Source organism: Xyrauchen texanus, chromosome 8 (genome assembly GCF_025860055.1).
Source record: "Xyrauchen texanus isolate HMW12.3.18 chromosome 8, RBS_HiC_50CHRs, whole genome shotgun sequence".
Taxonomy (NCBI): domain Eukaryota; kingdom Metazoa; phylum Chordata; class Actinopteri; order Cypriniformes; family Catostomidae; genus Xyrauchen; species Xyrauchen texanus.
In genome coordinates, this window is record NC_068283.1 from 19262712 (window position 1) to 19330630 (window position 67919).

Here is a 67919-nt window from a genome sequence, read left to right on the forward strand (position 1 = left end):
TGGTGAACCTGCAGCAAACAGGTTGGCAACAATAGACAATTTCTTGCAAGTTTGCTGTAAGTTTTCCAAAGGTCATTTGCAAGTGAAAATTATTAGTGGCAAATTTGCGGCAAATCTGTTATGAACTCTCAATTTTTATAAGGAAATGTGAGCTTGCAAAATTGGGAATTCATGGCAAATTTGCCACCAACTTGCCGCAAATTCACCACTGATTATTTTTGCATGAAAATAAGCTTTGCGACAAACTTGCAGCAAATTGTCCATTGTTACCAAAGGTTTGCTGCAGGTTCACCACTTCTGGTGAAGAGCTGTAAACATCTGGCAAACATTTGCAGTGAAACACAAGCTTCTTTGCATGTGAAATTAACGAGTGGCAAATTTGCACCAAGTTTGTGGCAAATTGCCAAAACTCTCGATTTTTAGCAGCAACACATGTGTTTGAAAATTTCTTCAGCTTTAAATAGCAAATTCTTTGTATTAATAAACAATACGTGTTCCATCTGAGACAATGCAACACTTCAAAATTTTGTGTCTAGTGCATCATTTGGGACACAGCTAAAATTTGGACTGAGTTCCCTATCTGTCACTCACTCGACGTTGTCATTGTAGTGACACTAGGGGTCACTCTTGGGAGCCCCAAACACCTCTGATATTTGAGAAAAGGCCAATGAGAATTGGCAAGAGTCATTTTCATGCCACTCTCCCAGACATACTCATTCAGGTTTTTTTTTCTTCGGAGAATCCTAAGAATACTTTTTTCTCACATCGCTGAACTTCACTGCCGGTCCATTCACCTCTTTAAGAAGCGTATGCTGTTGGATATATGGCAAATTTCAGCGGCTTTATTTCCCTCTGGGCGCTTCCACAGGTTTAATAAAGTATATTTTGAGCAAAGAGTGTATTTTCCTCTAAAAGAGCATGCATTGAACCTGGGCCATAATCACGTTGAGGCAGCGTACGTGGATGGTTCGTGTTCTCATTGCAAGAACATGATCATGGCAACGTAGCGGTCACAGCTTTCCTTCTTCCGAGGGAAAACCACTCCAGCCGCCCCCGTGCCTGGCCTTCTACCTACGGGTACGAGGCGATTTGGGGGCTCCAATGGGTAATCCCCTGCCTACTGCCCATTCCCTAGCACGCTCGGTTGCACTGATCCAGTTCTGGGATGAGACAGGTAGCTCGCCTCTGTGCAACCCTAATGTCTCTTTTGGAGATCACAAGATGGATGAGGTTTCAATAGCAGCATCGGAGAGCGTGTTGGTGATGTCGGACGCCAAGGACTCGACTGGGCAGCCACCTTAGGGTGTGACCGCCCAGTCTGAGGCCGACGTGGAGCTGACTGCCATTCTTGCCCAGGCTGTCTCGAGTTTCGGGCTGGGGTGGAACCCTCCACCCATCCCTGAGCCCTTGCGGCTTGACGATTAGTTCCTGGGTTCGGGGAGCCACTCAAGGTGCATGGCAGACTTATGAGGTCATGGGGGACACCTTTTTCTGTCCGAACCTGACTTCCCAGTTTCCAGAGCCCTCTCTGCCTCTGGTCGCTGTGTTTGTAGAGCTCCTCCACTTCGGGCAGGACCTACCACTGCGCCTCTTCTGTGTGCGGCTGTGAGCCCATATTACATATTTGATACATGTTAACCTTTGGGCAGGATGTGGTCTCTGTGGTGTATTTTCCCCCTGAAAGAATAGGAAGGGAAAATAACATCTTGCCCAGCACAAATAATATCATTAGATGGCCCCAGCCGAATCGAAATACTCTGTGGAGAGAAAAAACATAGAGAGAAAAGGCCACAGCTGGTGCGGCCTGCTCCACTACTAGTTACGTCCAACACAGGGATGTGGGGAACTACATGACGTCTTTTGGGGCATTGGGGGAGGCTACGTGCAGACCGGTACACCTGCTATTATGCACGCAGAAGATTGCTTGCACCTACATCGGCAGCCCACATAACACAGTTCAGCCAGTTGTGGTGTTTTGTATAGGGACCCCTAGTTTCACTACATCGACACAACATCGAGTGAGTGGCAGATAGGGAACATATTGGTTACTGTTGTAACCTACGTTCCCTGATGGAGGGAACGAGATGTTGTGTCCCTCTTGCCACAATGATGTACTACCAGCTGAAATGTCTGGGACCCTGTCTTGGCTCCTCCGCACAAAACCTGAATGAGTTGTTGCGAGCCAGCCCCTTTTATACCCGTATGTCCAGGGGAGTGGCATTCAAATTCCTCTTGCCAAGTCTCATTGGCCTTTTCTCAAAGATCAGAGATGTTTGGGCCCCCCAAGAGCGACCCCTAGTGTCACTACATCGACACAACATCTCTTTCCCTCCATCAGGGAATGGAGGTTATGACAGTAACCAAGATGTTTTGCTAATGTGCTAAAGCTAGTGGCAACACATTTTATGCATTTGAAATGTGACTTTCTTCAGCTGAAAACAATGAATGCAGATCCTTGTTGTGAAAAAACAAAAGTGTTCCATTTGAGATTCATACATTATAGATGGATGAGTGCATTGTGTAAGTGCAAGTGTTAATGCATCTACACACTGTGGGAAGCAGCTTTTGATCTGTCCTGTAACAAACAGGTTTGGCTCAACTATGCTTATATTTGGAGGGAAAAAAGAGTGAAGCTTTTTTATAATCTGCAATGTGGCTGGAAAATCTAAAACTTTTAAACCATTTTTCTCAGTTTAACTCTTGGTGTAGATAACATGTTTGGGCTGTGTAGGGAAGCATAGTTGGTCACCACTCACCAGTTTATGTTTTGGGTGCTGGTGTGCCTGTTTCCCACCAGGCTTCCTTACTAGCTTAACCAGCCAGTCTTCTTTGGTTAACCAGCATCACAAGAACCACTTTGCTGGTCAAAACGTTTACGAGCTTGGTTTGTTGGTCCAGACCAGCACTAACCAGCAAAAACCATACAGGTTGAATCTGGTCTCGATTCTGTTGATAGAGCTGAGATATTGCCTTATGATGATCACTTTGAAAACAAGAATTATTTAATATTTCAGAGATATTTACTTTCACAGTAATAACTCCCCTTTCATCTTTATTTAGTGATGTTTTATTTATGATGCCCCTATTGTGATGATAGCAAAAAAAAACAAAAAAAAGTTCAGTTGAATTGTTTAACTCTGAAATCTAGTAAGCATGCTTCTACAATAAAAGAAAAAGCATTAAACACATTTTGGTATACTCCACCATAATGAGGTAAACCACAGCTGAGTCCAGGTACTACCGAAGATAAACACATAGGGAGGATGGATTTGTTTGCAGTAACTTTTCAGTAATAGCATGAGGTGGGTAAAAGAGAAGAGATGCACAGTAGATGCTGATAAGGTCTTTTTTCAGATAAAGGTTGCTGTTATTAATTTTTTGCTTTCAGCCTTAAGAGTCACTTTGTTTAAAGCTCTTATCTATCAAAGACAAAATGCTGCAGGACAGAATAGTGTGTTTGTGAGTCTTGAAGACTTAATAGCAAATACAATGTACACAGTGTTCAAAACTGAAATGGAGAAATAAATCCAGCTCAACAACTGCAGTCTCAAAACAGTCTTTCCTTCTATGATTCCAGGCTTCAAAGTAGGCATGCCTTGTTCAGTTTAGAGCTTGGAGTTCTTGAAATATAGATTTTGTTGCCTGCGGGATTCAGTATACTGTTTCTTATATTATACACTTCTCAAGAACTGGTTTTCTTGTATACAGATGAAGTAAAATGTTTACATACACTTAGATTAAAGTCATTAAAACAAATTTTTTAACCACTCCACATATTTAATATTAGTAAACTGTAGTTTTGGCAAGTCGTTTAGGACATCTACTTTGTGCAAGTAATTTTTACAACAATTGTTTACAGACAGATTGTTTCACGTTTAATTGACAATATCACAATTACAGTGGGTCAGAAGTTTACATTTACTATGTTAACTGTGCCTTTAAGCAGCTTGGAAAATTCCTGAGAATTATGTCAAGACTTTAGGCAACTAGCCAGTTCGCTTCTGATTGGCTAATTGCAGTCAATTGGTGTACCTTTGGATGTATTTTAAGGCCTACCTTCAAACTCAGTGCTTTTTTGCTTAATATCATGGGAAAATCTAAAGAAATCATCCAAGAACTCTGAAAAAAGATTGTGGAACTCTGCAATTCTGGTTAATCGTTGAGAGCAATTTCCAAATGGCTGAAGGTACCACGTTCATCTGTACAAACAATAGTACACAAGTATAAACACCATGTGACCACACAGCCATCATACCACTCAGGAAGGAGACACATTCGGTCTCCTAGAAAAGAACGTATTTTGGTGTGAAAAGTGCAAATCAATCCAAAACAACAGAAAATGACCTTGTAAAGATGCTGGAGGAAACAGGTAGACAAGCATCTATATCCACAGTAAAACGAGTCCTATATCGCCATAATCTGAAAGGCTGCACTGCAAGGAAGAATCCACTGCTCCAAAACTGCATTTAAAAGCCAGACTGCATTTTGCAAGTGCACATGGGGACAAAGATCTTACTTTTTGGAGAAATGTACTCTGGTCTGATGAAACAAAAACTTTTTGCCCATAATGACGATGGTTATGTTTGGAGGAAAAAGGTTGAGGTTTGCAAGCCGAAAAACACCATTCCAACCGTGAATCATGGGGGTGGCAGTATCATGTTATGGTGGTACTTTGCTACAGGAGGGACTGTTGCACTTCAAAAAATAGATGGCATCATGAGGAAGGAAATTTATTTGGATATATTGAAGCAACATCTTAAGACATCAGCCAGGAAGTTAAAGCTCAGTCACAAATGGGTCTTCCAAATGGACAATGACCCCAAGCATACCTCCAAAGTTGTGGCAAAATGGCTTAAGGACAACAAAGCCAAGTTATTGGTGTGGGCATCACAAAGACCTTACCAATCTGATTTGTGGGCAGAACTGAAAAACATGTGCGAGCAAGGAGGCCTACAAACCTGACTCAGTTACACCAGTTCTGTCTGGAGTCAGAAAACCGTCCTGGCCTGGGACATAGTGCTGGTATTAAACACACTTATGGGTTCCACTTTGAGACACTAGAGGCCGTAAGCTTACACATATTCTCTTTTAAGAATGCTCGCATTCGGAATCCATCAAATGAATACACACAACTTCTTTGTAAAGTTCGGACCAGGTCTGTCGAAGGCCATTCTTAAGCCCTGGGAAGGTTATGCATTCAAAGTTCAGGCAACCCCCTTTAAGGCTCAGGTTGTTACCCTACAAACATTCTTCCCTCCTCCCTTTGAGTCGGACAAGGCTAAGAAACTATACATGATCTGGCCTGTGAGGGCATTACACATGAACATTGACAAAATTAGTCAATTCAGGGTATCAGAACAAGTGATTGTTGATTTAGAGGCCATACAAAGGGTTTGGCCATCTTCAAGCAAAGAATGTCCCACTGAGTCGTGGATTCTATTTATTTATTTATTTATTTTTTAAGGATTTCGAGGGCATTAAACCATTTTGATGTAATAAAGTAAAAATGTCCTCTGGGGATGGCATAAAAAGGATTGTGAACAAGTACATTTGATTACTATGTATAATAAATTAATGCAAAAAAAATACAGTTTTCTGTCAGTAACAACTCAGTAGCATGGTAGGTTGTAACAACAGCACACCTTGTACTTTTTTGTACACTACTTTAAACAATTTAGGGATCAAAGTTTGAGATACATAGCCATTCTACCCAACAGTATATAAAACTAAACAACATGCACAGTGGTCACATTTAAGTGAAAACCACCCCAACTGAGGTTAAGGTCCCAGAAACCATGCAATCTAATACAAAATCTAACTTTATTTCTGCAACTGACCACAAATTATTCAGTTAACCCAAAGTCCACATAAGGCTTATTTCACATACTTATGGGCAGTGGTGCAGTGGGCCAAGCAAAAATACCATTAGGAATGGACAGTAAATTTACGGACCAGACTTTAATGTAATTGGACATCAGTTTTAATGAGGTCATGACCACCTACACAAAAATGTATCAATAAATCTTAACTATCTCAAGAGTCAGAGGACTTGTCCTCAGGATATGAACTCACCTCACCTCAATAACTTTGAACTCACCTCACCTCAATAACTTTTTTCTTTTTTTAAATGGCAGACAGGCCTTAAAGGTACTGTAAGTGATTTTATTTTATATTATTAAATTATATGCAGAAAATGCCTCTATTTCCTGTCAGATATCACTGAAATAGGTGCCATGGAATATCACACCTGTCTCTGTAAAAAACCTCAAGACACAGTGGGAAAAAAGTCCATGGCCGCAGTCAGATCCTTTGTTTCTGGTATAAGTATACTTTGGCCTTTAATCTGCATGAGCTGTGTTGTATGATTTGTTGTATGAGATCACAGTGCAGAGCACTCATCCACTGTGAAGTGCACAGCATGTAGACTGTATATTTTTTTACAGTTAAACCAATGGATTATGTATATACAAGCAATGTATATTTAATTGAGAAAAACTTGAAGGAAACACGTTTATATTTGATTTATTCGATTATTGACACAAAATTTAACTTTTCAAATAGGTTAAAGGGATGTGTCCAATAGCACATTATCATGTTAAAATATTTTTGCTGTGGTATCGAAATTGGTAACGGGAACTGTGAAATTTGACTGGAATCAGAACTGACTACTGAAATTTTGGTATCATGACAACCCTACCCCTCCATTTGCTCCAATAAAATGGTCTACAGGTATGTCTGTGTGTGTGCCTGTGTCCAACAACTGGGAAATGCTGCCTTCGGAGGCTGTGTATAGGAGTGTATAGGATGAAAATAGGACAGGAAGAAAATAAGGTGCTATATACATATTTGCAAAGAGGACGGTCACAGCTAATGGCTAAATTCACTCTCACTCACCTTTACAGTTGTAAAAGTGTAATTTTTGTACAATTTTTAGTCCATTCTGTGACAATAATGGTGCAGAGATTACATACTTAACCTAGATCCTATACAAAAGATATAGTCAGTTTATTTTTCTCATTTCATGTACTGTTTCCACCTAGCAAAAAACCCCACAAATATTCTTGTCACCAGCATATGTTGTGTTTTGGATACTGGTGCCAAGTACAGGATGCTGGTATGCTAGTGCCCCCAGAATGTTTCTAAACTAGCTTAACCAGCAAGCTTCCCTTGGTCAACAAGCTTCATCAGAAAAATGATGCTGGTTGAACAGCAAACAACATGGTTATGCTGGTCCACCACATAGATCAGAACCAAACCAGCACTAACAACAAAAATTGTCTTTAACAATAAATTCATACTGATCAAAGAAGGTCTTTTTTACAGCAGGGTATTTATCTTAAATATAAAGTTTATCTGAATCTTGCAAGCTTAGCAATGGCTGAAAATATCATTATTAAAAAAGCAAAATGGTTTTTAAGACCACGCTGTCTAATATCTCACCACTGGTGTAGAAGTCAGAAAACTTGTAAATTAAATAAAATTGCATAAGTCAAGGAAAATGGGCTTTAAAGACCCACAAACAGTGTGATAGGAGAGTTCAGTCTCTGTAAACAAACAAACGTTCACACCGCCCCTGTGAACCTTATAATTTCCTGTCTAGCAGATTGGTCTGGGAAGTCAGAGAACATCAGTTACGGAATAATGCCCAAAAAACAAAACCATTTATTTTCTCCCTTATAAAAATTATTTTATTATTTATTAAATGGAAAAATCCAAAAAGCATGGTTAGGAGAGATTTATCCTTTAAGCATAATTAGGGAGTGGTCAAAATGAAAAAAGCCTATCTGATCATGCCACAAGAGTGATTTGACACTTGCAGATCCACAGTGACCCACTCATCTGTCTGATACAGGCAATTATGCTGTCGCAGCGCTGCACTCCAGCTAATGGAGAGGCAATATTAATGATTAGCCCTCACAAAAAATTGCACTCTGCTTTTGACCATAATTGGAGTTTGGGAGTGAAGGACATAAATCGATAACAATTTTGCATGACGTATATTCAGGTTGTGTCTCAGCTGAGCTTTCCAAAGTCGTCACTTGTTTCAGGGAGAAACAGTGACCTGCTGTTCAGTGTTTTGTTTGCAGATGCAGGTCGGGAATGTGCTAATTTACAAGACGGTCAAGTTAGTCCATAAATATTTTGTTAAGTCATCTATTAAGCCATATTATATATTTATTAGTTTTTAGGCCTTTATGATACAGTCATAATGGTAGCATTAGATGCATATTCTACTCCATCATGGATTATGGTTCTATTCTAAAGCATCCTGTCGAAGAATTGAGTGAATATATATAAAAATGTAATAAATAGTAACAGTTTGGAACAGCAGCTGTGGTGAGCAAGCTTAACATTAGTGAAAGTCACAAAGATTCTTAATTAGTGGTGTTTGCTACTTACAATTTTCACTTGGTGTTTGATAAAACATGCAACAAAGTCCCATGGACTTACACTGAAGGGGCGACCATATTAAAGGACTGCAATATCATGGATATCATGTTTATTTGTTTTTTTTACATTGGACACTAAGCAATCACAGAGAACACCCAGAAACTATTGCGATGCACTAGCAACCATGCAAAACACCATAGCAACTGTATTATAACTCTCAGAATTCTTTAGCAACCACATAGCAACACCCACAAAACCCTTGCTTCATGATGGCGAATTTTGCGTCACTCACATAAAATGTTAAAAAATATTTGTTTTCTTTAATTCACATTATGCCGATCAAACAGACACTGAGGTGGAAACTGCATTGTGGAAAAGGAATAATGAACTTAGCTTGAGAGTCTCTGTCATATATAGACCATTTCAAGAATGTAAACAAAAACAAAGGAATTAGAACCACTGATATATAAAATAGAAATGGATTGCTGATGACATCATATCATTGAAGCCACTGCACTGCCATGTTGCTGTACCCAAACATTCCAATGTCCCTATTGACTTATTGGAAAATCTTCTAATATCAGCAAGTAAACAATAGTCATTCAATCACCAATTTTATATCTGAAATCTGCATTTACATCCCTACAACGCAAATGTCCTACACATGTATTTATTTAAAGTCAGGAATTTTTCCTGTTTCTTGAAAGGCAGAGTGAGTTATGTATATCTACAGTATATCAAACAGTCTACCTCAAACTAACTTCAGTGGTGAACAGATCAGCTTAATGTAAACATGTTCACTGAAACTGAGGTAAGATACTATCATACATTTTCAGACTAATTTATTATGAACATCAAAGTGTTTGTTCAGAGTTACTTGTTTTAAGTTTTCTTGTTTGATTAAGAGCGTGCACTCTCTCTCCCTCTATCACGTGCAACAGTCGAGCAGAGAGGGAGGCTCACAAAGCAAAGCTGGTTAAAATTAAATGTATACGCTAGATTTAAATGGCAAATTAACACGTATTCGTGACATGTATCAATGTATGACTACAGAGAGCACTTCAATATGAAAGCAAGCATATCCCGGGCATTTAATTCAATTTATAAATCCCAGTCGGACCTTTTAAAAGTCTCTTTTGGGGGTAAGGACATACTGTCGTCCTAAACATGCAGATATTACAACTTTTCTTATTTACAACTTTTGGACAGTTTTGCAATTTTCTTTGGTGATCATTGTGCTGCATTGATAGGCTACACACCGGTGCATGTCAATGTTCTGACATCAGTATCCACATATACTGTAACTTTTCCCTCGTAACAAATGTTATCCATAACAAGCAAATTAAACATTAAACATGATTGCCACAAGAGGGCAAAATGCGACTGTTGCAGGTCAAAGATGGTGAAACGGGCATTTTCGCCTGTCAGTCGTTTTTTCTGTTACAGTTTGGGCATACCAAGATGGCCGCTTTAACACTTCCGATGGCTTCACCTCCTGCTGGCAGTTATCGTACCATCAGCGATCCAGTTCTATATATATATATATATATATATATGCAGGGTTGTAACATATTCCGTTAGACTACTCAAGGTCAGTAACGTATTCTAAATACTTGGATTACTTCATCACTGGTAGATTTTTCCACTTGTTTTGATTATAAAAACTCTGTCAGTACAGTAAGACAAAATACACATATTAAAAATATGTTCTCTGAAAAAGCTAAATATCTTATGCAGTGTTGTTTCTAAAACAAGATAAATCAAACTGATCTTGTTTTAAGGATTTTTAGATATTTTATACAGGAAAACAATACAAACCTTATCAAGAATATGATTTTTGCCCTAATATCAAATAAATTAACATTAGTTAATTTATTTGATATTAGGGCAAAAATCATATTGATATAAACATATGATCGTGTCTGGTAACATGTGCATATAAATTGGCTAAAAATAGCATTTCATCTTAGCATAAAGCTGACAATTTACACAAGATTTATTTCTATTTCTTCTGCTCCAAACTTACTTCAAACATACTTCTCTGTCTGCTCGTATGAATGTAACACATCATAAGAAAGTGTTTCACCGCTGTTCAAATGCACTTTGGATCATTTATATGTATAAATGTTTTCCATCTGAAAGGACTAAATATTAAATGAAACAAATTACAATAAAATGCAAAGTAATCTCTTCAGTAATCAAAATACTTTTTTTTTAATGTAAATGTATTCTAATGACCAATTATTTAATTTGTAAATGTAGTGGAATACAGTTACTTATATTTTGTATTTTAAATACATAATCCTGTTACATTCCAATACTCCCCAATACTGTATATCAGTGATTAGAATGGTCCAAATGTATTTCCAGAGCATTTCAACAAGGTCTCTGTTGACCATTGGCTGCCATTGGGCATTTCAATTTGTCTCATTCATTTTGATAGCAGGAAGTGGGAAATGTTCTTGATTTCACCAATGAACAGTCCTTGAAATGGTATATACCATTGTAGACCTGACTAACCGATGGAGAATAGTTATCTTCTAGAGTTCACCAGATCATGCATCCGACGAGGAGGGAAGACAACCAGCCAAATCCTCCAAACTACAGCCCAGGGCACTTGACATTTCCATGACATTTGCTATGGTGTGGACAGTTGGTGCATGTTTTGGTGAGACTAGTAAATGTTAACCAACCAAAAATATTCAGTGAGATGGAAATGGCTATTCACATACTGTTGAGACCTGAGGTATGAAAATAGGCTAAATGGATTTCATAACTGGGCATTGACATGCTTTATGAAAATGTTAAATGGAGGACAAGAACCAGAAGCTCAATCTGAAAGCCACCCTGGTTCGGAATGATGAGAAAATCAAACCCCATGGAAATGACTGAATGTGTCTTTATTTCAGGCCTAAAAAGGTAGACACAGTTCCCGTAGAGGACTTGTAAGTAGTACAGACATCTGTTGCTATTAATGGTTACTGAAAGTCATAGACCTGGTTCCTGAGAGGGAAAATTGGCAGCAGACGTGAATAGCTAAAACTGGGACATTGTTAGGCAAAAAGTGACATCCAGGTCTTAGTTTAGTTTGGGTAAAGAGTTTGAAAGAGTTTCTCACCAAATCTTGTCTTATCAATTATCATAGTTGGGTCTGGTTTGAGGATGTGGGTCACATGACTTGGTTAAATGTTGGTGCAGCCATCCTTATAAGAATGCTCCATAGTCATAATGATTTTTATACTGTACGAACTATAGATTTTATCCCTTAACCCTACCCCTAAACCTAACCCTCATAAAAAACGTTCTGCATTTTTACATTTTCCAAAAATGTTTTTAAGTGATTTGAATTATGGGGACACTAGAAATGTCCTCATAAACCACGTTTATAGCATAATACCCTTGTAATTACCAGTTTCTAACTTAAAAATTGCCCTTGTAAACCACCCAAACATGTCCACACACACACACACACACACACACACACACACACACACACACTTAAATTACACACTTTGCCATTCTCCATGATTAGACTGTTACATGTCCAAATGATAAAAATCATATGACAGCTGGCCAGGGGTGGGTTTACGATTTCTGAGTCCCCAAGTATCCTACCAAGCATTTATGCCGAATTTACACTACACGATTTTAAGCACGATTTTCACTCGCCGACAGTTTTGTGGAGATCACCGACAAAAGCCCGAAATCGTAGGCAAATCGGAAAAAATATGAAAAAGTACCTCCTAATGAAGAATCGACCTATTTGATTTCCTGACTGTCCAAAAGAATTTGCAATTTCTCTCCAACTGGTTGTGGTAGCCTACAGTTCAGATGAAAAATCAAATAGGCGCTGGTGCTCCTGCCAGTGTTCCACAAATGTTTCCTCCATTTCTTCCGTCCAATGAGACTTTCTTGATACTGCAGCCATTCTAGTTGATGTTCTGTTGCAGGTACATCAAGACTCCTCCCACTGAAAATTCCCGTGCCCCGTTTCTCTCATTGGCTGTAGGTCAATTCTGCCGTTGTATTCAGTCAAAACATATTTCACATTGCACGATTTGAATCACAGACAGATCCAGATATTTAACATGCTAGATGTCTCGCTGACATCGACAATGCGTCGGAGCTTCTCTCAAATTGCGTCTTTGATCGTTCATACATTGCGATCGTTGCTCACGAGAGCGAGCTCCGATTTGCCCACGATTTCAGGCTTTTGTCGGCGATCTCCATAATACTGTCGGCGAGGGAAATTTGGTGGAACTTTGGTGGAACTAGCGTTCAAGGAATTTCTCTCCTTTCACAGATACAAAATAAAGCAGAATTGAACTGCATTGACATGCTATTCATGAAGGTTGTCGAGTAATTCTAGTAATTTATATGTAATATTGACTATATGAACTCTTATCATTGGACCTAAATGTGAACATCATAAAAAAGTATATTATTAATCTGTATTATTATGGTTTACACATAAAATTTCAATTCACATATTAAAGTACATTAATAAAACTTGTGTATATACAATGAGACCGTACATAAGAGAATAAGCAACATATTGTTAGATAGTAAGGCACACTGACAAATTTGACTGTAGCTTTAATATAATGGTTTACCAGGGGGATTATAATTTTGGCAATTATATCATTACATCTGCTGAAATGGTATTGCCCTCCCAATCTCAGGATTAAAAGATCACAGAGATATCACATTTATGCTGGTACATATCTTTCTGTGGAGGCTGTGTCCTCAAAAGCATTTGACTGTAGTTTTAATACAATGGGTTTATTTATTTATGCATTTGGCAGACGCTTTTATCCAAAGCGACTTACAGTGCAATTATTACAGGGACAATCCCCCCAGAGCAACCTGGAGTTAAGTGCCTTGCTCAAGGGCACAATGGTGGTGGCCATGGGGTTCGAACCAGTGACCTACTGATTAACAGCCCTGTGCTTTAGCCACTATGCCACCACCACTCCACCAGGGGTTTACCAGGGGTATTATAATTTTGGCAATGTTATCATTAAACCTGCCAAAATTGTATTGCCCTCCCAATCTCAGGATTAAAAGATCACAGAGACATGACGTTTACGTTGGTGACATATCTTCCTGTGGTGGAGGCTATTGAGTACACAAATGTACTCGTAAATGTGATGTGACCTCATAATGCTGAGTTGAGGGAGAGCAATACAAATTTGGCAGGTGTTCAGATGACATTGCCGAAATTATTCTGCCCACAGGTAAACACATGTTGTTATGGATAATGGATATTACAATTTATATGCTATAGCCAAATTAAATTGGTATTACAGATAAGGTTAATCTTTATTATATTATGTACATTAAATGCTTTATCAATTTTGGGACCTACCTTTCCCCTTTGGTGAAGATGTGATTTTGCCACCCACAAACTTACTGGCTCCCTTATTTAACTTACCCTCGTATATTCACTTCCATTGTCAGATTTGTCAGTGTGCCTTACTATCAAACAATATGTTGCTTATTCTCTTACAGTCTCGTTGTATATACACAAGTTTTATTAAAGTACTTAAGTATGTTTATTGAAATTGTATGTGTAAACCAAAATTATACAGATTAATAATATACATTTGTATGATGATCATATTTAGGTGCAATGATAAGAGTTCATATAGTCAATATTACATATAAAATTACTAGAATTACAACACAACATTCATGAATAGCATGTCAATGCAGTTCAATTCTACTTTGTTTTGTGTCTGTGAAAGGAGAGAAATTCCTTGAATGCTAGTTCCACCAAAGAGCAGTCCTCTTACACATCATATATACATATTACACTATTTAGCATAATGTACACATTTGACATAATATACACATAACAATGCACATTACACAAACAACTTAGTGATGTGTACTTCTACACATCCGTCATCACAAATGCTGAGGCAGCTGGACATTTAAGTTCAATTACATGGAAATGTAAAACACATTGAGTTTTACAAAAGACCAAATAAAAGAGAAGTGAACAAACTGTCCTGTAATGCTTGCACTGTCGAAGCCTCTGCTAAGTTTCAGAATAACTAGCGTAGGCAACATCTCTGCTTCCGTTGTTACTTTATCCAAATTAGTATAATTAATGCTTTTTCATTCACACTTACATACAACTATTGAGTGTCACTAACGTATATAGTGTAACGTATGTATGTATGTTAGGTTCAATTTATGAGGTCTATTTATGTCCACGACAGCCGTTTTGTGGTGTGTCAGTTTCCAAGCGCGTTTCGGGCTCATAATATTTGGACCTTATCATTTGCCGTAGTGAAAGCGTCCATAGCATCCGCGATGATGTTAGCAACGGGAAGCCATTAATTCACAGCTAACCCAACAAAATAAACTGAAGCTATGTTCATTTGGCTTTGATTTCAATGTTTTCCGGTGTGTTATCGATGTGGAAATGACCTCAAACAACCCAGCGGTTTTTCTTCTCATGGTCAATGGGCAAATCGAATCAGCAAATGTGAGTTACAATTGATTAAAGCCCGAAGTTTAAGCAGATCTTTACTTGAAGCGTGTGTTCAAACGTATGCAATAAACTAGTTTTGTGCAAAGCTTGTTATTAACTTTCATTCGATCACTTACATGTCATACTGTGTCTGAAGTTCCCAGAATATGACGATCTGTACTGCAAGTATTGTTTTGTGTATGGACACGATTGGGCACCCACATCAGTGAGTAACATCTTCTTTCCTTCTTTTTTATACATGCCTGAGTGTGTACTCAGACCTATAAATAGTAATCGTAAGTTTGTGCCTTTTTCCTCCATCTGAAGGGCTTGGAAGAGGGAATTTCCCAAATAACTTCAAAAGGAAGAGGATCTCAGAGTTTGGTGTGGAATTTCCCATTGGACATCACATTTAAAAGCACCAACCCATTTGGCTGTAAGTGTACCTCCTTTTGGTTGACTTCAAGTCGAAGTGTGTAATACCTGTGCCACTAAATTAAATTGTAAATATAATGACTTTTTATCTATCTAGCTATCTAGCTAGCTAACTATACTCACCGAGCACTTTATTAGAATATCTATGGTCCTAATACATTTCCAGACGTGTTCTTCTGCTGTTGTTGCACACCCGCCTCAAGTCTCGACCTGTTGTGCATTCTGAGATGCTATACAATTGTACAGAGTGGTTATCTGAGTTACTGTTGCTTTGTCATCAGTTCGAACCAGTCTGGCCATTCTCTGTTAACCTCTCTCATCAACAAGGTGTTTCCATCCACAGAACTGTCACTCACTGGATGTTTTTAGTTTTTGGAACCATTCTGAGTAAATCCTAGAGACTGTTCTGCATGAAAATCCCAGTTACAGAAGCACTCAAACCAGCCCATCTGGCACCAACACTCATGCTACAGTCCAGGTCACTGAGAAATCACCGTTCTGATGGTTGATGTGAACATTACCTGAAGCTCATGACCTGTATTTGATTGATTTAATGCAGTGCACTGCTGCCACACGATTGGCTGATTAGATAATTGCATGAATAAGTGTACAGGTATACCTAATGAAGTGCTTGGTGATTCTATCTGTCTATCTATCGCAGGTTCCTCATTTAGTTTTCAACAAGGGCCAAATTTTGTCAACAATACAAAGCCACCCTCGATGTTATGACAACGTGTTTGTCCTGCTGCTATTATGATTATTTTTGTTAGTTATTACTATTGTTGTTTTTATTGTTTTTGTTGTTAAAAGAGTCACAACATAAATATTCTGAATATTTTTATTATTTATTTTTCTCAGTATTAGTAGTCTGTTTTATTTATTCAAACAATTATGAACATTTTGTTTGTATACAGATACACAAAACTACACAACTCTGCCTGTTGATAAAAAACAAAAAAAAACTTTAATGAGCAATCTGGATCTCTATGTCATCCATGCGAGTCAACTGTTCCTGCTCAGCTCCAAACAGGATGTCCTCCCTGCACTTCTATTAGGGGGCCAATTTTTTTTAGAGGGTTTAAATGCAGAAAATTAAAGTGTATAATTTTTATAAAATAACTAACATTAATTATTTTGTTAAACTCATGTATTATTTAAGCTGTAAAGTTGTTTATGGTTTTAAATTTACACAGAAAAGTTCAGTAAGTTATTTTATTTTTACACGCATGTTACACGCATATTGTCTTGTCTTGTGGCTAAATAAAAAAAAAAGAAGAAGAGTATTTTAATGTTCCAAAATTGGCCCTCCATTCTCCTCGGTTGTAAGTGCTTTGCTGTAACCTTGATTTTAGGGGACTATTCCAAATAAATATTTGTTGTAATCAACATTGTCACATATACTGTCGATTGAGCTTAACTTGCATTGAACCTAGAATATTCCTTTAAGTACCAATTTACACTCCTTTCATTAAGCATTATTAAACATGAAATCAAACAAAATTTGCTAACTGAATTAAAACTTCCCCTAATTGCAGATTAAATTCTTAGACCTGTTAGGATTAATATTGTTATTAAGTATAATATAACAAAGTATTGCAGTCATTTCAATAAAGAAAAGACAGTGAGCCCGTGTTTTCTTATATATTATTTTTAATATTATGTATCATATTTTATTCTGTACTATTCATGTTATTCTTAATGTGAACTGTTCCACGTGTATTTGTACCTTGATAACAAGAGAAAAAAAATCAGTATGGGGCAAATACTTTTTCACATCACTGTATTATCCAGGCATTAATCCCAACAAAATACATGTGCAAATATAAATAGAATATATATTCATCCAACAGCACTCTTTATACTCATCTCACTCACATAAAAACACAGATTATATACTCCTCAAAATGCATCAATAGTACCATTGAAAAAACAATGGGAAAGTTATGCCAAATTATGTAAATAAATGTTTTTACAGCATTCAATATATATTAATCTCTAGCACTGACTGGGCAGGGTGGGAGACTGGTATAAATGTTTGTAGAATAGCAACAGCGCCGCCTGCTGTACAGGGATGAAATTGTTTTTTTTTTTTTTTTTTTACAGACTCTGTGTGAATATACATTAATCTCTGGTATAGACCTTTCGTTGGATATTCGTCTTGCAAAATTGTCATGGATTTGGTGTGAATAGGCCTTTAGTGTGGGCCGCCTATCGAGGAGCCCTGATATATCATTATCTTTTTTCAGGGCCCCAGATTGTGGTCAGTGTGTATGGCCCCGATACCTTTGGAAATGATGTTGTCAGAGGTTATGGAGCCGTGCACATTCCCTTTACTCCTGGAAAGTAAGTTGCTCTGAGATTGTGGTGTCATAATGTGTAAAGAGAAACCAACATGTTTGAGAAATGTCTGAAATGCATTGTCACACCAGTGAATGTTCTTGTTCCAGACACACCAAGACTATTCCAATGTTTGTTCCTGAGTCCACATCAAGACTGCAGAAGTTCACAAGGTTGTTTGTAAATCAGCTAAAAAAAATTACCAGAAGTTATAGGTTTAGGTCTAGATTTAATTTCCTGTGGCTGAGATGTTCTTATTTGTTCACTGAATTGGATGCGTTTCAGGGGTAATCAAGTTTCATTACAATGTTCGATCTATTACAGATTGTTTTACAGTTTCATGTTAAGAACATTGCATCCCCCTGAGCTCTTCAAACTCATATTTTCTTTGATGAGCTTTCAGTAATAGGCTCACAATAAAACATGTTTTCTCTTGTACTCAGCTGGCTAATGGGAAGGCGTCCAGAGTTTACAGATCCCAAGGTTGTTGCCCAAGGAGAGGGAAGAGAAGGTGGGATTGCAAAATATTTTCTTAGCAAGCTTTCTTAAAAGGTTAGTTCACCCAAAAATAAAAATTATCCCATAATTTACTAACCCTCAAGCCATCCTAGGTGTGTATGACTGCATCCATCCATCAAAAATCCATGAGATGCCCTTTATTAACCCCCTGGAGCCGTATGAATTACTTTTTTGATGGATGGATGCACTTTTTTTGGCTTCAAAATCGAAGGTACCATTCACTCCCATTATAAAGATTGGAAGAGCCAGGATATTTTTTTTTATATAACTCCAACTGTGTTTGGCTGAAAGACTAAAGTCATATACACCTAGGATAGCTTGAGGGTGAGAAAATTATGGGATAATTTTCATTTTTGGGTGAACTAACTCTTAAAACAAAAATTAATTGAATAAGGCTTTGATGTTATTTCTTAAGCATAAATTGTTGTGCTATTATTAAGTTTAATTACTGATTGGGTTGTCGTTCAACATCGCATTTGTTCATTTGCAGTTACGAGGGTGTGTTCGCAAGGTTTTGTGACACTACAGTTCAACATAGTAACTAAGGACATGAAGAAGCTGGGTTATGAGACTACTTCAACGGAGCATTCATCTGCTACAGGACTTACAAGAACAGAGCAGCCTTATGGAACATGATCTCAACGGCAGATAAGAGGCTTTGCTAACAGGCTTTGTATGCTTTTGTACATCTATGTCGGTCTTTAGAACAAGTTACCTGTTCATAACCAGACATGTTATATTGTTTGATCAATTTTGTATGTTTTTAATAAACCGGTCTACTGTTTTTGTTGATATCTACAAAAGTCAACCACCTGTATGACTGAAATGATTAGACACTATTGCCACAACAACATGCAATGTTGATGTGATTACTGAAAGCATCAAGAGACAGATCAAAAGTCATTGATACAATTTATTTTTAACCATTGCAGCTACAGGTCCTTTTATCATTACTGCGATTTAGATAGCAGTAAAATATCACACTCTTCATGTGACTTACCTACTAACCATTACACAGAAATAAGGTACAGAACAATATGTTACAATAGAACAGATGATAAATTATATTATACAGTTATAATGCCAAGAAGTTGAGCACATATCCATAAAAAGCAGCCTGCTCCCAGTAATATGAGACAGTTTGGTAAATACACAAGACACAATAACATGGAAAAATAAAATGTTATGCATCTTCACAAGATTAGTCCTCTACAATAAATGCATAGTGAGTACATGGTAACAGAAGTGATACATGACAGCAAAATGAGCTAGATATTGTATGGGTTCAAAAGTTAAATTAATAATGGTAAATGCAGTCTGCATAATTGAGTACAGTGATGCTCACTAGCAGGGAGTCATATTTAGCAGGATTAGTGCCTGCTTAGACCATCACATCCATCAAAAGTGCATTACATACATCTTAAAGCTGTCTCACCCACCCCATCCAAAATTCCAGAGTATGCCTGCAGATTATTGACCATAAACACACCTCAGGCTCTGCTACAAGGCTGCACATTATTTCCAGCAGATGTCACTAGCTCACAAAATGAGAGACTTAGAAATGGTATGCTTGTAGTAATTGAGAATAGTGGAATAAATAAAAAGATAAAACTACTGCAGTCAGCATTTGAAAAGGACTAGAATGTCACTTTGGGAACTGCAATTTGGGTGAGGAGATGTTGCCATCTTGTGCTTCCACTGGTTAAAGTAAAATCAAAATGTACAGACAAGCCATTTAAGCTCATACAACACACCAAAGTCTAGGAGTCACTTTATAGTGATTGCCAAATGTGATAAGCAGTTCACTCCAAAAAATTAGACTGGCCCTCTAACAAAATAGTCATAATTCTGATGTGAAGAGTCTAGTGTACACCTAATTTTATGATAATGTGTGCAAATCAAGCCACCTTGGCCAAAATAAACATGAATTCTCGCTCCACCACAATACAGATAGATGCATTTATGAGACTTGACCTCTAACAAACATGTAGACCACAACCTTGAAGAAAAAAACAAAAAAGAACTGAAGATGAACAAATATCTAGAGAATAAATCACTCAATCTACTCACTTTTTCAAATAACCTCTCTGAACATCTCCACACATTTTTATAACACTAAGCATGTTAGCTTTTAATTCAAAACTGAGGATTCTTTTAAAACGGCAGGCTCTGATATATGCTTGGCTTTTATCCAAGATACATTAACACATTGCATCAGGAAGCAGTGATTAGTGATACAGTTATTGGTTATAACAGTAAGATGCATCAGGACCTGATGAAGAAATATAAACAAATCTAATCCTACCACTTCCCTTTGCTCCATTTTCCACACACACACACACATAAATAAAAGTTAAAGAAATTATCACATTTCAGACTGTTTGATACTCAATGTGACAGAACAAACTAAGGCAGATGAATTCTAATCATTAGTATTGATTAGCTGTCAAATATGGAGGCGCTGTGCAAACAGTGAGCTGCACTGAATCAAAATAACCCATTCACCCAATAAACAACTTCTCGGGATTGTAAAGCAGTAAAAAAACAGGCTTGGATATAAAAGTAGAGACATTATGATATGCAAACCAACTCCCCATCATGAATTACAAAAGAAAAGGAAGAAAAGAACTCAATTCATTGTGAAGTTCATCTTTCAATGCATCAGGTTTGAATCCATTTACACATGCATTCAGAAACTCCCTCCTAGTTCTTAGCATTTAACCAAACTCAGTGTGTGCCATAGGTTGCTGTTTTCCTTTGCTTGATGTGAACATTTCTTATGTCTTAGTGAACAGTTCCCCATTGTTTCACATGCTAAGGACTAACGGTGGGCCAACAGTCGTCAAAACAAGATGAATCAGAGCATGTGCAAAATCCCTGCTTAGAACATCAAAATCATTTCCAGGTAAACTGATAAGAGTGTCCTCTAACTGTCCTCTACATAAGCATACTGTAAATACACACAGTGTATATGCGCCGCATAGAACACACCGGCTGCTTTGATTAAAAGGGTTAGCTTTATCTATTACACTGCTTCGAAAGACTAGAAATTAGAAAAATTAAGACAAACCAGTCCTTCTAGTTTCAAGCCTCTGATAAGAAAAGAAATCAAAAAGTAGTTAAAAATCAGGACCCCCTTTAAATGTAAGGAGAACCCACACAAATTTATGGTTTGTGGGTGAAACAAAAATACCACATCTAGACCATATTGCTCATGGTTTATTTGAAAAATTTAGAAAAGAATACCAAATCACTGTATGGTACCTATCTCAGACAGGAGCGAAGGGAATCACCTGTCAATGTAAAAACTGTAAACACCACTGCTAATCCCAAAAGTCTCATAATAGCACACTGGTCTGGGGAACAAAACAGACTATGTTGTTTATACCGTAGGAAAAGGGATTGGGGAAAGATTTGTGTGGGTCTGGGGTAGATGGGTGGTGACAGCCTTAATTGTTCCTCACAATAAGAAGGGGTTAGATGCGCCACCGGTTTGCATTGCTGTTCCAGTGGGCTGCAGCCCTCCGCTCATGAGAGGCTGAGGCATGGACATGGAAGCAGTGATACCCATGCTTGGCATCATCTGGCCCACCGGCCCAAGAGGAGCCATGGGTACCATGGAGACAGGGGCAACTGTGGGAATAGAGGACAGAGGCAAGGGCTCGTTGGTTCTCTGGGCCAGGCTATCGAAGCCTTGACTGGTCAAGCCCATCATGGGGCTGACTCTCATCTGGTTGAGGGTGGGTGGCAGTGGCTGGTTCACCTGGAAGGGGTTGATCAGAGCCACAGATACAGGTGCAGGTGCAGCTGCTACTCCTGTGGGGGAAAGAAACCAAAAGGAGATACATGTGTTTAGCACTGCTAAACTGAATTTGCCATGATTAAACTGAACTTTACACAATAACACAGATTCTGCATAGAATAACACACTCTTTTTACAACATGTAAATGCCTTAAATGGTGTTCTTTTATGAGGTAAAGGTCATACACATTGTAAGCAAAATCTGACTGTGAAAGCTAGATTATTGCCCATTACCCAGATTTGCCTTTTGCTTCCATTTCGGCATAATACTCATTGTGCACGTCTTATGCGCCTGTCGATTTATGTTTTGATGTCAAGCATGGTTGCGGTTCTTTGTTTTTATAATGCACTGATTTTTTATCCAGTCTTTATCGGCATTGTGTTGTACATGTAAACACTATCAATAAACCCAATGTAAAACAATGGTGGTAGACATACCTCCAGCAAGGAATGGGTTGGAGACAGGAGCTGGCTGTGGTGGCTTGCTGACCAAAGAGTCCAGGTTGACAAGGGCAGCGTTCGGACCGAGGAAAGACTCTGGAGTTTTTCTTGCTACTCCGCCTGGTACGTCAAACATATCTGAACCCATAGACAAGCTGGTCTGTGATGGCAAGGCAGAGCTCCCTCTACCATCTCCTATGAAAAACAATCTTTATCACACCATCCTGAACAACAGACAACACATTCTTGACTAGTAAACTATGGTAGTAGAAGTTACTGTGTACCTGTCATTGCTGAGGAGCGGAGACTATCAAACTCCGAGAAGTCCTCCTTGGAAGTACCATTTGGTGTGGAGAAGAGATCAAAGCTGTTGGCTGAGTAAAACGAGAATGTGTTAGATATTTATTGCATCACTAAATCATACTTGTCTGAGATGGGATTAAAAACAAAAAAGCCTTTCATCTTTCATTTAATAAAAATTATATCAAGCCAAAAACATAAGAGCTGCCTTACTATCCCAAAAAGTAAAGTCACATACACACTAACACGTTTCTGTTTGAAAATGCGTTCTTTTTCTCTCTCTACATTTTGGGTTCTGTCCACACTGAGACAGCAGTTGTTGTTTTGTTTTTTTAAGTGAAAACTGAGCTTTCTGAAAATGCTCTCCCAAGTGGACACGTTTGAAAACACTGTCTTCGTGTTGTAGTGTAGACTGGAAAAACAGACATTTGAAAGCGATGACATATTTTTTGTCCATCCAACCCAAAATAATCAAGATGGCTGGCCATGCTGTAGATGCGTTGTTGTGCTTGCAATCTACTTTGGTAGAATTGTTGAAGATATTTTGCCTTGTAAAACCTTAACATTACATTCCTTCAAAGGCAATGGAAAATTTACTCTGAATTGGTGTCTGGCAGTGGAACTCAAGCACAATGGCTTTTTAGACCATACAGGGAACAGCTAAAATGTTGCATGTGCAATAAGGGGACTTAAGCATTTTTCATATGTTGTGGATAAACTATTTTGTGAAATGTTTGAAAATGGCAGTGTGGATGGAGAGTTTTGAAAATGAAAAAGTCCTTTTCAAATTTATCAGGATTAATGTGGTGGACATAGCCTAAAGCACAGATTCAACATTTTGAACTTCAGGTGAACTTCGGTTTTCATAGCTTACCTGTGGCAGGGGCTTTAGGCTGGGTGGCAGGCATAGGGCCCCAGGGATCTGCAGGTGCAGGAGCCGAGGTCGATCCCCAGGGGTCACTGCTCTTCTGAGGAGTGACTGAAGAAGAGGCACTTGGAAGACCCCAGGGATCCACAGGAGCAGCTGACTTGGGGGCAGCACCTACAGACACATGGAGATAGACACAGAAGTGTGCACACTGTAAGCTTTCAAGCATCATCATATAACAGAGTTGGCATGGTCACCAAAATGATTAATCACTGGCATTCATGCCTTCGCCATTCAGTATGTTAACGTTCTCAGCAAAGAAAACTATTAGGGATGCCCAAGATAATGTGATAACTTTGGAGTTAAATTAAACATGTTTAACACAAATTAATTGAATGCCGCAAAAACATTTACTAATTTAACATTTGAACTACTTCACTGTTGTCTTATTTTAAAAAGTAGGTTGAAATAATCGAAATGTTTGGAAGGGCTTCACCATACGTTTCAATAATCAGACACAACAATCTCCCATTTGGATTTTATCATTAAACGATGGAGAACAACTAATTTATTCATAAATCAAATCCAGCTGTGACTTTTTTGGGTGTTTTGCATTTTTGGAATGGTGGAATTTAATTATCATTGATGTTTAACAATTATGCAAAACTAACCTAAATGCAACTTTTTGAAAGGCAATGCAAATTTAGCGGCATAATTCAAATTCTTAAATTAAGCACATCAAAGAGATAGTTCACCCAAAAAATTAAAGTTTGAAGCTCCAAAAAGAACAGACAGTCAACATAAACATCATCCCTACAACTCCAGCAGTTAAATTAATATTTTCTAAAGTGACACGATCACTTTTGGTGCGGAAAAAAATCTATATTTAAGTATTTTACAAAACCATTGCTTCCAGTCAGCAGCAATATACACATTCACAAGAGCTCTGAGTTCACATGGTCTCTCGTGTGACGAATTTGCTTTGATATGTTAATTCTTACGTTTTTCTCTCGGTTCAGAAATCCAGGATAAGCACACAAATGCATCATACCGATAGAAATACAGATCTACACCAAAGCAGCTTTCCTCCTACTTTTCTGGATGTGTCGAACATGCATCAAGTTCTCACGTGAAAATGGCAATGCAATTATGTCACATGCGCATACCTCTGCTGACTAGAAGCGATGGTTAATAGTTAAAAATTACTTAAATATTGATATTTCAGCACCAAAAGTGATTATCACAATTTACATTAATTTAACCTCTTGAGTCGTATGGATGACGTTTATGCTGACTGTCGGTTCTTTTTGGAGCTTCAAAAGTCGGATCACCATCCATCTCCATGCTGAGATATTTTTCTATTTTTCTTAAAATGTGTTCTGCTAAAGAAAGTCATACACACCAGGATTGGCATGAGGAGAATTTTAATTTTTCATTGAACTAAATGGCACTTTTCCACTGCACGTTACGGTTCGACTCGCCTCAACTCTACTCACTTTACTTTTCTGAGCTTGCATTTCCACTGTGGTTTAGTGCCGCCTCTACTGCCGTGACAATCTTAAACATGACACAAACTGACCAAAACAATAACACAACTGCTAGCTGTTAGCTCATTGTGCAGCATAAAGCAGTTGTTTGCGTGGTGATATTTTCACACAAGTGAAGCAGTTAAATTGGCCTGGTTGTTTTAGAAGCAAGCTTCCAGTAAATGGTCAACTAAATAAGGTGAAGCTTTCAAGCAGAATATAGAGTTAACATAACAAAACGTCCAGGGCACTTTCCCTCCCATTGCTCGCCGCCCGGTCTTGATAGCGTCCATTTGGTCAACAACTTCCACTTTTCCTTGGTGGTTCTGTAGTAACTTTTTTTGTTTTTGTAACTTTTCCCTACACTGTTGGTAGGTCCAGTGGTAGCCGTGTGTGGCTGTGAGACACTTCCTAAGAGACTTTATCGCGTCGCTCATCGCTAAAGAGTGGACCGTCTGCACCTCATTTATTTACCACGCCTTTGTTTTGCACACAGACATTTATTTTTTCACAATTCGAAAGTCACGAGAACAAATTATACTGTTATCGCTGTTACTAACTTTAAAACAAGCGGGTTGATGTCGCGTGTCAGAAATCCAGTGACGCTGGATGTGACAATTCTCCCTCACCAATCAGTCATCTGCAGGTTTTGATGTCACATTTAGTATCGGCTCGGCTGGAACATCGACCAAGGTGGTACTAAAAAAAAAAAATCAGGAACCAGGTACTATCCACAGTGGAAAACTCCAAAAAAGCGAGCAGAGTCGAGTTGTACCGTGCAGTGGAAAAGCCCCATATAGGCCCAATACATGTTTTTGCATATTCTGAATCGGCTCGCACCTGGGCAACAGCGTTACCTTTGAGAGTATACTCATCTGACAGCGAGCGAATACAAACGTTTTTGACGCATACCCACTACAACTTCTTTGTGATACTCTGTTAGTAGAGTTAATGGCCTGCGCAAGCACAACTATGCACACTGACGATGACCGTGTCCACGAGTCGAGAACATCTGGCCAGTGCGCAGTCAGGCCGCGCAGACTGGATTACGATGAAATTAATGCCATGCATACTGTGCGCGGAACGAGCCGCTACACGGAGGTGCAAAGTATACTTTGGGCTTAACCCTTTAACTACAAAAAAGATTATATTTTCAGAATTACATTTTTTAAATAATAATAAAAAAAAAAAAAAAAAACTGTTTACCATGCAAATTAGTGTAACAGGTAATACAAGTTCATGTACAGTGGATATAAAACGTATACACACCCCTGTTAAATAAAACAAAGATAAATCATGTCAGAACTTTTTCCACCTTTAATGTGACCTATAATGTGAACAATTAAATTGAAAAACAAACTGAAATCTTTAAGGGGAAAAAAGTAAATACAATTAAACTAAAATAAAAAAATAAACTCACAATAACCTGGTTGCATAAGTGTGCACACCCTTAAACTAATACTTTGAGTGCTGTAATAAAATCAAAAGGTGCTTCAACAGTCTTTTTGGGTAGGAGTCTAATTAGCATGGCACATCTTGAAGTGGCAATATTTGCCCACTCTTCTTTACAAAAGCTGTCAGATTGCGAGGACATCTCCTGTGCACAGCCCTCTTCAGATCACCCCACAGATGTTCAATTGGATTCAGGTCTGGGCTCTGGCTGGGCCATTCCAAAACGTTAATCTTCTTCTGGTGAAGCCATGCTTTTGTGGATTTGGATGTGTGCTTTGGGTCGTTGTCGTGCTGAAAGGTGAACTTCATCTTCAGCTTTCTAACAGACGCCTGAAGGTTTTATGCCAAAATTCCTGGCATTTGGAATTGTTCATTATTCCCTGCACCCTGACTAAGGCCCCGGTTCCAGCTGAAGAAAAACAGCCCCAAAGCATATGCTGCCACCACCATGCTTCGCCGTGGGTATGGTGTTCTTTGGGTGATGTGCAGTGTTGTTTTTGCGCCAAACATACCTTTTGGAATTATGGCCAAAAAGTTCAACCTTGGTTTCATCAGACCATAACACATTTTCCCACATACTTTTGTGAGACTCGATGTTTGTTTTTGCAAACTTCAGCCTGGCTTGGATGTTTTTCTTTGTAAGAAAAGGCTTCCGTCTTGCCACCCTACCCCATAGCCCATTCATATGAAGAATACGGGAGATTGTTGTCACATGTAGCACACATACTGTACTTGCCAGAAATTCCTGCAGTTCCTTTAATGTTGCTGTAGGCCTCTTGGAAGCCTCCCTGACCATTTTTCTTCTAGTCTTTTCATCAATTTAGGAGGGACGTCCAGTTCTTGGTAATGTCTGTTGTGCCATATTTTCTCCACTTGATGATGACCGTCTTCACTGTTTACATGGTATATCTAATGCTTTGGAAATTCTTTGTACCCTTCTCCTGACTGATATCTTTCAACAATGAGATCCCTCTAAAGCTTTGGCAGCTCTCTGCGGACCATGGCTTTTGCTCTGAGATGCAACTAAGAAAATGTCAGGAAAATCCTACTAGAACAGCTGAACTTTTTTTGTGATTAATCACTTTATGAGTGATGAGTCACTTTAAATGATGGCAGGTGTTTAATGACTTCTATTTAACATGAGTTTGATTGTGATTGGTTAATTCTGAACACAGCCACATCCCCAGTTATAAGAGGGTGTGCACACTTATGCAACCAGGTTATTGTAAGGTTTTTAATTTTCATTTTTCCCCCATGAAGATTTCAGTTTGTTTTTCAATTGAATTGTTCACATTATAGGTCACATTAAAAGTGGAAACATTTCTGACATGATTTATCTTTGTCTCGTTCTTTTACATCACAAAAACCTGGCATTTTAACAGGGGTGTGTAGACTTTTTATATCCACTGTAAGTGTGCCACTTATGACTGAAGGCTATAATGTTACCCAATTATGAGACATACAGTAAAACTTTGTGTTTCAGTTTAAAGCTCTAGCTGTTTCCTGTTCCAGAGGAAACAAACACCTGCCTCAATGCTTTTCTCCATATGCTTCATGTCTTCAGTTTGGCTTAAGCTTAAGAACATGGACGAGAGAACTGGGCTGTTAGATGAACACTTTTTCCAGGCTCAGTGCTCACTCTACCAGTAAAGGATCTGAATACTGAATCCCTTTGTTTTGTGCACACAGGAATGCACAGCTACCAGCCTAGCTACATTACCGAGCCGCCACAAAAAGCTACAGCCCAAACAACATTACAACAAAAAAAAAAAGAGCCTGTGGAGGGAGGGGCAATTGTCAAAGGAAAGGGGGCTCTCTGTATGCCTGTGGTCAAATTACCCTGAGCATTATATTCAAACAGTAAAGGTTTGCAACTGTGATGGTAATTTACACATTTAATGCCCCTGGTGCTAATAGCCAGTTAGTAGAATAGTGATATGGCTAATAGATCAATGACACCTTAACTCAATTTTAAAATGTGTGGTGTTTGTTTTTAAAGTGTGGATACAAACCTACCTTAGTTTAAGTTGTAAAAGTGATTCAGGAATTTATTCTATTATGCAACTGATCCCAGTGAGATAAGTGCACTTTGTTGCTTTAGCCACTGACAAATGCCATGTCAGAGTGTTTGCCTTTACCATTGTGAAACCAGAAATTATCTGTGTGTGGATTTACCGTAAGATTGCCAGGGGTCTGAGGTGGTGCCAGTCGCTGCCGCTCCGGCCCCTGCTCCCCAAGGGTCTGATGCTTGACTGGCCATCTGGTCCATCAGAGAAGACTGTAGAGGACACACACACACACACACACACACACACACACACACACACACACACACACACACACACACACACACACACACACACACACACACACACACACACACACACACACACACACACACACACACACACACACACACAGATTAGAGATTAGAGCTACTTACTACTGTCCAAAATAAATTAGATCAGCTATAGTAAAAAAACACTTGGAAGCCAAACTCAGAACAAATACTCACATAAGGAATACGTCCGCAAGGAAAGAAGGGGAAAATAAGTTAATTGAAGTGATTAAAAGGCCTCAAACTATAGGGCAAACTATTATGGTAAAAATAGGGCACAAACAAGTGCAATTCCTGCATTGAGCATGACATTTGCATTGAAAACGTGAAATATAACTTCATACTCATTGCAAATATATCAAACAATTTGTATAATCATCACAGACCCCTGCAGATATAAGAAAAGTTTTAGAAACGTTTTTTTCCCCTAACTGTAAATTGGGAAAATATTTGAGTTACGGATGTGACAAAAATGGACAAGATTTTTTGGGAATAAAACTTGTAACACTAAATTGTCCGGAATTTTACAACAAACTCACCTAAATTTCACAGGGGGGCTGCTTGTCTCAATTCCTGTATAGGTCAGATGACACCAGGTTCAGAAATCAACTTTTCCATTAAGGGGCAATATTTGATTTCCAGGGGCCTTTCACTTTATAAGGGCATTTCTTTTTTGTTTTAACTTTATCAAATGACCCTACCATGGTCATTTAATATGTTATCATTTATCATTTAAACTATTAAAGTCAATTTGAAAAAAAATGTGTGTTACAAATTTACACGATCTGTACATTGCATTTTGCATTCACATATTTCCAAATACTTTGGCTATTAAATTACCATAGCCTTCAAAACTAATGCACAGACATAGAGGTTATGACCGCATTTCTCTAGATTTGGAATGAGGAGCTTCAAAAACTCCATGCCATTTGAATAAAACAATGTAAAAAATAAACCTTTCAAAATACAAATTTGAGATATAATTCATACATTAAAAGTGGTTAATGTAAAATTATTATTGTATCATTTAATAATGTTTTATTTCACATCATGGCATTTATCCAGATATTACTTTTGTTCATATTATTAGGCTATTAACTACATTGTAGCATTTGGTTACATTATAGCCTATTTTGTGTTCTCTCAGACCTGATTTAATAAATGTATAGCCTAACTTCCCTCACTCCCGCACTTTTGGCTTCAAGCTGGTGAGGATGCTTTTCAAACAGACAGATACGTGAGATGAGCCCATGGGCAGGGAAGTAGAATATAACATAAGTGACAGTGTTAATATCTAGGGCCATTCATTTTGAATAAATGGTCCAAACGGTCTCGTAATTTAGCATGTGAGCATGACACTGAACTGATGCAGAGTGTGAAAAGAGAAGTGCCCATCTTAGAGCATTTATGGTACGAGCTTCTGCCACTGACACAACATCTGCACAATGGAAGGCACGAAACAAATAAAGTTTAATGAAAATTCAAATGAAGATCGCAATGTATGTATTTGGAATTCTATCAAATGTTATTAATAAATAAACAGGAACTCTTTGCGTGGAGCATTTTCTGCCCCCATATTTTAAATGTAGTTAGTTTCCGACCCTGGATGTAGCACGTGTTTGTCTCTCTTCACCATGCAACTGGTACACAAAGCATTTTTGCTATTTATGCCTTTCTTGTAAAATGTGCAGCATTATGACTAATGATGGAGCACCAAGATATGAAAGGCATGAAAACTATAGATTGCTCCACCGTCATGAGCTTGCAATGTTAACAGCTTTGTTAATTATAAACAGAGAAAAAAAAAAAAAAAAAAAAAAAAATCGCATTGCTAGCTAATGCAGAGTTTACACTACACGATTTTAACCCTGATTTTCACTCGCCGACAGTTTTGTGGAGATCGCCGACAAAAGTCTGAAATCGTAGACAAATCAGAGCTCACTCCCATGAGTGACGATCGCAATGTATGAACGATCAGACATGATTTGAGAAAAGCGCCGACGCGTCGCCGATGTCAGCGAGACATCTAGCATGTTAAATATCTGGATCTGTCTGTGATTCCAAATCGCACAATGTGAAATATGTTTTGACTGAATACAACTGCAGTGTTGACCTACAGCCAATGAAAGAGCAAGAAACAGGGCACAGGAAGTTTCAGTGGGAGGAATCTTGATGTACCTGCAACAGAACATCAACTAGCATGGCTGCAGTATCAAGAAAGTCTCATTTGACTGAACAAATGGAGAAATAATTAGTGGAATATTGGCAGGAGCACCAGCGCCTATTTGATGTTTCATCTGAACTGTACCACAACCAGGTGGAGAAAGAGAAGAGTTGGAGAGAAATTGACAATTCTCTTGGACAGTCATGTAAGCAAATAGGTAGATTTTTCAGTAGTAGGTACTATTTAATATTGTAACCGATAAAATATATGGTTAGAAACATACACATATACATTTGTTTTTGTATCTCGTATCACTTCTCATGTGTACTCTGTGGTGAAATGTAATTTGGAGTCCAGGCAGAGTCATCTGGGATTTGTCAATAGTGAAATGTTTTGTAATGTGTTCACCCCGTCGCCGATTCGTTGTGTAATTTAAAACGCTACAACTTTCATGACAAGACAGAGAGTTGTGTAATACGAACGGTACCATGATCCAACGTCTTTGAAAATCGTGTAGTGTGTAGGAGGCATAACAGAGACATAGTATAATGCCATTTGCATGTCGAATTAACAGGTTTAGAAAGGTTTATACATCTGTAACATCTTAAGTTCGGTAACAACGCAGGTAAAGTGCTCCCTCACACTACACTTAACAAGCTGTCGACAGCTGCATGAGTGAGAAAGAGCAGATGTACTCTTCTGGAATTTCAGTTTGATGAATTGATTTGTTCATCTGTATCTATTGGTTTGATAATTTGCAGCTGCACTGTAAAGTGAATAAAAGCGTACGGATATGAATGCGGAATTTGCGGGAATTATTAAAATTGTACGCAATCTCCTGCCGAATTTCAGGCCCTGAGATCTGAAAGTTGTGAAAGCAGCACTTTCATGATGGAGAAACCATCTAAAACACTTTGAAACCTGCAGACTTTGACCTCTGAGACGTCCGTATGATATCCATCAAGGCTGCTTGATGGATTTAAATAAGATGGAAATTGGAATATGGTCTTGCACGATTACTAAACTGCCAAAAGCGGTTTTAAAATATAGTCTGCATTTATTGCTTCAGTCAGCGTGCATGAGTAAGCAGCGCACTCTAGCGGGTGTGCAGCACACACTGGGCAGCACCAATATTAGATAATGTTTAACATGTTACAAATCAAAATCGTACAGAGTGTCAAAATAATACCTATTCAAATGATGGCTATAGGTGCAGAGAGCTTGAAATGCATTACAGTTCAAAGCAATGATCTGTGATCTATAAGACATAAGTTTGCTTTGTACAGAAAGTATTTTATTTGAATAAATATTTGAGTGATATAAACTTAACCTATAAACACACACACACACGAAGTCAGAAGTTTACATACATTTAGGTACAAGTCATTAAAACGTAAAAAAAAAAAAAAATGTAAACACCACAGATTTCATATTAGCAAACTATCGTTTTGGCGAGACGTTTAGGACATCTACTTTGAGCATGACACGAGTTATTTTTCCAACAATTGTTTACAGATTGTTTCACTTTTAATTAACTATCACAATTCCAGTGGGTACGAAGTTTACATACACTAAGTTAACTGTGCCTTTAAGCAGCTTGGAAAATTCCAGAAAATGATGTCAAGCCTTTAGACACTTAGCTTCTGATAGGCTAATTGGAGTCAATTGAAGGTGTACCTGTAGATTTATTTTAAGGCCTACCTTCAAACTCAGTGCCTCTTTGCTTGATATTATGGGAAAATCAAAAGAGATCAGCCAAGACCTTCAGGTTGTGGACCTCCACAAGTTGTGTTCATCCTTGGGAGCAATTTCCAAACAGCTACATGTAGCACGTTCATCTGTACAAACAATAGTACGCAAGTATAAACACCATGGGACCACGCAGCCAAAATACTGCTCAGGAAGAAGACACATTCTGTCTCCTAGAGATGAATGCAGTTTGGTGCAAAAAGTGCAAATCAATTCCAGAACAACAGCAAAGGACCTTGTGAAGATACTGGAGGAAACAGGTAGACAAGTATCTATATCCACAGTAAAAACGAGTCCTATATCGACTTAACCTGAAAGGTTGCTCAGCCAGGAAGCAGCCAATGCTGCAAAACCACCATAAAAAAGCCAGACTACAGTTTGTAAGTGCACATAGGGACAAAGATCTTACTTTTACAAGAAATTTCCTCAGGTCTTATGAAACAAAAATGTAACCGTTTGGCCATAATGACCATCGTTATGCTTGGAGTAAAAAGGGTGAGGATTGCAAGCCAAAGTACATCATCCCAACTGTGAAGCATGGGGGTGGCAGCATCATGTTGTGGAGGTGCTTTGCTGCAGGAGGGACTGGTGCACTTCACAAAATAGATGACATCATGACCAATTATGTTGATATATTAAAGCAAAATCTCAAGACATCAGATAGGAAGTTAAAGCTTGGTCGCAAATGGATCCTCCAAATGGAGAGTAACCCCAAGCATACCTCCAAAGTTGTGGCAAAATGGCTTAAGGACAACAAAGTCAAGGTATTGGAGTGGCCATCACAAAACCCTGACATCAATCTGATCTAAATTTAAATCTAAATTTGTGGGCAGAACTGAAAAACATGTGCGAGCAATGAGGCCTACAAACCTGACTCCGATACACCAGTTCTGTCGGGAGGAATTGGCCAAAAATTCAAGCAACTTATTGTGAGAAGCTTGTGGAAGGCTACCCAAAAGGTTTGACCAACAGTTAAACAATTTAAAGGCAATGCTAATAAAGTGCAAACTTCTGACCCCCTGTGAATGTGATGAAAGAAATAAAAGACAAAATAAATAATTCTCTACTATTTTCCAGACATTTAAAATTCTTTATTTAAAGTAGTGATCCTAACTGACCTAAGACAGGGAATGTTTTCTATGATTAAATATCAGGAATTGTGGAAAAACTGTGTTTAAATGTATTTGGCTAAGATGAAGGTAAACGTCTGACTTCAACTAAAACACACACACACACACACAAAAGTGTATATATATATATATATATATATATATATATATATATATATATATACACTGTATATATACACACACACCAATCAGCCACAACATTAAAACCACCTGCTAATATTGTGTAGCATGGCATCAAACAATGCCAACCCGCATTGTGACTGTGTCAACCAGTCTGGCCATTCTCTGTTGACCTCTCTCATCAACAAGGCATTTCCGTCCACAGAACTGCTGCTCACTGGATGTTTTTTGTTTTCGGCACCAATCGGAGTAAATTCTGGAGACTGTTGTGTGTGAAAATCCCAGTTACAGAAATGCAACAAGCCCATCTGTAACCAACAATCACCCCACGGTCGAAATCATGGAGATCACATTTTTCCCCATTCTGATGGTTGATATGAACATTAATTGAAGCTCCTGGCCCGTATCGGCATGATTTATGCACTGCAGCCACAAGATTGGCTGAATAGACAAGACAATTTACTTTCAGCAAGTTTGAGCTCATTTGCAGACCAAACAAATTAGAAAATAAATACAAAATAAATCATGCAACAATGAAAAAAACTGGACTCTACAGTTCAAGCAAATGTGAGTGAAAATGACTGCAAGTCAATGTGGAAAATTTAGTGTGACATCTGACACCAAAACTCATAATCTTTTTATACTTTCAGAATAAGAACTCCCCAATGCATTTAGGAGTCATGGAAAAAATCATGGACGACTGACAAGTGCAGTGTTTTGGCAATACTTGTCAGCATGACAATGCATGAGCGAATGCAATTATTTAACCGCAAAAGAAAGGTTTATTTGATTGTATGCTATTTAACTAACCTTTATGAGACAACCATTTTGATGTTTCTACACTAGAAAGCACAAAATATTTTTTTTGCCAGTAAGAAACACATGAACTCTGTTTGGATGTTATTTTATGACTTGGATGAAATGAAAAGAATCTCAGAATTTTGTTAGCATAACCTCATTGTCACCACCCCAGATTAGGAAACATTGAACTTAGCTATTATTGCTAGCTAAGATCATCAGATTTTTAATAAATGAACACAAAATGAGAGAGAATATGTAGAACACTGCGAATGATGAGTGTTTGAACTCTGCAGAGCTTTCTGAAGGCACAGATTCTGTGCAGTCTACTGATGAGTTATCAAGCTCTGCGAGTCTAGGCAGACTAAGCCTACCTCTTTCTTCTTCTTGGACACTTTCCCTACGTTGGGGTCTTTCCGGCTTTCTTCCAGAGCCATTTGGAGCCGTAGGTCATCCCCACGGCGCATCCTCTCCTCCTACACAAGCACACCAAAAAAAATATTTTATAGAACATTATGGAAAGTGTGACATCTGCTAAATCACAGCGAGAATCTCTTGCCCTTAATCCTGACTGCAGATCATCACAACCTCACTGTTGCAATTCATCACGCTGAGGTTGATAAATCGGCCGATATTCGTACTTTGTTTTTTTAATAATCGGCAGATATATTTTGAATGAATGATTGAATGGAACATTTATATTGTGCTTTTCAGTCACTACACTCAAAGCGCTTTACACAGTAAACGGGACTCTCAACCACCACCAGTGTGCAGCATCTACCTGGATGATGCAACGGCTGCCATAGTGCGCTTACATAGTTCGCGTTTGGCAGATTTCTTTTTTCCTTGAGGGCGCTGAAAATCGCCTGCTTGCATGTGAAGCATCTGAGACATGTGAATGATCAATCACGGTTCATTTTGTTGTTACATGCCACCATGTTACTTCAATAATAGACCGGTGTGCAACACGGTGTAATTTAAACGGTCTGCATATCAGAGCTGCAGCAGATGTTAGTGCTCATCTGTTTCATTCTCCCTCTCTCAATTCAACAGTTCCCTGTAACTTTTAACTGTCTTGTCTAATGATAAAAAGACAAATGTTAATAAATCTAATATCATATACCACCTTCAAATATGCACATATCTCGTTTAAACAGATGTAATAAACCAACCTCACAAAACTGAAGCAGATCCAGCATGTACTCTCCAATCGTATTCTCTTTATCTCTAAAGCACGTATTCTAACAGTCTCTTCTCAACAGTTCCCTGTAACTTTTCTAATGATAAAAAGGCAAATATCAATAAAACTTTTATTATATACCATCTGCAGATATACAGCTTTAAAAAGATGTCATTAAAGAACCTCGCAGAAATCCAGCGTTTTCTTCCCATCGTGAGCTCATCTAATATCTTCCTCTAAAGCACATATTCTATCACCCAGAATCAAAACTTCAGGATCAGGATCAAAAGTTTCTCTCATTCACAAATCATGATGGTCCATCTGTGACAATCCAAGTAGGCGATCCAGGCCAGGATTTCATTTCATAATTGTATCACTCCTACAGAAATAGACTATGCTTGTGTCTCCTCTGCGTGTATGAACTAGGAACATTTGCCATTACACGATAGTTTAAAGTGATTCCGGAGCACTTTGCATTTACTATTAAAGTTTATATTGTTCGTTTACATTTTTGCAGGAGTTTTTTTTTTTTTTTAATTTTTGCAGCGAGCCTCAGCTGTGTGTGCATCAGAGTGCATCATGGGCTCTTTCGGACAGGAGCTACACTGGATGACCTCTGCGGAGCAGCTCAGTGACGGTAGGAGTTCAGCTGAATGACACACAAACGTGCCGTTGATGGCATGAATATATTTGCTTAAAATTCCCTTTTTTGGGCATTAAAATGCGGTTGGAATTTGACGTGCACAATCAACAATAACCGCGACCAGACGATTTGATAATCGCAACAGGCCTAGTTCAAGCAAAAGTGTTTTTCAATTGAGTGATGTTCTTCCAGCATTTAACTGGAGGCCTAATTATTTCAATGACAACGGTTCCTTAAACTTCACAATAATCAGAAATTTGCGACATCATACAGGGTTAAGAGCGCCAAAAGCACAATTAATTTCTGTTCCACAATGCATATCTCTCTTAGATGAGCCCCTCCTCAACAGCACCAGTCTGTTTATTCATTTGGGAATTCATCCCAGATGTCTGAGTGCACACACACACATACACTACTTCCTCCACATAATTTTTTAGGGAGCAACCACTGACGAGCCTCAAACTTCACCAGAGCTGCTGGGAACAATATACTTCCTCTTGTATAAGCTGGCCCACTTTATAACTGTTAAATGGCATCTAAGTTGCAGTTATAAATTCCCTTGAGAGAGTTGTGTGGTTGTATGACATCCACAATCATTTCTAGGCTTCCTAAACAATATCCCAATGTTAACCTGGTGCCACTTTTGAAAGAAAAGGGCAACTAGGTGAATCCAGCAGATGGGGGTGGTTATGGATCCCATTTCTTCGGTAGTCAATCAAACATTATGTGGTGGAACTGCATAACAGAATTTGGCTAAAGGAAAATTACATGCTATTGTCTGTTCACACCAATTTTGTTGTGACTAAACTATTAAATGTATGACTTAAAAATATGCAGTATTAAATAAATTGTAAAACTTTAGCCCAAACTATTCACACTGAGTGTGAATTTAATTTTTAGCATTCTTTGGGGAAAGGTTAATTTACCTGAATAAACTAATCAAACAGATCCTTACAGTACAACATTTCGGACCCAGTTTACAATTGTTTATCTTAAAATGCACACTTTTATGCACTAACTTGGTGCGGCCCCAAGAGGTGATAAAGGGGGATATTGTGTACTGCACCTGCTCTGCGGCCTCTCGGCTCATGGCAAGAGCCAGCTGCAACTGTAGCTCTTCCTCACCACTAGTCTGAGGCCTGGCCTGTTCCAATTCTGAGGATGCATTGGGAGACGTGGCTGAAACAGACAAAAACACATATAAATGACATTATCATTCACTATCATTCATTCACTAAAACCACACCTGACTGGGGTATCTTAGGGCAGGGCTCATCCTGTGTGAAGCAATGAGCATGCATTACAATTACTGCTGAGGATCAATCAGCTGAACAAGTCTTATCGAGTACTATGTTATTGCTCACACACTAAACCAGCACAAGAACAAAGAGTGTAAGACCTATAAAAAATGCTGCTCCTTAATGCAAGGAATTTAAGTTAGCCATTAGCAGGCTAAGTTATTCAAATACATAAAAAAAATAAATGTGGTTACTAAGGTAGGAATAGTTGTTGGGCCCAGTTTACAACTGGTATAAAGATATGTCTCGTGTGAGAAATTTCATAAAAATTTTCATAAAAGAATTGTAAGCCATGAACCAAACCAACCAGCTCCTACAATGCACATGCCAGGCAAGAATGGAGAAGCCGGGCTCCCTGCTGCATGCTGGGTAAATCACAACAGGAGTCTAGCACTGATAATAAGCTTGATGCTAAACCAATGGACAGGAGCCACTTGTTTAGAAAACAGCAGTATCACCAGCCAGCTCAGAGCACATGGAACAGTCACAGGCTATTGAAAGCCAAGCACCTTGCAAAGTACAGGTCACAAAAGGCCAGAATTTACACTATGTTCAAAGCAATCGCAATTTGCAACTACTGTGAGCACACCCTGTCTGAGGCCAGGCTGTTTAATTTAACGCAACAGCCTTGCTCATCTTTGATCGATAAAAACCCTGACAGCCATTAGACATAGTCTTGATGCACTGCATTCATAAAGATTTGAAATATGTGACTTGAGACCCACAGTGACTTGAGAAATCCAAGCAGAATTGCCTGGGCTTCAGACCCAGAGGAACCCAACTAGAAATTACAACCAAAGGGCTTGATTCTGTGGGAACAGGAATAAAGGGAGAGAACAGCAATGAAGTGGTGTGGGCGTGGAGCTTTGTGACGTCACTTGTGACATGACAAGGGCCTCTAGACCAAATCACCCCATCCATACCAAGCAGAAGCGGAAATGTGACTCACATGTAAACTGCGTGGTTCAAGACATTTCTTTGCAGTTTGCACCTTAACTTGAATAACAAGATTGACTTTTCATTCATGATTATGGATATGCTGACACATTAAGAACACACTAAAGTAAATTGCAGTTATTGTTCTATGGGTGTTCGATTAATAGTGCCACATAGTCTCATACCTCATATTTCTAAATAGGTTTCAAAACACAGCTAAATCAAGAGCCTGTTTAAAAGGAAATAACTGCTATGTTACAAAAAAAATTAAACATTCGAAACAATAGATTTAATAACCGTTAAAGCTCAAAAATAGAATAAGCTAAAACAAACAAAAAAGGATACATTGAAGATCTGGGGAAAAGTTTGGCTGCATTAGACTGACTGTATAAAAGCATCCAGAATCTATTTAAAACACAGGTCAGGCCCTTTTCTTAGGTAAGGGAAACAGCAAATTTAACTAATAGCCAAGAAGATCTCATCCACTGCAACAAACAAAACACAGCTTGACATTTCACTGTTTTAGCTGTCACTTTACTTTACTTTACTTTACTTTACTTTACTTTCTACTCGCATATTTGAGCCATTTGTAAAAGCCATTTTAATATTGGATAAATAAGAATTGTTAAACAATATATAGCAAAATATTTAAAGAACACTGTTTCGATGGTGTGCAGACAGGAAAAATAAATGCTTGTTTTGACATCTGAAAATGACTTCACGTGGAGTGGTAATTTAGAAACCAGGTTTTTCTAGACATTTCCGTCAGCAGTATCAATAAAGTGTCACATTTCAATTTATCTGGAGCAGAACACCAATATGCACAAATTAAGGCACTACAAACAATCCTTAGATGCTCATGTTGTTTGTATCTTACAAGCCAGAGTCACCTTATATGGAAAGTCTGTTTCTGACAAACTACTGAAACCTCTTATTAAGAGTATTTCAAGGTCTGGTTATGTATATATATATATATATATATATGCAAAACTAAACCTCAGGTATTCGTTACATGTTGTCAAAAACACCAGCTTGTGTCATCTACCAACTACATCTTTATATTTAGCATCGATGAGCTAATTCTTTTTTTTTTTTTTTTTTTTACCTGATGAAGTGTGAATTACATCTCACTGAGTGTTCACACTTTCCGGAGAAACAATGCAAGGAAACTTCCACTGAAATGCAAAACACTCTTGTTAACATTTCAGCTTTTCTTCTAATTGTCTGTTTTTCCTTTTTTGCTAGTGACTCAGGAGTTTACACACTCTTTTCAGCACTACTTATTTCCACGAAGCTCACCATACTGGTTTTTGCCATAATTAGTGGAGCTTGCTTGACTACTGTTGATTATTTGTACAAACCTTTAACACTAAGTATTATATCATATTTATTATAATTTGTTTTCCACAGAAATATTAAATAGCAACTAAAAGGCTATTGCATAGTTAAATAATAATATCAATATTTACCAATAAAATCAATAGACAGTGCCAGGTCTATTAGCCTGTAATTACACTGCAAGTCCTAACTCATAGATCCAATATTTTGACAAATCCAATTTATTATCACACCGGTTACATTTACTTTAAACAAACCTGATTGTGTTTACATTAATGACTCCATACATGGACACCAGAAAGACAAAACCGAACAGACAAAAGAAAAGCCGTCAATGCTTGTGTTTGATTCACTGTTTGTTCAAAGGCATACAGCGCAAGCCTGTCTCGTTTCATTCATCTGAACTGTTCGCAAGAAAATTGTAATCTGTGAGAATGCTGCAAATGATCCTGATCATCTCAGGAGGTACTGTGAGTTTAGTTCGCTTTATTTCCACTTGATTGGCATGCATTGGGAACGCAACTCTGCAGGTTCAGTAATATATTTCTTTGTATTAAAGAAACAACGATAAAAGTGATTAAATCATAAAGTACTGCAAGACACGTTCACTTTGAACCTAAAATTGGAGTTCCATTTTATTTTCTTTAGGCACAATAAACTGTATAAAATGCAAAGACAAATTCAATGAGAACACACATTTGGCAGCGTTATTTTGGGAACACAAGGGAATTTATTAGGCTTATTTATTTTGATTATTATTGTCTTTACATTTATAATTGTCTTTAGTTCTTAATCTGTAGGATATTAGTAATTTTCCACCTGTTGTCATTGATGGATGCTAGCCTGATGGCAAACGGAGCTGTTGGAGACGGTAAATGTTTGGATTTTTGGAGGTGGCAAAATAAATTTTTTTTGCTTTTTTCGTTTAGTTTAAAGTGAAAGAAATGTCATGTTTTCGTGTTTCAATAAATGAATAAATTCAAAATCAATAAACCCAAAGAAATATTCACCGACCCTCGGCAGGGGGGGATGACGATGTTATCGAATATTGCAATATTTTTTAAGGAGATTATCGCTAAAATATGTGTTTTACATATCACCTAGCACTATAAACAGTAAAAAAAATACATGATTTAAGATTTTATTAATTTCCATGAATTTTCCAGGCCTGAAAATTACAAATGCAAAAATTCCCAGCTATTTGCAAGTTTTCCACAACTGTGGGAACCCTGAATATTGTAATGATGATCGATTCTTAAATTCCATAATCGATGCATTAATTTCTTTGATAGATTGATGCACTGTGATTCATCAATGTATTTTTACACCCCTAATGGCCACATTAAGCTGCATTCTTCAGGAAAAAACAGGGTGCATTAAACTGCTTTCTTTTAATCCCTTAAACTGTGTAAGGAACATTGCGCACATTTATATAACATTTCAGAATGCCACTTTCTACCCTAGAATAAGCCGTTTCCTTAAGTGAAAGTAAATGTGGTCAATATCTTGCCAAGATGGGCAACTGGACAATAAAGCAAAAATCGAGGTTACAGTGAGGCACTGTAGTAAATGGGGATGATTTTTTTGAGAGTTTAAAAAGGTAGCAATGTGCAGTTTATACATTTTATAAAACAAGTTTTAACAGAAAGATTAATGTATTGTTTGAGCTGTAGTTTTTTTTTAATAGTAATTTGTAGGGTCCTTATAGGGTTTACCGCGTTACGTTGTCATGGTAATAAAAGTTGTAAAATTGGATATAACTAAACACAGAAATGGTTAGCAAGTTATTTTTTTCACACTAAAATTGTGTTAACACACATATTGTTTACGTCTTGAGGCTATACCTTTGAAACAGTGACTACGGTTACATGGACACCAGAAAGAGGCTTTTCGCGAGAAAGTGGATTATTGCGAGAAAACAGTGTTCCCAGTGGCATACTCTTTATTTCCGTATACATACACCTAATTCAGTAAGCAGATTTCTTCACAGCAACATAATTTTCCTGCAACGCTTGTGTAATTTTACTCTGTTGACTCGTTTTATTTCCAGATATTCCATAGTTGCTGTGTTTGTTTCCTTAACTTACTATTGCAACTGCACCAGTAATTGCACAATAGTGGGGTTTCCCACTTACATAAATCTCTGGGATTGCCCCAATGCACAAGTGCATATCGGTGGAAGTTAGGGACAGTTGATATTTTACATTTGTATATAAACGGGTATATTTCATAGTATATGTGATTTTCCCACTGTACTCTCAGAAATGTTGAATTCTATTCTGTGTTGACATGTTGTTGGGCTCCATCCTATAACGTTTGTTAACCGGTCTGTTCCACGCACGCATGCTCTTCAAACACCCATCAGAATGCCGCTTATGAGTTTTCATCGCAACATTAAGCCGTGTTCTCATGTTCTAGGTGTCGAAAAGCTTTCCCTTAAACGGCGTCAGGAAATCAGCGTTCTCGTTTAAATGGCGTTTCAGAGTGCCGCTTTCTGCTAAATTAAAAGGGATGCAGCTTCATCCTTGAAGCAAAGGGCAAAGTGAAAGACCTCTGGGAGTTGAGGAATTCTGTTTCCCTGTAACAAGCTCAGGAAAAGGGATGGGACATGGAAAGCACGCAGCTGTAAAGGGCAGACATTCAGCCACTCAGTGCTGCAGGGAGGCACAACATAGGATGTGTCTCCTGCCGAGTAACAGCAGACATGCTTTTTCCTGGTCTGCAACTTAAAGAATTTGCCCCATGCAGTCAAAACTCCTGGTGTGCAGAATTTCTCCCTAATGCTCTCACAATGAATTAACCAAAGTTGACTCTTTTATGACTGCACCTGTCCAGATCTAGCCGTTGCTGTTAACAGCAACATTTTGGACATAAATGGAAAAGATCAGCAGGCTACCAACCTGTCAGTGGAGGTAGAGGGCCTCATACGGTCCTAATGAATAATGCTGCATTTTAGCATAAATGATGGCTAGTGATTTAAAAAGGTTAGTTCAGCCAAGAATAAACATTCTATCATTTACTCACCCTTATGTTGTTCCCAGACTGTATGAATTACTTTTTACCAAATAACACAAAAGGAGAAGTTTTCCAGAATGTTGTTGTGGCTTTTGTCCATACAACAAAAGCATTTTGAGAAGCTCCAAGAAGGATGAAATGCATGATAAAACTAATCCATACAATTTGCACTCTTTACTGGTGGCCACAAGTTTAGAATAATGTACAGCTTTTGCTATTTTTGGAAGGAAATTAGTACTTAAATTCACCAAAGTGTCATTCAACTGATCACAAAATATAGTCAGGACATTACTGATGTAAAAAAACATTACTAAAAAAAAAAAAAAAAAAAAAAAAAAAAAGTCATTTTTGATCAAATCTAGAAGGGCCCAATTTCCAGCATCCATCACTCCAACACCTTATCCTTGAGTAATCATGCTAAATTGATAATTTTGTACATGAAAAATACTTGCCATAATATCAAACACAGTTGAAAGCTATTTGGTTCATTAAACGAAGCTTAACATTGTCTTTGTTTTTGAGTTGCCACAGTATGCAATAGACTGGCTTAAGATCAATATTAGGTCAAAAATGGCACCAAAAAAAAAAAAACAGCTTTCTCTAGAAACTCATCAGTCAGTCAATGTTTTGAGAAATGAAGGCTATACAATGCTTGAAATTTCCAAAACAAACTGTAGATTTCATAAAAAGGTGTACACTACAGTCTTGAAAGACAAAGGACAACTGGCTCTAACATGGACAGAAACAGATGTGGAAGGCCAGATGTACAACTAAACAAGAGGATAAGTACATCAGAGTCTCTAGTTTGAGAAATAGACGCCTCACATTTCCTCAGCTGACAGCTTCATTGAATTCTACCTGCTCAACACCAGTTTCATGTACAACAGTAAAGAGATGAATCAGGGGTGCAGGCCTTATGGGAAGAATTGCAAAGAAAAAGACACTTTTGAAACAGAAAAACAAAAAGAATTTTAGAGTGGGCAAAGAACACAGACATTGGACAACAGATAATTGGAAAAAGAGTTTTATGGATCTTAACCCCATTGAGCTTTTGTGGGATCAGCTAGACTATAAGTTTCGTGAGAAGTGCCCGACAAGACAGCCACATCTACAGCAAGTTCTACAGGAAGTGTGGGGTGAAATGTCACCTGAGTATCTGGACAAACTGACAACTAGAATGACAAGAACCTGCAAAGCGGTCATTGCTGTACGTGGATGTTTTTTTGATGAGAACTCTCTGAAGTATTTTAAGTCAAAAAAAAATCTAATTGAAATAGAACTTTTTCATGTTATTAATGTCCTGACTATACATTGTGATCAGTTGAATGCCAATTTGGTGAATAAAAGTACCAATTTATTTCCATAAGAGCACAATCTGTACATTATTCCAATCTTTTGGCCACCAGTGTATGTTCCACAGCCCGTTCCTCACACAAAGCAATTGCATGGCTTCTGAAGACTATAGCTCACAAGTCGCATGCAATATGACTTTTATTACACTACGTCTACTTGAAAGCCCCTGGTCACTCTAAAATGTGTGGTATGGAAGAGCGAAGCCAGGACATGAAAAAAAATACTAATAATAATCTCCTTTAGTGTACCTCTGAAGAAAGAACACAAATGTTTGGAGCAAAATGAGGGCCAGTAAATAAGTGCACATAAAACAACGATAATCAAATTGTTCTTGGCATGCCTCGTAAGTTGACATGTGAAGAAACTTACATCCATGATATGATGCTGGTGAGCCCTCAGACTTGCCGTACTCCTCCGAGTAGCTGGTGGACAGGTTCGGCTGGCTGGAACCTCGGCCGAAGCTAATCTGATTGTTGCTACCCACACTGGTGGTGACCTGTGCCATGCGCTCTTTAGTCTTCAGGGCCTGAGAGCGCTCACCCTTCAAACGCTCATCATCCTTCAACAGCACCACTAGCTGCTTGGACTTCTCTCTGACGTTAATGCCCTGGTCTTTGCCATCCCGATCAATATACTGGAAATCTTTCAGTGTCTGTATTGCAAAGATGTTCTCTTTGCACTGCAGGGCCACTCGCTCTGAGCCCGTTTTGATCAGGTAGTCTAGCAGAGTCAGGGCCTTGTACACATGTCTCCAATTCTTGCCATGGTCATTCAGCCTCTTCCAAATCATGCTCATTATTTCTGAAAAAGCCACCACATTGTAAGTGAGGTCTGCAATCTCTGACATCAGCGAGCTAGAGGGGCCCCATGGGTCATTGGATGTCGCTTCCCTGACCTTCTTTTCCGGCTCTGAATAGTTATTGACCACATTTTTCATTTGCCTCCGAATTGTAGAGCTTGGCATGGTGGTGTATGTAGTGTTTAAATCCTTGAGTAGAAAATAAAAATTAAGTTTTGTTTTTCTTACAAACAAAAATAAGTATGTTGTACACTTATACAGTTCACTTAAGTGTTCCGAGTTTGAACAGTTTCTGTGTTACTTGGTGCCTGTTAAAACCATTTCCACACAGTGACGGTTGCCAGCTCAATGAATTCCTCCATTACCTGAAAGCACAAAGCCAAAATGTCAGACAGAAACTAAAAAGGTTCAAACAAAGCTAATAATTTTAACTGAGCAGGATCAGATTACATTTAAATTAAATGCAAAGAAAATAGTAAAGGCGATTATTGTGGCAATATTTCTTTGATCACATTATTTTTTACAAACAAACTACTTTTGCAGTATTTTGTAGCATGTGATCATGTTGATAAGGTTGGTCAATTACACCATGTGCATACAGAATATTAATTGTTAATTATTACTGATATACACTCACCTAAAGGATTATTAGGAACACCTGTTCAATTTCTCATTAATGCAATCATCTAATCAACCAATCACATGGCAGTTGCTTCAATGCATTTAGGGGTGTGGTCCTGGTCAAGACAATCTTCTGAACTCCAAACTGAATGTCAGAATGGGAAAGAAAGGTGATTTAAGCAATTTTGAGCGTGGCATGGTTGTTGGTGCCAGACGGGCCGGTCTGAGTATTTCACAATCTGCTCAGTTACTGGGATTTTCACACACAACCATTTCTAGGGTTTACACAGAATGGTGTGAAAAGGGAAAAACATCCAGTATGCGGCAGTCCTGTGGGCGAAAATGCCTTGTTGATGCTAGAGGTCAGAGGAGAATGGGCCGACTGATTCAAGCTGATAGAAGAGCAACTTTGACTGAAATAACCACTCGTCACAACCAAGGTATGCAGCAAAGCATTTGTGAAGCCACAACACGAACAACCTTGAGGCGGATGGGCTACAACAGCAGAAGACCCCACCGGGTACCACTCATCTCCACTACAAATAGGAAAAAGAGGCTACAATTTGCAAGAGCTCATCAAAATTGGACAGTTGAAGACTGGAAAAATGTTGCCTGGTCTGATGAGTCTCGATTTCTGTTGAGACATTCAGATGGTTGAGTCAGAATTTGGCGTAAACAGAATGAGAACATGGATCCATCCTCTGATGGCTACTTCCAGCAGGATAATGCACCATGTCACAAAGCTCGAATCATTTCAAATTGGTTTCTTGAACATGACAATGAGTTCACTGTACTAAAATGGCCCCCACAGTCACCAGATCTCAGCCCAATAGAGCATCTTTGGGACGTGGCGGAACGGGAGCTTCGTGCCCTGGATGTGCATCCCACAAATCTCCATCAACTGCAAGATGCAATCCTATCAATATGGGCCAACATTTCTAAAGAATGCTTTCAGCACCTTGTTGAATCAATGCCACGTAGAATTAAGGCAGTTCTGAAGGCGAAAGGGGGTCAAACACAGTATTAGTATGGTGTTCCTAATAATCCTTTAGGTGAGTGTATTATCACTACACCAATATTGCATTTTTCTGTACACAAGTAATGCATTTGTCAAATCTTTTCAATTTCAGCCATCTAGCTAAATGGAGCTTTTATTTTGACATTTTGGTGGAAAAACAGATGTTTCTGACGACTTCACTTAGCACCTCCGGAAAGCAGTTTGCTTAATGGGCTAATGTGCCAATTAAATGGCTTAATGCTATGATTTAATTATATAAATATATAGTATGCATGTGTTGCGCTTCATGGTGAAAAAAGTGCTCTGCTGTCATTTATACATACACATAGAACACATATGATGTTAATGATGCCGTTAGTGTGGGCTACAAGTAGCAGCTTCTCACATCCACTTACTTTTGAAGCTTGCAGCTCAGCAAGATCAAATCAGCCATTTGTTAAATTAAATCTCAGCCTTTTGTGGTGTAATTATCACACTAGGTCATATCATGATTTTAATATGATTAATTGTGCATTTATACATTAATTTTATCCCAAAAATTTTCATTTCCATGACATTCCTTGATCTATTTTTAATAAGAGTTTTTATGTCTGAATTCCACGATGTATGTGTTATCCGCAATGTCGAAATCATTGAGCCCTACTTTTGGTGCAAAAAAAGATCCAATGATTCCGGTAAGATTCACGAGAGGGTGGAGATCAGGAGGCCTCTCGTGTGATGCATTCGTGTTGACATGTTACAGACGTAATCCCACAATCTCCACTCGGTTGAGCACACAAATGCATAAAATTTTAGTTAAGAAACCAAACCAAAACCAACAAAGCCTCTGTGCAGTGTTCCTCCTACTCAGTTGTAAACAGTGCTGCTCTTCCATGTCACACATGCCTAATTTCTTACATGTCTCACGTGCCTATGCGATCACATCACACAGGCATACCACTGCTGACATATCATGATATCATGAAAAGGAATGATTGAGTTTTAAAAAAATTAACTTAAATATTGAACTTTTTCACACCAAAAGCATAATATCATTTTAGTAGACATTAATTTAACAGCTGGACTCGTTTGGATAACGTTTATGCTGACTATCTGTGATTTTTCGAGCTTCAAAAGTCGAATTCCCACCCAATTGCATTTTCAGGACCTACTGTTAAGATATTTTCTCAAATTTTCTTCAAATATGTTCTAGTGAAAAAGTCATACACACCTGGGATGGCATGAGAGTGAGTAAATTATGAGAATTTTCAGTTTTGGGGGAATTTTCCCTTTAATCCCAAACCTCAGATATATAGAAATGGAGCACAGCTGTAAACTTTTCAAACTAAGAACAAGTAGCATTTAGCCACCCAGGTACATGCTGAGTTAAACATAACTATATTCACACAGAGGGGTGGCTTAGTGTAGTGTGGTTTCTATTACTCATCTTTACGGTAAGACAACACTCTGGCACCATGTGGGAAGGCATCTTATTTCCCCAAAAGTAATTGCACAATACTGTGCCCTCCATTACATAACTGCATGTAAAATCAGCTTATGTTCTTGACTAAAAGACTTGAGGCTTGTGCGCTGTAGTTCAATAATGCTTACTATACCAAGAATCCAGTATTCTGGAACAAGCCTGCCTTTATGCAAACATGCATAATTTAAGAACATTTGGGATTACTCCCAAGTAGTAATAACTGAAGTCATACTAAAGATAATTTTCCTGTTCTGAGCACTCTGGGAATGCAATTGCCAACAAAACATCATTAAATTCATCATAAATTTATTAAAAGCCACTGAAATGTGACTCCTGCTCTCCTGCAGAGCAGCAAATAGAGCGCTGCCTTCTCAGCAAACCCCACTGCCTCTATCCCACGTCTGCATACATATGAATACAGCTATGGCCTAATGAAACATCTGCTGCTTTAATGGCCAATTCAGGCCCAGCACATCAGAAGAGAGAGGCAACTGTATCATTACCGGAACAAAGCACCAGTAGCTCTCACTGTGACGGGGGCCCAGGAAGCCAGCACACAAGCCGGATCTGTGTGAGGATCCAGGGCAAGTGGTGGCCTCTTCCATACTAAAGAACAGGTCTGGCAGAGTCCTGCTAATATCAAGGGGTCTCATAGTGATTGGTGTTGCAGCTGAGCCAGAGACTTTGTGAGCAGAACTGGCTTTCCTTTCACATTGATTTCTCTGTCCACAGATAAAAGAGTATCAACAACTTTCTATTCTACAAGATGACATTAAAACCCACCCAGGAAATGGACAGAATCAATACTTCAGGATAGTTAAAAATCAACAACGTACAGTTTTGACACACTTCTCTTGCACTACATGAAAAAGCTGCAATAACATTTTCTGAAAATAACAGCAGTGTTTTATCACCACCAGATTTCTACAAAGAAATTCCTTATTCTGGGAACTATTGAATATTACACTGACAATATTTTTGTTCTCCTAAACAGCCAAGTAAATGGAACAGCTTTTACTATTCCAGCCGTCTGAAATTTAAACTTCTCAATATAGCATTTTATTCAGATATCACAACATTGTATTTAAATACATTAACGGTCAAAACTTTTGAAACACTTGACTGAAATGTTTCTCATGATCTTAAAAATCTTTTGATCTGAAGGTGTATGCTTAAATGTTTAAAATTAGTTTTGTAGACAAAAATATTTGTGCCACCATATTAATTTATTTCATTATAAAACAAAAATGTAATTAAAAGAAGTTTTTGAAATTGATGACTTGGACCAAATAATAATGAAAATCTGCCAATAAGAGCCCAACATAGATTAGAACTCCATTACTTTTAAAAAAGCAGTTGGTTGAGAAAATGTCAAGAGTACATGTCTGAAAATTATTCTAAAATGTGAAAAATTATAATCATGAATGAGCAAGTGTTTCAAAACTTTTGACTGGTAGTATGTGTGTGTTACACACACTGACCAGCCACAACATTAAAACCACAGAGCGCTTACTGTAGAATTTGTCAGTTCAAACCAGTCTGGCCATTCTCCATTGACCTCTCTCATCAACAAGACTTTTCCATCTGCAGAACTGTCCCTCACTGGATGCGTTTTTGTTTTAGGCACTAATCAGATTTTTCCATTTTTTTCTAAATTTCTAGACTGCTGTGTGGGAAAATCTCTGGAGATCAGCGGTTACAGAAATACTCAAACAAGCCCATCTGGCACCAACAATCATCCATGCGATCATCTAATCAGCAAATCATGTGGCATCACTGCAGTAAAATCATGCAGATATAGGTCAGGAGCTTCAGTTAATGTTCACATCAACCATCAGAATGGGGGAAAATATGATCTCAGTGATTGCAACCATGGCATGACTGTTGGTGCCAGATGGGCTGGTTTTAGTATTTCTGTAACTGCTGATCTCCTGGGATTTTCAAACACAACAGTCTCTAGAATTTACTCAGAATGGTGCCAAACCATCCAGAGAGTAGCATTTCCATGGACAGAAATGCCTTGTTGATAAGAGAGGTCAACAGAGAATGGCCAAATTGGTTCGAACTGACAAAGTCTACAGTAACTCTAATAACCGTTCTGTACAATTGTGGTGAGAAGAATAGTATCTATATTCCGAGATGTGGGTTGGCACTGTTACACAATATTTGGCAGGTGGTTTTAATGCTGTGGCTGATTGGTGTATATTTAATCAGATCATTGAGTGTGTTTTCATGCACACCAATATGCTGATAAAACAGATTATTTAAATCCATTAACTCAAAGATTTGAAGTCATTGGATTCATCTTTGCTTTTGAAATTCTTGGTCAAAACTAAAAATTGTGGTAACACTGGGCCCTAAAACAAAAATTAGGCTATTATTTTAAATATAAATTATGTAATTTCTGCAGCACTAGCTCCACCAAATGCAATTGCAAAAATACACAATGTTTTCAAAACAGCTTTCTGAATACACCCCTCATCTGCTGTTGATTGACCAGTTAGATAGTCCAGCACACAACTCATGTTATTGGTTAAGTGATGTTGGTGGGCAGGGTCCAAGCAGGCCACAAAAAACTAATAATTTGTTGTCCCAAAGAAACACAGCATTTACAGTTTATGATCAAATTAACCTATGAGTGACTTTTAGTTGTCTCTACATATTAAGCTGAAGAAAGTATTTTAACAATGAAAAGGTTACATCAGGTTTAAATTAAAATGTGGTCAAGAACAATCAAATCCGGTCACAGAAACACATAAATAACACATGTAAATAAAGCATTGTTTATGTTAACATTAAAGTCCATATCCCCAGAGGTGAAGTGATCGCTCTGTTGGTCATAAGCACATTAATAAAGATTGTTTTCCAGTACTCCCATATTGTGTGCTATTGTGTGTTCTGGTCATTACTGTCAAGCTCCATAATGACATTAAAGAAACATTAAAGCACATTTAAAGTTGTCCATGTGACTCGTGCATTATATTCAAAGTCTCTTGAAGCCATCCAACATTTATTCAAGTAAAAATACAGTCTGCATGCGCAACACACTTCAGTGAATAAATGCTGCTCTGTTGTTGACACACACACAACCAGCCCACACTGCTCTTGATGTGCTCAAAATAAAATTAAGACTGAACTTTAATTATAATAATATATTACAAATTAAAATCATATTTAAATTGAAAATGTGATATCCTATCACAAATAAAGTGAACACAAAACAGATCCACGAAGAATCTATTCCATGTCCACAATTAATGTGGGGAAAGAATCAATAGAAAAAAGTGAATTGAAATAAAAAAAGTGGTTTTGGTGCTTCCCTAAGAATAACATTTAGAATGTAATCATTCTGAACAAATTTTTATTGAAAATAATATTTTCTGTTTTTCAGCCTTGTGTGTCCACAATTTTCAGTGACGGCCAAGAATTTTCATTTCGGTGCATCACATTTTAAAATCTTTTTTCTAAGTGGAGACTTCAAGACCTGAAATAGATGTGTCAGATAAGAGTGACATCTGAATTGTCCTGTGCTGTGGTACTCCAAGACCAAAAACAACTGTGTAAAGACAAATGACCATGCTGCACCCAGGAACTGATGTGACCAATTCCTCCATCATCTGAAATGCAAGTCCACAGGCCATACTAATCAATGACCGCCTGCATGACATGCATTCAGTGCATACTAATTCTGCATAAGGGACACCTTAAAACCACAAAAGCAATTCAGCAGAGTTGTAAAGGGCAGCTACCCTGATCCCACTCAATACTGAAAAGGAAAGCGTTCAAGGCAAGTGCAAACATGTCTGCACGACTTCAAGGATCTACAGTAGAAGGGTGTTTGGTGGCAGAACGAATTGAGCAGCAAGAAAAAGCAGGTGTAAAGACTTGCAAAATAAAACTATTTCACCAGAATCCAAAAATTTTTGCTCAAAGTGTAAACATTTCTTGACTTACTCTTAAGAAAATGCAGCTCCTCTTGACCTACAGGTTTGACTGATGTTAAACCGGCATGTTACACAAGACAATGCTTTTTAACGAAAACACGAATGTGCAATGTAGTGCTTACTGCTATTCCAGCCGTTTCTGTCACTTTGTGTAAACAGGTAAAAAGATGTCTTATAAATAATCTTTTGGAGATGTCTTTGAATTCAAAGAACATGCAATATACTCAATATTACATCAATTGTAACATGCCCGATTTAAAAGTATGTTCACTCTCCATTTTAGTTTGACTTGATAAATGCCAGACAGCTCTGTAGTTCAGATAAACAATGTCAGATGATCAGCTCTAAAGGGAACATCACTCGCCCAGTTGTCCTCTAGAGACCCTGTTTGGCTAATTAGAGGATGCAAAACACTAAACGGTGAAGATGCATATTCTGCAAGTGGATCACACAAAAACAACATGCACGATTCTCCTCAATCACGGGTGTGTAGGGCTGGGTATCGAGTTTGATACATTTTAGGCACAGATCGAATTGCCTTTAAACAATCGAATATCGAAAAATGTCTTGTCATTAGGTTCCAAATTTCGACACCTATCTTGTCAACACCAGTGATAAGCATGTAGCATGCTAGATGTGCCCAAATTGAAAAGTGCCGGTGATTAGCTGTGTTAAGGCATCAAGGGAAAAACACTCGTTTACGCCAGTTATGCCCATAGACGTGGCTCACACTTGAGGCTGTAGTGCGTATGCGTTTCACCCCCCTTAGATGTCAAAGATGTGGTAAAGAAAGACCAAAGGTGTGGCTACATTTCACCAGGCTCGATGCCAACAGCACGCTTGCAACAAGATAATTGCTGCCAGGACTGGCAACATGACAAATCTGATGAAGCGCTTGACAGAGCACGGAATAAACTTAAGAGCAGAAAGTTGCTCCGTCTTCGACAGCAAGAAGACCGAGCTGGTGCAGTCATCCTCTCAGCGTCCTCCTGCCACAGTGCTTCCTTCAAAACTACTGATTAATGCAGCAGTTCTATGACTGGGACCTACGTAACGTTAGATACTGTTTGGATGTATGGCTATAGACAGCTAGCTAAATCGATGCTAAAAATCCTTTAAGGTTGACAGTAACTGATCAAGTTTAACATATATTCAACTAGTTATCTTGTTAAACTGTACTTGTCCTTAGGGTTGGCTGAATTAACAGTTTAGCATTCTTGTTTTTTTTTTCTCCTATTAACATTTAAGTTATAGCCTCTGCCCCTGCCGACCCAGGCATGAGGAGACCAGGAGACCAGAAGACCAGTCTTTGAGTCTATAAAAAAAAAGTCAACAAACTGAAAAAAATAAAACCAAAGTTTTTTTTTGAGGTAATGTGTAATGTTTGTAATCTTGTTAAAATGGGCTTCATAAAATTGTTCTCGAAAAAAGTATAATTTAGGAACCGGTATCGAAGTCAAGGTATCGATATCAAAAAATGTTGAACAATACCCAGCCCTACGGGTGTGTCCTTCATATGATGGAGGGGGTTGTTTTTGGATCTGTAAGCAATGTCCATATTATGGGGGTAAACATTTTCTATCCAGTAAATCTTTGACATTGTGCATACATTGTCCTTAATCTGTGTGGCTGCCAACTGCAGTGTCGACAAAACAAACTGTTTAACCACAAATCCATCTTTACAAACACTTTAATGAAGTTCTTGAGATTCAACATTAAATCCAGAGACACCTAACACAAACAAAAAAATAACTAATGAGAACAACGTAAACTGAGCATAACGTAGGCTATTTCAAGAAAATCTAAAGAAAGAGCTACATAAAATATGAACATACAGTAGTAGTAAATAACATTTATGTAAGCTATCAAGAGCAAGACCAGTAACACTTCGTTCACAGACTGAACGGACAAAACACCATTATGATAGATTATGTTTGTACTACAGCTGAATGAAAATAAACTATTATATCAACGCAAATTGCCTATGAAGAATTGTTAACAATAGTTTAAGAAACCAAGGCCGATTAGAAATGACTGAAGAATCAAGCTAACTTAAAGTTGCACGCTAGCCACTCCAAGCTAATAGCACGTATAATCAATAACAAAACACACATTACATTTAGGCATATGTGCAAGTATGCAGTGTGCAACAGTTACAGTAGAGACTTTAAAAATGTACCAAACGTTTCCTTTAAAAAAAACTTGCTAACTAGCTGGTTACAGAGAGCACGATTAAAGTTTCCGCAAGTGTGGGAACTTTTTTAAAACTAAGTTATTTTATGCGGCTAGGTTGTGTTTTTAAAATTATGTAGCGTGGACACTGGTAAAATAAATTATATATTAATGTTTTATTTGGATGCATATAGACAGTTTAAATGTGTGTTTTGAGTATTAGCTGCTCATGCTAGCTAAATTTAGCCAAGCTCCGATTAACTTGATCGCTTGACCAAACGTTGCACTAATTACACTCAAACACCAATGAAACGCAACTTTATCAAACTACTTCAGTTTCAGAAGTGTGTTTATGCCAATGTCTCCTCTATTGTTAAAGCTCAAGGCGAACTATGTGTGGTACTCTTTGGAGATATCGCTACACTAAGAGAAGCGACAAGAAAACAGTAACTTACCAAACCTCCGGTGATTATGATGATGACCGGGAGTTACACCCGGCATAAGTACAAACTAACCGTATAAAAGAGATGGAAACTTTATTTTTAAAGAGATTTACGGTGTGTTGGCGTTGTGTGTGGGTGTGCTCTCTCTCTCTCTCGCTCTCTCTTTGTGTGTGTGTGTGTGTGTGTGTGTGTGTGTGTGTGTGTGTGTGTGTGTGTGTGTGTGTGTGTGTGTGTGTGTGTGTGTGTGTGTGTGTGTGTGTGTGTGTGTGTGTCACCCACACCGTTCAACATGGCGCTACGACTGCACATTCATTCGCCTCATGAGGGGCGAGACAAGTCAAAGGGTGTGACCAAGTCACTGGTCTTTATACTTAAAACTGTTTATTTCCCATAGATCACCGCTGTGAGCCTCTGTACGGCCATCAACCATGTCACCCTAAAGAAATTGCTCGGATACAATGAGTCAACATTTTCCGTCAATGATGCAAGTATTTGAGTTGATTTAAAGGAGCAATATGTAACATTGACATCAAGCGTTTAAAATGGGAACTGCAATCCACATTCAAAATATGGGAGAGAGTTGTCTCCCGCTGAAGAAAATTAATTCACACTCAACTCTTGTTATGTTACGTCACGTGTTATTAATAATGTTATGGGTATTATATCTAAACTCTTGTTAAAATTGTACTTGTAGTAGATGTAGTAAAGTTCTGTAATTGGCTCTTGGTGGAAATAAATAATATACCTTTCAGATTTTAAGAAAAACGTTTTTAACAAATTAATAAGAGAAATCTAACATAAACAACATAAACAAATCTAACATATAACATAAACAACATTAACACACAATAATATCATATATATATATACTGTGTTCTGACACAAGCAACACTGTTTGTCCCATAACATATTCTATTTACTTAAACAATTTTTCTTCTTGGTTGTTTTGAAAATGTTTTATCATACAGTAAGTGCACACACAAATCCCATGTCAACCCAAATAATAATGTAATTTCTTTATATTATTTGAGCAGGCCAGACATAGACACACAACAAAAGGAAAATAGAGCATTAAACATGCACAATTAGAAAAAAAAACATGACAGTAAAAAAAATTAAGCCTGCCTAGACCCTGCCTCCCTCATTATTCTGCATGGATGCCCAAATAGTCATAAAAATAGGTATGGTCAATTGACACAAGAAGCACTGTATGTCCCATAACAAATGTGATTTTATTGATATAAACGCTTATTATTCAGGGGGGTATTATCTAGGCAGGACAATTTTTACACCTCTGCCTGGATTCTACCTCCCTCATTATTCTGCATGGATGCTCAAAAAGTCATAAAAATAGGTATGGTCAATTGACACAAGAAGCACTTTATGTCTCATAACACTTTTGATTCTATTGACTTAAACACATATATTATTCAGGGGGGTGTTATCTAGACAGGACTATTGTTTACATCGCTACCTCGACTCTACCTCCCTCATTATTCTGCATGGATGCTCAAAAAGTCATAAAAATAGGTACAGTGCATTGACACAAGAAGCACTTTATGTCTCAGAACACTTTTGATTCTATTGACTTAAACACATATATTATTCAAGGGGGTGTTATCTAGGCAGGACTATTGTTTACATCGCTACCTCGACTCTACCTCCCTCATTATTCTGCATGGATGCTCAAAAAGTTATACAAATAGAATCAGAAAAAGCTTTATTGCCAAGTACGTTTTTTACGCATACAAGGAATTTGTTGTGGTGTTGTAAGTGCGTTCACACAATCTCTAAATATATGAACAAGAAGTAAAATATAAGCAATATAAATATGTCCACGCAGTATCAATTAAAATAAGTATAAAATAAAAGAGAGCAGAGTAGTGCAGTGAAATGTAGAGCCAGAGGTGGAGTGTGGAGAGTGTCAGGGTGGGTACCGGGCATTGTTGATAAGGCAAGTGGCGGATGGGAAGAAACTGTTCTTGTGGCGTGAGGTTTTTGTCCTGATGGACCTCAGCCTTCTGCCAAAGGGGAGTGATTCAAAGAGATTGTGGCCAGGGTGGGAGAGATCAGCCACAATCTTTCCAGCACGCTTCAGGGTCCTGGAGTCGTACAGGTCCTGGAGCGGCGGCAGATTGCAGCCAATCACCTTCTCTGCAGACCGGATGACACGCTGCAGTCTGCCCTTGTCCTTGGCAGTAGTAGCAGCGTACCAGATAGTGATGGAGGAAGTGAGGATGGACTCGATGATGGCTGTGTAGATGTGCACCATCATTGACTTTGGCAGGTTGAATTTCTTCAGCTGCCGCAGGAAGTACATCCTCTGTTGTGCTTTCTTGATGAGGGCGCTGATGTTCAGCTCCCACTTGAGGTCCTGGGAGATGATAGTTCCCAGGAAGCGGAAAGACTCCACAGTGTCAATTGTGGAGTCGCAGAGGGTGATGGGGGCAGGTGCGGCTGAGTTCTTCCTGAAGTCCACAACCATCTCCACTGTCTTTAGAGCGTTGAGCTCTAGGTTGTTTTGGTTGCACCAGGTCACCAGGTGGTCAAACTCCCACCTGTAGGTGGACTCGTCACCATCTGATAAAATATCAGATTTGGTGGGGGGAAAGCATGTTTTCTTTATTTTTCAAAGGCATGACATGATTTGTAGTCATTTTGAATGTACACAAATAAAAATATACATTTTACTCTTTCGAATGATGTCATATTATCTGTATGACTAATGACAGTGTATTAAGTTATTTCCCTGAGGAACAAATCCAGTGATGGCGCCGCGCCGCGCCGCACGCTCACACCATATTATCAGTTCACTTCTGGCATGGCATTGCAACACGATGTCGAAAGTGCGTAGACTATCTACCACGACTTTAATTTCTCATGCTATGTATAGGCCTACGCCAAAATAGTTTTTTTTTTTTTTTTTGCGTGCATATGCTACGCACTGCAAATCTCTTGGGATTAGGGATGTGGAGTGCGTGCGTAGGCTGTATTACAGTAGCCATATCATATGCACGCGAAAACTGCGTATCATATAGCTAGGCCTACATGCAAAAACTATTTTTGGTGTATAAATGGCACGATAAATTAAATTTGTGGTATCTTTCATGAGACCACATAAAACAGTCAACAAAACATAAAAAGTTGCTTAATTTAATTTGTCAGCCTAAAATATAAAGGCTGTGCCGCTTAGTCAAACTCATATCCCTTGATGTGAAGTTGCGGATTTAGCCTATGTTGGGACTCGACTTTATATTAATAGATGCAAATGTTACATTGCAAATATGGAAACTTTTGGACCGAATGAGAGATGCGCGAACCCAACGTGCGTACAATTTCAGTTTCGATACAAATAAATTCGTTTAGCCTTGGCGTTTAAATAGGCTAAATGTTGTTTGTAATAAAGAGCACAAAAGGCTTTAGGCTACTGTATATTTTTTATTATAGCCTACATGGCTACTTATTTTTTTTAAATCTTGTTTTCTGAATACCATTTATTGAAGGATTTGTCATAAAGTAAGGGGAAGTAAAATTCGCATAGCCTACATGTTTATTGTGTTTACAATGTTAAGATTGTATTTTAATAACCGGCCTTTTACACTATTGCTGAATAGGCTAATAAAAAAACGTATTGGAACTGTGAACTAGTAACTCTGATACTGTGAACTAGTCACCTTATGAAATCTTACCAAATCTGTCGTGAAATAACCCAAGCAGACCAAAATGACAAGTTATTTCCTTTATGAAAATCTTGTGTTGCAGACCTGTGTGCGAGTGAGCAGTATAAAAAATATAATAATGAATAGGCATGTAGCCTAATATAGTGCATGCTACTTTAATTTTGACATTCAATCGCATATCAGACGCAGACTATCCAAATTTTTTATGTGAATTATGAATGCTCTCTAAAAGTCACAATCTCTGGATTGTGGTTGTTTGGCTGGTAATTATGAACCGGTTGTTTGGATTTTATTATTGGCAGTTAAGTCTTTAGTATGGTCTATATGTAAAAGTCATATTAAACGCATCTTTTCTCCCCTTAACCAATCAGCTTCTTCTATTGCCGTAGTTTAGCCTGCATTACCATATGAACTCTGATTGGATGGCTGAGAGTACTCATGTTTATGTAATAATCTGCTTGAAAGAAGATATCTCCTAATATTTCCTTACTAGTTCCTTATGAGGTTGAAGATATCTGCAAATTAATAGATACTAGTAGCTATTCTGTTTTGATATTATCTATTAATTTATGACTAGTAAGTATTCCAATTTTGACTAGTATCTTTTTAAATATTACTAGTACTTATTCATTAGATACTAGTACTTATTCATTAGATACTAGTACTTATTCAATAGATACTAGTACTTATTTATTAGATACTAGTACCTATTAATTAGATACTAGTACTTATTAATTAGCTACTAGTACTTATTCAATAGATACTAGTTCCTATTAATTAGATACTAGTATTTATTCCAGATGTTACTAGTAACTATTCTTATCTTACTAGTCACAACTGCTTTTTTACTAGTCTTATGTTATGACTAGTCAGAACGGCCACTGTATAGTTCAATTAAAAATCTTACTAGTAAAATAAAAAATCTTACTAGTAACATTTGGAATAAATACTAGTATCTATTGAATAAGTACTAGTATCTATTGAATAAGTACTAGTATCTAATGAATAAGTACTAGTATCTAATGAATAAGTACTAGTATCTAATGAAAAAGTACTAGTATCTATTGAATGAGTACTAGTAGCTAATTGATAGGTACTAGTATCTAATTAATAAGTACTAGTATCTAATGAATAAGTACTAGTATCTAATGAATAAGTACTAGTATCTATTGAATAAGTACTAGTATCTAATGAATAAGTACTAGTATCTAATGAATAAGACTAGTATCTATGAATAAGTACTAGTATCTAATGAATAAGTACTAGTACTATAATAAGACTAGTATCTAATGAATAAGTACTAGTATCTAATGAATAAGTACTAGTAGCTAATGAATAAGTACTAGTATCTAATGAATAAGTACTAGTATCTAATGAATAAGTACTAGTATCTAATGAATAAGGACTAGTATCTAATGAATAAGTACTAGTATCTAATGAATAAGTACTAGTATCTATTGAATAAGTACTAGTATCTAATGAATAAGTACTAGTATCTAATGAATAAGTACTAGTATCTAATGAATAAGGACTAGTATCTAATGAATAAGTACTAGTATCTAATGAATAAGTACTAGTAGCTAATGAATAAGTACTAGTATCTAATAAATAAGTACTAGTATCTAATGAATAAGTACTAGTATCTAATGAATAAGTACTAGTAGCTAATGAATAAGTACTAGTATATAAAAAATAAGTACTAGTACCTAAAGAATAACTACCAGCATCTAATATATATGTACTAGTCACAATTGGAATAGATACTAGTCTGAATAGTTGATATCTAAATGACAGATCCCCATAGAAGTCAATGGCAAAAAAAATTGTTTTTGTTACTACAGTTTTTCTCAATTGCTTTGGCTCAGTTCTCAAATGTTTTTTTTTTTATTTCCCAAAACATTAAGTTCAGATCTCTGAACAATTCGCTTCTTTTTCACATCAGATTGGAATTTCTTATTGATTTGAGCAACTTGCAAATGCTTTGGCACATGTGTGCAAAGAGTACATACAACTGTCTGCAGTTTGGACAACAAATAATTGCATATGGCTTGTTGATCAAAACTGATGACTCGATTCTCACTTACACTGTCAAACACTTCAGAACTTCTCAGACATTTTTTATTGTGTAAGCCATCACATTCAAAACGATCTATTCAATGATCATAATTAGTATACATGAATGTATATTCTAAAATATATCTGACATTGACATTGTTTGTAATGTTTGCTAAATTGGCACATGACCTCTAATTGCATTCGCAATCTAATTGCAAATTACCTCTAATATGACTCAACCATTTAACCAATCAACTTTGGGAGTATATATATATATATATATATATATATATATATATATATATATATATATGTCTATATATATATAGATTGCCCACAGCACAATCACTGCTGTAGAAGTTTTTGAGAATGGAGGACATTCACAACCCTGAACTGCAGCAACATGCTCATGGAAGAGCAATTGGAAGGCGTGTAAGAATACGTGGTGGTGGTAGAGGAAGAAATAATCGAGGAAGAGGTGGAAACAGAAGAGTCAGAGTCTCTGATGAAATCAGAGCCACACTTGTGGATCATGTCATAAATCATGGTTTAACAATGGAAGAGGCTGGTCGAAGAGTACAGCCTAATGTAAACAGGTCCACAGTGTCATCAATTGTGCAAACCTTTCGTAGGGAAAACAGGTAAATATGTTTTTTTGTTTTGTTTTACAGTATGTAATGTATGTTTACAGTATAAACAACAATATTGTAAAGGTAAATGCAAGTCTATTTGTTTATTCTATAGAACTGCACGACAACCTCGCACTGGTGGCAGAGCAGCAGTATTTAACCAACTGCAAGAACAAGAAATTTGCAACATGGTCATAGCCAACAATTCCATCAGGCTAAGAGAGATCCAAAGTGCAATCATAAATGACAATAATGTCTTTGCAAATATAAATTCTGTCAGCATTTCCACCATAGACAGAGTTTTATAAAGACATCAGATGACTATGAAACAGCTCTATAAGGTGCCATTTGAGAGGAACAGTGAAAGAGTCAAGGCGTTGCGGTACCAGTATGTCCAGGTAAACCATTGGTGTGCACTTAGTGAGTTTTCCTGTTTTCCTAAGATGCCTGTATTACTTTACTGTAAGTTTCAGAAACCCATAAGAAAAAACATTTACTGTTACATTTTTTTCTGTGTTTCTTCATAGAGAATCATGGAGTTAGAAGTACATGAAACGACCCACATTCTTGTTTTTGTGGACTGGCTGGGTTTAATCTGTCCAAAGGCCGGAGACGTGGTCGCAATCTCACTGGACACCGAGCCACAATTGACACACCAGGCCAACGTGGGGCCAATATTACAATGTGTGCTGCCATTTCAGAGAACGGTGTGAGCACACATATTCCACACATTGGGCCCTATAATACCCAACTTCTCCTGGCCTTCCTAAATGCACTTTACAGAGACCTGATTCCAGAACAAGAAAGAGGTTTAGTTAGACCACATTTGCCTAATTATGTTGTTGTCTGGGATAATGTCAGCTTCCACCGAACCAACAGTGTTAGGGACTGGTTTGCTGCACATGAAAGGATAACAGTGGAATTCCTTCCACCATACTCTCCATTCCTAAATCCAATAGAAGAGTTTTTTCAGCATGGAGGTGGAAAGTGTATCACAAAAAATCACAAAATCAGATTTCTTTGTTGGATGCCATGAATGCTGCATGTGAGGACATCACAGCTGACCATTGCAGGGGATGGGTGCGGCATTCAAGGAGATTTTTTCCACGGTGTGTGGCAATGGAAAACATCAGATGTGATGTTGATGAAAATCTTTGGCCTGACCAACGTGAGCGAAAAGATGTCCACCAAGAATAATTATTTTTTTTTTTCCCATGAATGCTATTTGTTGTTTGTGTATTTGTGTTAATACACAAATATGAAATGTAAAGTGAAATCTTGTTACTCTTGTCAGTTACTTTACATGTACAGTAAATACACTTGTATTGTGTATATACACATGAAGTACAAAAATAAACACTGTAAAAATACAAATGTTCATAGACTTTTTTTTTTCTACATACTATTGACTTTTCTCAACAAATATGAGATTTGTTTACAGTAAACCCTTAATTTTCATGGTTGACTGTTGTGGTGAAAAAACAACTAAACATTTTGACCAGTGTAGCTCACACAATGACAAAAATACTTTAGATTTTGGTGGCCTTGGCCAAATTATTGACACAATAACTAGGTTTTGAAGCATGAATTAAATGTTTTGGGTGAGTAACTACATTTTGCAGACATGCTATAAAGTTTTGAAGTTCCTGCACACAGTTGTGACATTTGCACTCACAGTTTAGAGAATGTTAAGACTGTTTCGAAAAATGTGCCAAAGCAATTGAGAAAAACTGTAGTAACAAAACAATAGTTACTAGTGACTATCGAAATAAGTACTAGTATCTAATGAATAAGTACTAGTATCTAATAAATAAGTACTAGTATCTATTTAATAGGTACTAGTATCTAATGAATAAGTACTAGTATCTAATGAATAAGTACTAGTATCTAATAAATAAGTACTAGTATCTATTTAATAGGTACTAGTATCTATTGAATAAGTACTAGTAGCTTATTGATAAGCACTAGTATCTAATAAATAAGGACTAGTATCTAATGAATAAGTACTAGTATCTAATAAATAAGTACTAGTATCTAATGAATAAGTACTAGTATCTAATGAATAAGTACTAGTATCTATTTAATAGGTACTAGTATCTAATGAATAAGTACTAGTATCTAATGAATAAGTACTAGTATCTATTTAATAGGTACTAGTATCTATTTAATAGGTACTAGTATCTATCGAATAAGTACTAGTAGCTTATTGATAAGCACTAGTATCTAATAAATAAGGACTAGTATCTAATGAATAAGTACTAGTATCTAATAAATAAGTACTAGTATCTAATAAATAAGTACTAGTATCTATTTAATAGGTACTAGTATCTATTGAATAAGCACTAGTATCTAATAAATAAGGACTAGTATCTAATGAATAAGTACTAGTATCTAATAAATAAGGACTAGTATCTAATGAATAAGTACTAGTATCTATTTAATAGGTAATAGTATCTAATGAATAAGTACTATTATCTAATAAATAAGTACTAGTATCTATTTAATAGGTACTAGTATCTAATAAATAAGGACTAGTATCTAATGAATAAGTACTAGTATCTAATAAATAAGGACTAGTATCTAATGAATAAGTACTAGTATCTATTTAATAGGTACTAGTATCTATTGAATAAGCACTAGTATCTAATAAATAAGGACTAGTATCTAATGAATAAGTACTAGTATCTAATAAATAAGGACTAGTATCTAATGAATAAGTACTAGTATCTATTTAATAGGTACTAGTATCTAATGAATAAGTACTATTATCTAATAAATAAGTACTAGTATCTATTTAATAGGTACTAGTATCTAATGAATAAGTACTAGTATCTAATGAATAAGTACTAGTATCTAATAAATAAGTACTAGTATCTATTTAATAGGTACTAGTATCTATTGAATAAGTACTAGTAGCTTATTGATAAGCACTAGTATCTAATAAATAAGGACTAGTATCTAATGAATAAGTACTAGTATCTAATAAATAAGTACTAGTATCTAATAAATAAGTACTAGTATCTATTTAATAGGTACTAGTATCTATTGAATAAGCACTAGTATCTAATAAATAAGGACTAGTATCTAATGAATAAGTACTAGTATCTAATAAATAAGGACTAGTATCTAATGAATAAGTACTAGTATCTATTTAATAGGTACTAGTATCTAATGAATAAGTACTATTATCTAATAAATAAGTACTAGTATCTATTTAATAGGTACTAGTATCTAATGAATAAGTACTAGTATCTAATGAATAAGTACTAGTATCTAATAAATAAGTACTAGTATCTATTTAATAGGTACTAGTATCTATTGAATAAGTACTAGTAGCTTATTGATAAGCACTAGTATCTAATAAATAAGGACTAGTATCTAATGAATAAGTACTAGTATCTAATAAATAAGTACTAGTATCTAATAAATAAGTACTAGTATCTATTTAATAGGTACTAGTATCTAATGAATAAGTACTAGTATCTAATGAATAAGTACTAGTATCTAATGAATAAGTACTAGTATCTATTTAATAGGTACTAGTATCTAATGAATAAGTACTAGTATCTAATGAATAAGTACTAGTATCTATTTAATAGGTACTAGTATCTAATGAATAAGTACTAGTATCTAATGAATAAGTACTAGTATCTATTGAATAAGTACTAGTAGCTTATTGATAAGCACTAGTATCTAATAAATAAGGACTAGTATCTAATGAATAAGTACTAGTATCTAATAAATAAGGACTAGTATCTAATGAATAAGTACTAGTATCTATTTAATAGGTACTAGTATCTAATGAATAAGTACTAGTATCTAATAAATAAGTACTAGTATCTATTTAATAGGTACTAGTATCTATTGAATAAGCACTAGTATCTAATAAATAAGGACTAGTATCTAATGAATAAGTACTAGTATCTAATAAATAAGGACTAGTATCTAATGAATAAGTACTAGTATCTATTTAATAGGTACTAGTATCTAATGAATAAGTACTATTATCTAATAAATAAGTACTAGTATCTATTTAATAGGTACTAGTATCTAATGAATAAGTACTAGTATCTAATGAATAAGTACTAGTATCTAATAAATAAGTACTAGTATCTATTTAATAGGTACTAGTATCTATTGAATAAGTACTAGTATCTATTTAATAGGTACTAGTATCTAATAAATAAGTACTAGTATCTATTTAATAGGTACTAGTATCTAATGAATAAGTACTAGTATCTAATGAATAAGTACTAGTATCTAATGAATAAGTACTAGTATCTATTTAATAGGTACTAGTGTCTAATGAATAAGTACTAGTATCTAATGAATAAGTACTAGAATCTATTTAATAGGTACTAGTATCTAATGAATAAGTACTAGTATCTAATAAATAAGGACTAGTATCTAATGAATAAGTACTAGTATCTAATGAATAAGTACTAGTATCTATTTAATAGGTACTAGTATCTAATGAATAAGTACTAGTATCTAATAAATAAGGACTAGTATCTAATGAATAAGTACTAGTATCTATTTAATAGGTACTAGTATCTAATGAATAAGTACTATTATCTAATAAATAAGGACTAGTATCTAATGAATAAGTACTAGTATCTAATGAATAAGTACTAGTATCTAATGAATAAGTACTAGTATCTATTTAATAGGTACTAGTATCTAATGAATAAGTACTAGTATCTAATAAATAAGGACTAGTATCTAATGAATAAGTACTAGTATCTATTTAATAGGTACTAGTATCTAATGAATAAGTACTATTATCTAATAAATAAGTACTAGTATCTATTTAATAGGTACTAGTATCTAATGAATAAGTACTAGTATCTAATGAATAAGTACTAGTATCTAATAAATAAGTACTAGTATCTATTTAATAGGTACTAGTATCTATTGAATAAGTACTAGTATCTATTTAATAGGTACTAGTATCTAATAAATAAGTACTAGTATCTATTTAATAGGTACTAGTATCTATTGAATAAGCACTAGTATCTAATAAATAAGGACTAGTATCTAATGAATAAGTACTAGTATCTAATAAATAAGGACTAGTATCTAATGAATAAGTACTAGTATCTATTTAATAGGTAATAGTATCTAATGAATAAGTACTATTATCTAATAAATAAGTACTAGTATCTATTTAATAGGTACTAGTATCTAATAAATAAGGACTAGTATCTAATGAATAAGTACTAGTATCTAATAAATAAGGACTAGTATCTAATGAATAAGTACTAGTATCTATTTAATAGGTACTAGTATCTATTGAATAAGCACTAGTATCTAATAAATAAGGACTAGTATCTAATGAATAAGTACTAGTATCTAATAAATAAGGACTAGTATCTAATGAATAAGTACTAGTATCTATTTAATAGGTACTAGTATCTAATGAATAAGTACTATTATCTAATAAATAAGTACTAGTATCTATTTAATAGGTACTAGTATCTAATGAATAAGTACTAGTATCTAATGAATAAGTACTAGTATCTAATAAATAAGTACTAGTATCTATTTAATAGGTATTAGTATCTATTGAATAAGTACTAGTAGCTTATTGATAAGCACTAGTATCTAATAAATAAGGACTAGTATCTAATGAATAAGTACTAGTATCTAATAAATAAGTACTAGTATCTAATAAATAAGTACTAGTATCTATTTAATAGGTACTAGTATCTATTGAATAAGCACTAGTATCTAATAAATAAGGACTAGTATCTAATGAATAAGTACTAGTATCTAATAAATAAGGACTAGTATCTAATGAATAAGTACTAGTATCTATTTAATAGGTACTAGTATCTAATGAATAAGTACTATTATCTAATAAATAAGTACTAGTATCTATTTAATAGGTACTAGTATCTAATGAATAAGTACTAGTATCTAATGAATAAGTACTAGTATCTAATAAATAAGTACTAGTATCTATTTAATAGGTACTAGTATCTATTGAATAAGTACTAGTAGCTTATTGATAAGCACTAGTATCTAATAAATAAGGACTAGTATCTAATGAATAAGTACTAGTATCTAATAAATAAGTACTAGTATCTAATAAATAAGTACTAGTATCTATTTAATAGGTACTAGTATCTAATGAATAAGTACTAGTATCTAATGAATAAGTACTAGTATCTAATGAATAAGTACTAGTATCTATTTAATAGGTACTAGTATCTAATGAATAAGTACTAGTATCTAATGAATAAGTACTAGTATCTATTTAATAGGTACTAGTATCTAATGAATAAGTACTAGTATCTAATGAATAAGTACTAGTATCTATTGAATAAGTACTAGTAGCTTATTGATAAGCACTAGTATCTAATAAATAAGGACTAGTATCTAATGAATAAGTACTAGTATCTAATAAATAAGGACTAGTATCTAATGAATAAGTACTAGTATCTATTTAATAGGTACTAGTATCTAATGAATAAGTACTA

General features: G+C 36.8%; 2 protein-coding genes across 3 annotated transcripts; one reads left to right on the forward strand and one right to left on the reverse strand.

Annotated features, from left to right (window-relative positions):
• The first annotated feature begins 14715 nt into the window (after positions 1–14715).
• b9d1 (B9 protein domain 1) lies at positions 14716–18965 on the forward strand. Its single transcript, XM_052132000.1, has 7 exons — positions 14716–14887; positions 15030–15098; positions 15200–15308; positions 17554–17650; positions 17755–17817; positions 18088–18155; positions 18654–18965. The coding sequence occupies exons 1-7, from the start codon at positions 14825–14827 to the stop codon at positions 18797–18799; spliced, it is 615 nt and encodes a 204-aa protein (XP_051987960.1). The 5' UTR covers positions 14716–14824; the 3' UTR covers positions 18800–18965.
• A 67-nt stretch (positions 18966–19032) lies between these two features.
• Positions 19033–55254, reverse strand: LOC127647634 (epsin-2-like). 2 transcript variants are annotated; one of them, XM_052131999.1, is made up of 9 exons: positions 55086–55254; positions 44984–45778; positions 37741–37853; positions 35226–35327; positions 28728–28830; positions 23581–23748; positions 22691–22780; positions 22404–22598; positions 19033–21979 (listed from the first exon to the last, which is right to left on the reverse strand). In XM_052131999.1, exons 2-9 carry the CDS (start codon positions 45576–45578, stop codon positions 21624–21626), a joined length of 1722 nt encoding a protein of 573 aa, XP_051987959.1. In that variant the 5' UTR covers positions 45579–45778; positions 55086–55254; the 3' UTR covers positions 19033–21623. The 2 variants fall into 2 exon arrangements, with proteins under 2 accessions (XP_051987959.1, XP_051987958.1); XM_052131998.1 differs by having other exon boundaries at positions 22404–22601; positions 55086–55253.
• Positions 55255–67919: the final 12665 nt, after the last annotated feature.

Coding starts and splice junctions, on each gene's coding strand:
- b9d1 (XM_052132000.1), top strand. CDS start 14,825: ATGACCTCAAACAACCCAGCGGTTTTTCTTCTCATGGTCAATGGGCAA. Junction 15,099..15,199: donor ACGATTGGGCACCCACATCA/GTGAGTAACATC, acceptor CTCCATCTGAAG/GGCTTGGAAGAGGGAATTTC. Junction 15,309..17,553: donor AAGCACCAACCCATTTGGCT/GTAAGTGTACCT, acceptor ATCTTTTTTCAG/GGCCCCAGATTGTGGTCAGT.
- LOC127647634 (XM_052131998.1), bottom strand. CDS start 45,578: ATGCCAAGCTCTACAATTCGGAGGCAAATGAAAAATGTGGTCAATAAC. Junction 28,831..35,225: donor TGTCCAAGAAGAAGAAAGAG/GTAGGCTTAGTC, acceptor TGTCCTCTACAG/TCTTCTCTGATGGACCAGAT. Junction 22,781..23,580: donor GCCTAAAGCCCCTGCCACAG/GTAAGCTATGAA, acceptor CGTTTTACTCAG/CCAACAGCTTTGATCTCTTC.